The sequence below is a fragment of the Mus caroli genome, unplaced genomic scaffold (genome assembly GCF_978045245.1).
Source record: "Mus caroli unplaced genomic scaffold, Mus_caroli_1 scaffold_2, whole genome shotgun sequence".
Taxonomy (NCBI): domain Eukaryota; kingdom Metazoa; phylum Chordata; class Mammalia; order Rodentia; family Muridae; genus Mus; species Mus caroli.
The window spans coordinates 156,916,500-156,988,588 of NW_028227257.1; the positions used below are offsets into that span (position 1 = coordinate 156,916,500).

General features: G+C 40.3%; 1 protein-coding gene across 2 annotated transcripts; it reads left to right on the forward strand.

Annotated features, from left to right (window-relative positions):
• The first annotated feature begins 30,472 nt into the window (after nt 1-30,472).
• Nucleotides 30,473-54,303, forward strand: Tbpl2 (TATA-box binding protein like 2). Of its 2 annotated transcripts, none has more exons than XM_021156421.2 (7): nt 30,473-30,541; nt 31,958-32,418; nt 33,064-33,151; nt 40,806-40,897; nt 44,688-44,855; nt 51,064-51,161; nt 54,227-54,303. In XM_021156421.2, exons 1-7 carry the CDS (start codon nt 30,473-30,475, stop codon nt 54,301-54,303), a joined length of 1,053 nt encoding a protein of 350 aa, XP_021012080.1. The 2 variants fall into 2 exon arrangements, with proteins under 2 accessions (XP_021012080.1, XP_021012081.1); XM_021156422.2 differs by having other exon boundaries at nt 51,067-51,161.
• Nucleotides 54,304-72,089: the final 17,786 nt, after the last annotated feature.

The following is a 72,089-nucleotide window of genomic DNA, read 5'->3' on the forward strand; positions in this document are numbered from 1 at the left end:
TAGGGTCTTTTTGCACTTTGCATTTTCTTTGAATGGTGTGTCCATGTTCCCTATGGAATCTTCTGCACCTGAGATTTTTTCTCTTCTATCTCTTGTATTCTGTTGCTCTATGGTTCTTGATTTCTTTCCCAGGGTTTCTATCTCCAGAGTTCTCTCCCTTTGGGTGTTGTTGTTGTTGTTGTTTCTACTTCCATTTTTAGAACCTGGATTGTTTTGTTCAATTCCATCACCTGTTTGGTCGTGTCTTCCTATAACTCTTTAAGGGAATTTTGTGTTTCCTCTTTAAAGGCTTCTAGCTATTTACCTGTGTTTTCCTGTATTTCCTTCTTAAAGTCCTCCATCATCATCATGATGATAAGTGACTTTAGATCCATGTCTTGGTTTTCTGGTATAATGGTGTATCCAGGACTTGCTATGGTGGGAGAGTTTGTTTCTGATGATGCCAAGTAACCTTGGTTTCTGTTGCTTCTGTTCTTATGCTTGCCTCCTGCCATCTGATTATCTCAAGTGTTTGCTGCCCTCAATATATCTGATTCAAGCCTGTCCTTCCTATAATCCCAGTTGATTCAGGATTCCTCAGAGTCCAGTTTTCTCTGTGATCCTTTGATTGTGGTCTCCTGTGTACCTGAGATTCTGGGTGCATCAAGAGTTTTTGGCAGTCAAGCTTCCTCTGAGACCCTGAAATACTGGTATGATCCAGCTCCTATTATCCTGGGACCCTATTGTCCTAAGATCCTGGGCATGTTACAGTGCCTGGAAGTGGTGTCTCCTTTGAGGACAGTGGAGCTCTCTGGTCTGTTTGAAACCAAGGTATACCAGAACTAAACAAAAGGAACCCGAGCCTCTGGTTAAGAAGGGTTCTGATGTCCTTGTTCCTGCTGTCACAGGCCCATCACAATTGGATTGGAACAGATGTTGTGTTCCACTCACCAGTGATCCTAAGATCGTGTGGAGATTTCTTTAGGGACCATGGGGGTGTCTGCTGACTCTGTGCCCTAGATGACCTGGTGCTGGTGCTGACCAGAAGGGCAGCTCTCAATATTAATGTACTCAACTCACCTATAAAAAGACATAAGTGAACAGACTGGATATGCAAAGAGGATCCAGCATTTTGCCGCATACAAGAAATACACCTCAATAACAAATACAGAAACTATGGCACAGCAAAAGGAGGGAAAAAGGTCTTCCAAGCAAATGGTCCCAGGAAACAAACAGGAGTTCCTATTCTAATATCCAATAAAATAGACTTTCAAGTAATGAAGAAGGAAACTTCATATTTATCAAGGGGAAAATCCACCAAGAGAAAGTATCAATTCTGAAAATCTATGCTCCAAATGCAAGAGCATCCAAATTCATAAAAGAAACTTTACTAAAGCTCAAAACACAGATTGAATCCCATACAATAATAGTGGAAAATTTCATCACCTCACTCTCACCAATGTACAGGTCATTGGAACAGAAACTAAAAAGAAACACAGTAAAACTAAGAGAGGTTATGAAACAAATGGATCTAACAGTACCTCATGGTACCTTCTCCAAAATTGACCACAGAATTGGTTACAAAATTACCTTCAACTGATACAAGAAGATTGAAATAATACCATGCATCCTATCAGATTACCATGAGCAAAGCCTGGTCTTCAATAACAGCAAAAACTACAGAAAGCCCACATACATGTGGAAAATGAATAATTCTTTACTTACTGATAACTTGATCAGGGAAGAAATAAAGAAAGAAATTGAACACTTTCTGGAATTTAACGAAAATATTGACACATCATACCCAAACTTATGGGGCACAATGAAAGCAGTGCTAAGAGGAAAGTTCATAGCTCTAAGTGCCTTGGTAAAGAAACTGGAGAGATCTCACACTAACTTCTTAACAGCACACCTGGGAGCTCTACAACAAAAAGAAGCAAACTCACCCAAGAGGAGCAGAAGGCAGGAAATAGTCAAAGTCAGGCCTGAAATCAAGCAAATAAAAACAAAGAAAACAATACAAAGAATCAGCAACATCAAAAGCTGGTTCTTTAAGAGAATCAACAAGATAGATAAACCCCTAGCCAAACTAACTAAAGAGCTCAGAGGCAGTATCTATATTAATAAAATCAGAAATGAAAAGAGAGACATAACAACAGAAATGGAGGAAAGTAAAAAAAAAAAAAACATTAGATCCTACTATAAAAGCCCATATTCAACAAAACTGGAAAATCTAGCTGAAATGGATGGTTTTCTAGACAGGTGCCACATACCAAAATTAAATTCAGGGCAGGTAAATTATCGACACAGGCCCATATCACACAATGAAATAGAAGAAGTCATTAAAAACCTCCCAACCAAAAAAAGCCCAGGACCAGATGGATTTAGTGCAGAATTATACCAGACCTTCAAAGAAGACCTAATAACAATTCTCCTCAAACTATTCCATAAAATAAAAAGAAAATGAACACTACATAACCCATTCTACAAAGCCACAATTACTCTGATACCTAAACCACACAAGAACTCAACTAAAAAAGAGAACTTCAGACCAATCTCACTTGAATATTGATGCAAAATTACTCAATAAAATTCTTACAAATCAAATCCAAGAACACCTCAAAACCATCATCCACCACAACCAAGTAGGCTTCATCCCAAGAATGCAAGGTTGGTTTAATATACAAAATTCCATTAATACACTATATAAACAAACTCAAAGAAAAAAATCATATGATCGTTTTCTAAGATGCATAAAAAGCATTGGACACAATCCAACACCCGAAGTTTGTTAAAAGTTTTGGAGAGATCAGGAATTCAAGGCCTACACCAAAACATAATAAAAGGAATTTACTGCAAACCAAATTTACAGCCAATATCAAATTAAACGGAGACATACTTGAAGAAATCCTACTGAAATCAGAGAGAAGACAAGGATGTTCACTTTGCCAACATCTATTCAATATAGTACAAAGTGTTAGCTAGAACAATAAGACAACAAAAAGATAAAGGGGATACAAATTGGTAAAGAAGAAAGAAATTAAGGTATCACTATTTGCAGATGGTATGATAGTGTTGTGACAAGGAAATATTAGTGATCCTTCAAAACATACACAGGAGCCAATCTGATGCAACTCACAGCAGGGTCTTTATTCTATTTGAGCTAGCTCTCTCCCCACTCCCCAAATGCACCACCATCATGCAAGGATGGTTTTGGCGGTGGAGGAGCCCTAAATGACTATTGGGGTAAGGTTTTTTTTTTTTTTTTTTTTTGGTTTTTCGAGACAGGGTTTCTCTGTGTAGTCCTGGCTGTCCTGGCACTCACTTTGTAGACCAGGCTGGCCTCGAACTCAGAAATCTGCCTGCCTCTGCCTCCCGAGTGCTGGGATTAAAGGCGTGCGCCACCACGCCCGGCTAGGGGTAAAGTTTTATAGTAAATAGCAAGCAGGGAATTTATGTGCAAGCATCGAATTGGAAAGCTGCTGTGGCCTTTAACATAATGGGCTGGTGCTGGGAGTATATCATAAACATAACTTCTGCTCCCTTCTGCATTGGTAGTTGTTAGGTAAGGGGTCAGCTTGTAACCTGGGGGTGTAGGTTTGATGGGGGAATAACTTGGAGACATTGGTCTTGTTGGGAGTGTAACCTGGAAACTCTGCTCTTGTTGGGGATTACCCTAGTGACTAGAGCTAGGCTCAGGTTCTGTTGGGGGTGGGGGTGGGGGACTTGGAAACTAATGCTAGATACCAGCCTGTTAGACTACCTAAGTTTAAAATTAGGTCAAGTTCTCTGAAATGGAGTCTGTATTTAAAAGCTTTGGCATCTCAATAGTATATATAAGTGACCCAAAAAATTCTACCAGAGAACTTCTCCAGCTGAAAAACAACTTCAGCCAAGTGGCCAGATATACAATTAACTCGAATAAATCAGTAGCCTTCCTTTATACAAATGATAAACAGCCTGATGAAGAAATTTGGGAAACAACTCTCTTCATAATAGCGATAAATGATATAAAATATCTTGGAGGTAACTCTAACCAAACAAGTGAAAGACCTGTATGACAATAACTTCAAGTCTCTCAAGAAAGAAATCAAAGAAGATCTCAGAAAATGGATAGATCTAGATACTCATGGATTGGCAGAATCAACATAGTAAAAATGGCCATTATACCAAAGGCAATCTATAGATTCAGTACAATCCCCATCAAAATCCCAACATAATTCTTCAAAGAAATGGAAAGTACAACTCTCAAATTCATCTGGAAAGGCAAAAACAAACAAACAAACAAACAAACAAACAAACAAATCAGAATAGTGAAAACAATTCTTAACAATGAAAGAACAGCTGGAGAATCACCATCCCTAACGTCAGGGTTTACTACAGAGCAATAATGATAAAAACTGCATGTTATTGGTACAGAGACAGACATATTGATCAGTGGAATAGAATTGAAGACCCAGAAATAAAACTACACACTTTCGGCCACTTGATCTTTGACATAGATGTCCAAAAATATACAATGGAAAAAAGAAAGCATCTTCAAGAAATGGTGCTGGTCTAGTGAATCAAAGACCACCACATAAAACCAGAGACACTGAAATTTATAGAGGAGAAAGTGGGGAAAAGTCTCAAACATGTGGGCACTGTGGAAAAATTCTTGGACAGAAGAGCAATGGCTTGTGCTGTAAGTTCAAGAATTGACAAATGGGACCTCATAAAATTGCAAAGCTTCTGCAAGGCAAAAGACACTGTCAATAAGACAAAAAGGCCACCAACAGATTGGGAAAGGATCTTTAACAATCCTAAATCTGATAGGGGACTAATATCCAATATATATAAAGAGCTCAAGTAGCTGAACTCCAGAAATTCAAATAACCCCATTAAAAATGGGGTACAGAGCTAAACAAAGAATTCTCAACTGAAGAATACTGAATGGCTGAGAAGCACCTGAAAAATAAGTTCAACATCCTTAATCATTGGGGAAATGCAAATCAAAACAACCTTGAAATTCAACCTCACACCAGTCAGAATGGCTAAGATCAAAAATTCATGTGACAGCAGATGCTGGTGAGGATGTGGAGCAAGAGGAACACTCCTCCATTGCTGGTGGATTGCAAGCTTGTACAGCCACTCTGGAAGTCAGTCTGGCAGTTCCTCAGAAAATTGGACATAGTACTACCAAAGATCCAGCAATACCACTCCTGGGCATATACCCAGAAGATGTTCCAACTTGTAATTAGGACACATGCTCCACTATGTTCATAGCAGCCTTATTTATAATTGCAAGAAGCTGGAAGAACCCAGATGTCCCTCAACAGAGGAATGAATACAGAAAATGTGGTACCTTTACACAATGGAGTACTACTCAGTTATTAAAAACAATGAATTTATGAAATTCTTGGGCAAATGGATGTATCTGGAGGATATCATCCTTAGTGAGGTAACCCAATCACAAAAGAAGTCACTAGATATGCACTCACCAATAAGTGGATATTAGCCCAGAAACTTAGAATACCCAAGATACAATTTGCAAAACACAAGAAAATCAATAAGAAGGAAGACCAATGTGTACTTCATTCCTCCTTAGAATAGGGAACAAAATACCCATGGAAGGAGTTACAGAGACAAAGTTTGGAGCTAAGACAAAAGGATGGACTATCCAGAGACTACCCCACCCAGAGATCCATCACATAATTAGTCACCAAACCCAGACACTATTGCATATGCCAGTAAGATTTTACTGAAGGGACCCTGTTATAGCTATCTCTTGTGAGGCTATGCCAGTGCCTGACAAATACAGAAGTGGATGCTCACAGTCATCTATAGGATGGAACACAGGGCCCCCGATGGAGGAGCTAGAGAAAGTACTCAAGGAGCTGAAGGGGTCTGCAACGCTATAGGTGGAACAACAATATGAACTAACCAGTACCACCAGAGCTCATGTCTCTAACTGCGTAATGTAGCAGAAGATGGCCTACTTGGCCATCATTGGGAAGAGAGGCCCCTAGGTCTTGCAAACTTTATATGCCCCAGTATAGGGGAATGACAGGGCCAAGAATTGGTAGTGGGTGGGTAGGGGAGCAGGGCGGGGGGAGGGTATAGGGAACTTTCAGGATAGCATTTGAAATGTAAATAAAAAAATATCTAATAAAATAAGATAATAATAAAAAAATGAAATTGTGCTGGTCTAACTGGCTGTCTGTATGTAGAAGAATGAAAATAGACCTATATTTGTCACCTTGTACAAAGCTCAAGTTTAAGTGGATCAAGTACCCCAACATAAAACCAGATACGCTGAATATAATAGAAGAGAAACTGGGATAGAGCCTTCAAGTCCTTGGGACAGGGGGAAATTTTCTAAACAGAACTCCAATGGTTCATGCTCTAAGATCAAGAATTGATAAGTGGGATCTCATGATACTGCAAAGCTTCTATAAAACAAAGACATAGGCAATAAGACAAATTGGCAAACTACAGATTGGGAAGAAAAATCTTCACTAACCCCTAATCTGATAGAGGGCTAATATCCAAAATATATAAAGAACTCAAGAAGTTAATCACCAAAAAAACCCCCAAACAACCCAATAAAAAATGGGGTATAGAACTAAACTGAGATTTCACAACTAAGGAATGTCAAATGGCTGAGAAGCACCTAAAGAAATGTTCAAAGTCCTTAGTGATCAGAGAAATGCAAATCAAAACAACCCTGATACTCTCCAAGCTGCAGGCTCCCTAGCACAGCCAGGATCTTGAGATCACTGGTGAGTGGAACCCAACATTAAAAAAACAAAACAAAACAAAACAAACAAACAAACAAAAAACTCATAGGGTCTTGTGCTAGAAGGAACAAACAGGGACAAAGGAAACCTGCCTGACCAGTGGTCAGCACCAACCCTGAGCCATCTTGGGCGTGAACTTGGCAGGTCCTAACACACCTAGGATCTTGTATCACTGAGACCAGTCTACAAAGGAGAGCACATGGGAGGTAGAAGCAACAGAGCTTCTTGGACAGGGCCCCTTTGGGCCTTCATCCTCAGCCAGGAGGCAGAGCTGAGACCCAGATTCCTGGGCACCTTCCCTGCCAGAGGAGAGTTGGCCTCCAAGAGGACTCTACCCCAGGACTCAGGAGCTGGAACTGAGCTCCAGACTTCTGTGCACCTTCCCTGCAAGAAGAAAGCTTGCCTGCAGAGAGTGCTCTGACCACTGGGACTCAGGAGAGAGTTGGACTCCCAGGTGTGCTGACAGAAGGTCAAGAATCACAGGAGGAACTAGACTGCTAGAATATTTAACACCAGAGGTTACCAGATGGTGAAAGGCAAACTTATGAATCTTACTAACAGAAAACAAGACCACTTGGTACCATCAACACCCAGTATGCCCAGCACGGTGAGTCCTGGATACCCCGACACACCCAAAAAGCAAAATTTGGATTTAAAATCAAATCTCGTGATGTTGGTAGATGATTTTAAGAAGGGCATCAATAACTCCTTTAAAGAAATACAGGAGAACATTGCTAAACAGGTAGAAGTCCTTAAAGAAATACAGGAAAAAACTGCTAAACAGGTAGAAGTCCTTAAAGAGGAAACACAAAAATCCCTTAAAGAACTATAGGAAAACGCAACCAAACAGGTGAAAGAATTGAAGAAAACCATCAAGGATCTAAAAATGGAAGCAGAAACAATGAATAAAACCCAAAGGGAGACAACTCTAGAGATAGAAATCCTAGGAAAGAAATCAGGAAACATAGATGTGAGCATCAGCAACAGAATACAAGAGGTGGAAGAGAGAATCTCAGGTACAGAAGATTCCATAGAGAACATGGACACAACAGTCAAAGAAAATGCAAAATGCAAAAAGATTCTAACCCAAAACATCCAGGAAATCCAGGACAGAATAAGAAGATCAAATCTAAGGATTATAGGTATAGATGAAAATGAAGATTTTCAACTTAAAGGGCCAGTAAATATCAAGGAAACCCACCTGAAGGAAAAAGACAGACACTATCTCAGAGTAAAAGTCTGGAAAACAATTTTCCAAGTAAATGGTCCTAAGAAACAAGATTGAGTAGCCATTCTAATATCGAATAAAATCGACTTCTAACACAAAGTTATCAAAAAAGACAAGGAGTGGTACTTCATATTCAACAAAGGTAAAAATCTACCAAGATGAACTCTCAATTCTGGGATAGCAACATTCAATAATAATCTCCCAATCAAAAAAAGCCCAGGACTAGATGGGTTTAATGCAGAGTTCTATCAGACCTTCAAAGAAGACCTAATTCCAATTCTTCTCAAACTATTCCACAAAATAGAAACAGAAGATACTCTATCCAATTCATTCTATGAAGCCACAATTACTCTGATCCTAAACCACACAAAGATCCAACAAAGAAAGAGAACTTCTGACCAATTTCCCTTATGAATATTGATGCAAAATTACTCAATAAAATTCTTGCTAACTGAATCTAAGAACACATCAAAAGGATCATCCATCATGATCAAGTAGGCTTCATCCCAGGGATATATATATATATATATATATATATATATATATATATCCCTAAAAATTTCACCAGAGAACTCCTAAACCTGATAAACAGCTTCAGTGTAGTAGCTGAATTTAAAATTAACTGAAACAAATCACTGGCCTTTCTCTACACAAAGGATAAACAGGTTGAGAAAGAAATTAGGGAAGCAACACCCTTCACAATAGTCACAAATAATATAAAATACCTTGACATGACTCTAACTAAGGAAGTTAAAGATCTGTATGACAAGAACTTAAAGTCTCTGAAGAAAGAAATCAAAGAAGATCTCATAAGATGGAAAGATCTCCCATGCTCATGGATTGGCAGGATCAATATAGTAAAAATGGCTATCTTGCCAAAAGCAATCTACAGATTCAATACAATCCCCATCAAAATTCCAACTCAACTCTTCAACAAATTAGAAAGGGCATTTGCAAATTCATAAGGAATAACAAAAAACTAGGATAGCAAAAACTATTCTCAATGATGAAAGATCCTCTGGTGGAATCACCATGCCCAATCTCAAGCTGTAGTACAGAGCAATTGTGATAAAATCTGCATCATACTGGTACAGGGACAGACAGGTAGATCAATGGAATAGAATTGAAAACCCAGAAATAAACTCACACACCTATAGTCACTTGATCTTTGACAAGGGAGCTAAAACCATCCAGTGGAAAAAGACAGCATTTTCAACAAATGGTGTTGGCTTAACTGGCGGTTATCTTGTAGAAGAATGTGAATTGATTCATTCTTATCTCCTTGTACAAAGCTCAAATATAAGTGGATCAAGGAACTCCACATAAAAGCAGAGACTCTGAAACTTATAGAGGAGAAAGTGTGGAAAAGCCTTGAAGATATGGGCACAGGGGAAACATTCCTGAACAGAACAGCAATGGCTTGTGCTGTAAGATCAAGAATGGTCAAATGGGACCTCATAAAATTACAAAGCTTCTGTAAGGCAAAAGACACTGTCAATAAGACAAAGGGCCATCAACTGATTGGGAAAGGATCTTTACCAATCCTAAATCAGATAGGGGACTAATATCCAATATATATAAAGAACTCAAGAAGGTGGACTCCAGAAAATCAAATAACCCCATTAAAAAATGGGGCTCAGAGCTAAACAAAGAATTCTCACCTGAGGAATACCGAATGTCTGAGAAGCAAGTGAAAAAATGTTCAGCATCCTTAATCATCAGGGAAATGCAAATCAAAACAATCCTGACATTCCACCTCACATCAGTTAGAATGGCTAAGATCAAAAATTCAAGTGAGAGCAGATGTTGGCGAGGATGTGGAGAAAGAGGAACACTCCTCCATTGTTGGTGGGATTGCAAGCTTGTACAACCACTCTGGAAATCAGTCTGGCGATTCCTCAGTAAATTGGGCATAGTACTACCGGATGATCCAGCAATTCCTCTCCTGAGCATATACCCAGAAGATGTTCCAACTTGTAATAAGGACACATGCTCCACTATGTTCATAGAAGCCTTATTTATAATTGCCAGAAGCTAGATAGAATCTAGATGTCCCTTAAGAGAGGAATGGATACAGAAAATGTGGTACATTTACACAATGGGGTACTACTCAGCTCTTAAAAGCAATGAATGCATGATACTTTTAGGCAAATGGATGGATCTGGAAGATATCATCCTGAGTGAGGTAGCCTAGTCACAAAAGAACACACATAATCCTAGCACTTGGGAGGCAGAGGCAGGCGGATTTCTGAGTTTGAGGCCAGCCTGGTCTACAAAGTGTGTTCCAGGACAGCCAGGGCTATACAGAGAAACTCTGTCTCAAAAAACCAAACCAAACCAAACCAAACCAAACCAAACCAAACCAAACCAAACCAAACCAAAACAAAACAAAACAAAACAAAACAAACCAAAACAAAAAAAACCAAAACAAAAAAAAAAAACACACATGATATGCACTCACTGATAAGTGGATATTAGCCCAGAAACTTAGAATATCCAAGATACTATTTGCAAAACACATGAAACTCAAGCAGAAGGAAAACCTAAGTGTGGATTCTTTGTTTTTTTCTTAGAATAGGGAACAAAATACCCATGGAAGGAGTTACAGAGACAAAGTTCTGAGCTGAGATGGAAGGAAGTACCATACAGAGACTGCCCACCTGGTTATCCATACCATATACAACTTCTAAACCCAGACACTATTGCATATGCCAGAAAGATTTTGCTGACAGGACCCTGATATAGCTGTCTCTTGTGAGGCTATGCCAGTGCCTGGAAAATACAGAAGTGGAATCCCAAGGTCATCTATTGGATGCAACACGGGCTCCTATTGAAGGAGCTAGAGAATGTACCCAAGGAGCTAAAGGGGTCTGCAACCCTATAGGATGAACAACAATATGAACTAATCAATACCCCCTGAGCTATGTCTCTAGTTGCATATGTAGAAGAGGATGGCCTAGTTGGCCATCAATGGGAGGGGAGGCCCTTGGTTTTGTGAAGATAATATGCCCCCGTACAGGGGAATGCCAGGGCCAGGAAGCAGGAGTGGGTGGGTTAGGGAGCAGGGTGGAGGGAGTGTATAGGGAGCTTTGGGGATAGCATTTGAAATGTAAATGAAGAAAATATCTAATAAAAAGAAAAAAAAAACAAAACAAAACAAAAAACCCCTGAGATTATACCTTACACTAATCAGAATGGCTAAGATCAAATCCTCAGGTGACAATACATGTTGGAGAGGATATGGTGAAAGAGGAACACTCTTCCATTGCTGGTGGGATTGAAAAGTGGTACAACAGCTCCGGAAATTAATCTGGAGGCTCCTCAGAAAATTGGAAATAGATCTAACTGAAGACCCAGCTATATCACTCGGGAATATGCCCAAAAGATGCCCTACCATCTCACAGGACACGTGTTCCACTCTGTTCATAGCAGCCTTATTTGTGATAGCCAGAAGCTGGAAACAACCTAGATGTCCTATGACAGAAGTATGTGGTTCGTTTACGCAATGGAATACTACTCAGGTATTAAGAACAAGGACATCCTGAGTTTTGCATGCAAATGGATGGAACTAGAAAATATCATCCTGAGTGAGGTAACTCAGACCCAAATGGACATACCCAAGTAAGGACACCTCAGTCCCACTTGGGAAAGGGAAGAAAGCAATTGGGGAGGGAGGGAGGAACCAGGGAGGGAAAATGGACAGGGGGAGAGTGGTGGGAAGAGGGGAACCTGATCTGGTATTGGATGAGGGAAAAGACCTGAAGCCCTGAGGGCCAGAAGAAAGAATGAAAACAGGCAACCTCAGGATATAGGAGGTTGGGGGGACCCTCCATAATGCACCAGACACCTGGGAAGTGAGAGACTCTCAGGACTCAAAGGGGGGACCTTAGATGAAATGCTGACAGTAGGGAGAGGAAACTTATAGAGCCCACCTCCAGCAGGAAGATGGGGCGTCAAATGAAGGAGGGAGTACCATACCACAGTCACAACTCTGACCCATAATTGTTCCTTTCTGAAAGAATTATAGGGATGGAAATGGAGAGGAGCCTGAGGGAATAAAAGGTCCAGCGACAGGCCCAAAGAGGAATCCAGCTCAAGTGGAGGTCTCAAGGCTGTACTCTGGAAGACCCAACAGGCACCTAAAAGAGTCAGAGGCAGATAGTTGCATCCAACCAATTGACCGAAGCAGCTGACCACTGTGGTTGAATTAGGAAAAGACTGAAAGAAGCTGAAGAGGAGGGCAACCTTGTAGGAGGACCAGCAGTCAATTAATCTGGATCCCTGAGATCTCTCAAACACTGAACCACCAAACAGACAGCACCCACAAGCTGATATGAGGCCACCAACACACATATAGCAGAGGATTATCAGGTCTTCGTTCAGAGATGATGCACCTAACCCTCAGAAAACTGGAGGCCCCAGGGAGTTTAGAGGTCAGATGGCATGGGGGATGGGGACATTCACATGGAGACATGGGGTAGGGAGGAGGTATGGGATGTGAAGCAGCAGGAGAGTGGACATGGAGGGAATAAAATATGGAGTGTAAAATAAATAAATTAATTAAAAATATGTATATACATAATAAAGGCAATATACAGAAGCCAATAGCCAACATCAAATTAAATGGAGAGAAACTAAAAGCAAGTGTACAAGACAGGGGTGTTCACTGTCTCCCTATTTCTTCAATATTGTACTTGAAGTTCTAGCTAGAGCAATAAGACAAAAAAAAAAGGAGATAAAGGGGATACAAATTGGAAAGTAAGAAGTCAAAGTCAAAGTTTACAGATGAGGTGATAGTGTATATGTGACCCCAAAAATTTTACCAAAGAATTTCTATAGCTGATAAACACCTTCAGTGAAGTTGCTGGATAAAAACCGCCACCAACAAAACAAACAAACAAACAAACAAACAAAAAACACCAGTCGCCATACTTTATACAAAGGGTCAACAGGAAAGAAAAAGCTGAGAAAACAATTAGGAAAAGAAATCTTTCACAAAAGCCACAAATAATATATAATATCTTGGTGTAACTCTAACCATGTGAGCAAAAGACCTATATTACAAGAACTTCAAGTCTTGAAGAAGAAGATATCAGAAGTTGGAAATATCTCCCTTACTCATGGATCTATAGAATTAACATAGTTAAAATGACCATCATACCAAAAGCCATCTACAGATTCAATAAATTTCCCATCAAAATCACTACACAATTCTTTGCAGATCTTGAAAGAACAATTTTCAGATTCATAAGGAAAAACAAAATCCCAGGATAGCTAAAACAATACTGTATAACACAAAAGGTCATCTTGAGGTATCCCTATTCCTGACTTCAAGCTATACTAGAATGCAGTAGTAATAAAAACTGTATGGTATTGGTATAGAAACAGATAGGCTGATCAATGGAATTGAATAAAAAACTCAGAAATAAACCCATACACCTACACACACTTGATTTTTGACAAAGAAGCTAAAATAGTACAGTGGAAAAAGACAGTGTCTTAACAGATGGTGCTGTTCTAACTGGATGTCAGCATGCAGAAGAATACAAATAGATTCATATTTATAACCCTACACAAAACTTAAGTCCAAGTGGATCAAGGACCTAAGCATAAGGCAAGATATCCTAAATCTAATAGAAGAGAAAGTGAGGAATAGCTTTGGTTGCATTGGTATAGGAGACCACGGACAGGGGTAGCTCCAGGGAGGGTGACTCTAGCTGAGATTCCAAGCAGTGGGGGATAAGGAGCCTGAAAGTGCCCATCTCCTGGCCAGTCAGGCTCCCAGTGAAAGGATAATAACACCAACCCATAATAAAACTTTCACACTAAAATGTGTCCTGCCTACAAGATGTGAAGGGACAAAGATGGAGCAGAGATTGCAGGAATTGGCCAGTCAATGATGGGGCCAACTTGAGACACATCCCATGGGCAAGAACCAATTCCTGACACTATTAATGATACTCTGTTATACTTGTAGACAGGGGTCTCACATAACTATTCTCTGAGAGGCTCTACCCAGCAGCTGATGGAAATGAATGAAGAGACCCACAGCCAAACATTGGATGGAGCTCAGGGAGTCTTGTGAAAGAGTTAGGGGAAAGATTAAGGAACCCTGAGGGAATAGGAACTATACAAAAAGACCAATAGAGTCAACTAACCTTAACCCTTAGAGGCTCCCAGAGACTGAACTACCAACTAAAGAGCAAGCATGGGTTGAACTTAGGTTCTTTGCACATATGGAGCTGATGTGCAGCTTGGTCTTCAGGCATGTTTCTTAACAACTGGTGGTGTGCTGTTCCTGACTCTATTGCCTGCCTGTGGATCCTGTTCCCCTAACTGGGATGTCTTGTCTGACCTCAGTGGGAGAGTATGCACCTAGACCTGCAGTGACTTGATGTGTCAGGGTGGGTTGATACCCAGGGGCTTTCTCTCCCTTCTCAGAGAAGAGGAGAGGATATAGGGGAGGGATTGTGTAAGGGGATGGGACTGGGAGGAGAGGGGTGGATTGTGATCAGTATGTAAAGTGAATACATAAATTAATCAATAAAGAAAGAAAAATGTAAAACCTTTTCCAGAATCCCTGGGCTGTATCTCATTTACCAAGAACAAGTCAAGGCTCATTCACAAACCAAATCATTGTAACAAGGTTGGAGTTCCCCTTCCTGTGGAATAGTCCAATTCAGCCTGAAGCCCTTTACTACAAAGAACCTTAATTGAACTGAGATTGTTTAAATAGAAAAAAAGAGGATGAGAGAGTGTAACATGCAGTGGAGATGTCTGTAATAGAGGGATATATAGGGCTGATCCTCTTTAGTTTTAAAAATATTTTTCATTGTTTACATTTACTTGTGTTTGTGTATGTATGATGTATGTGCACATACATGTGAAGTCAAAGGACAACTTGTAGGAGTTTGCTCTCTCCTTTTGCCATGTAGATTGTAAGGAAAGAACTTGAGTGGTCAGATTGGTGGCAAATGCATAACCTCATATCGGAAGCCTAATTTGAACTAGTTTGGAGATTTAGAAAATCTATGAACTTCTGAGCAATCAGTGAAAGATAAACTTGATGAACAATGATGAATGACCTTCAAAGATTTGCTATATTCGTTTACTATTTGGAGACAAATTCTCACTGTATAGATCTAGCTGGCTTGGAACTGGCTATGTAGAAAAGCCTGGTCTCAGATTCCCAGAGATCCACTTGCCTCTGCCTCCAGAGTACTGGGTGCTACATCTATTCCAGTAGTGACACACATGACAGGTCAAAAGCCTGGTTGCAGTCCTGAGGCAAAGAGTTTCATGGAAACTTAGTCTCCTGGGACTGTGGCATCTCATAGCACGTATGCTCCAATTTTGTCCTTGTGAATGGATCTGTGTGCTTCCTTTTAGTGTTGTTTTATTATAGGTGCCTCCAAGCAATGACTTGCCAAATACCTAAGCAAAGTCGAACTTTGCTTCCTGGCCTTCACCAATGCCCTAGGTAGTCCTTGAGCCAACCCTGGGCTTGGAATTCAGTAAGAATGTTGTCTATTCAGTGACATTAAGAATTGCCTCTAGTATTGTAAGAGAGATAGTGAAAGAAATCAGGCTTTACTATCTACTACATAGAGTTAGAAATCTCAGGGCAAGCTTAGCAAAGTAAGTTTAGAATTCTTATTATAGTTATGTATGGCAGACTACATTACTTAGTAGAAAGTCCCCCCCTACTATCACTTAGAATAAAAGCCAAGTTGCTCCCATATACAAGAATTTACAATGGTTTAGGAAGTAGATCCAGCTGTGGTCTTAGAGTGTTGCATTATTCATGAGATGGTTAGCTAGAACTCCCTAATTAGAACCAGGACTTGTGTGTGAAAGCCCTTGCCCTAGGAGTGTAAAGACCTCACACCTGGCTTCTAAGACTATAGCTGACCTTAGATAGGGCTGACTTTGTCTCAGTTATTTTATTGCCCAGTTCCTGCCAGTCTTTGTGTTTACATTCCTCTGTTTTGTGTAAGAGTCATTAAGCATCTGGTAACCTCATTTGTACTTTGCCGATGTGTCACCTAACTTACCTATTTTCTTCTGTATAAAAAGTCTGATGCTCAATTTGAAAAATTACATTCAGATTCTACACAACCTCTTGTGTTGTGTCTGTCTGTCATTCATTCGCCGACTCCTTGCCCATCTGCAACTAGAGACCCGTTCCACACAGACAAGGAACCAAAAGGGTCTGGGCAACTGGGATGAAGAAACACCCTCTTTTCCCACTGTTAGGAGTCCCACAAGAACACCAATCTAGCCGGGCATGGTGGCACACACCTTTAATCCCAGCACTTGGGAGGCAGAGGCAGGTGGATTTCTGAGTTTGAGGCCAGCCTGGTCTACAGAGTGACTTCCAGGACTGCCAGGGCTACACAGAGAAACCCTGTCTCAAAACAAAACAAAACAAAACAAAAAAACCCAAAAAACAAAAACAACAAAACAACAAAACAAAACAAAAACAAAAACAAAAACAAAAACAAGAACACCAATCTAGCAACTATAGCATATATGCAGAAGAACTATCACAGGTCCATTCAGATTCTTTGACTGCTGCTTTAGTCCCAACCTTTATGGGCCTGGCTTAGTTGATTCTGCAGACTGTGTTCTTGTGGTGTCCTTGACTCATCTGGCTCCTACAATCCTTCCTACCCATTCCCAGGATTCCCTGAGTTCTGCCTAATGTTTGGTTGTGAGTCTCTGTATCAGCTATCATCAATTACTAGATAAAGCCGCAGTGATGACAACTGGATTATCTAGGAATATAGCAGAGTATCGTTAGGAATAATTTCATGGACTTTTTTTTTGTCTATTACGTTTCATTCTACCTATTCTAGATCTCTGGGCTATCCAGCCTCTGGTTGCTGGCCATCCAGGCAGTGTTGGGCATGGCTCCTTCTTGTGGCATGGGCCTCAAGTTGGACCGGTCATTGGCTGGCTACTTCTGCAAGTTCTAGGCCACCATTATTCAGCCCATTATAGGTCAAAGGTTTTGTGGCTGGGTTAATGTCCCAGTCCCATCACTGGAAGCCTTGACTGGTTATAGAAGATGGCCACTAAAAAAAAAAAAAAATACTATTAGTGTGCTTGAGGGAGTAAGGCATGTGTGGAATTCATTCTTTCCTGTTGTGATATCCAAGGATCAAACTCAGGTGACCAGGCTTGTATGGCAAGCACCTTTATATTAAACCATCTCATTGGCCCATTGAAGGCTTCTCTATTTTTGAGGCAGGATGTTTCTAAATAGCCTAGATTAGTCTTAAATTCCTGGACTCAACTGATCCTCCTGCCTCTGCCTCCTTAGTATCTGGTAACTTGTGGGTTTCCCTTCTCCTTGGGGGTCATTGGCCACTAACCCTCAAGGACAAAAGAGGCAGAAGTGGTAAGCAAGGTTCAGATAGCTGTAAGTATGATGGATATTTTATTGCTCCAGGGACAAACGGATGGAAAGGGCTAATTGGTCATCACATAGTACCTAATTATCATGCTGGTAGGAAGGCAGCCTGGGACGTGTATGCTGCAAGCAGTGCAGTGCTTGCAAGGGGTTCTTCACAAGATCACTCCTCAGGTAAGGTCAGGCATCTGTGCTCAGAGACGCTCTCCAGACAAGGTCAGGCGAGAAAGGAAATGCCTGCTCAGACAGAGAGGCCTCCATTTTGCACAAGCTTGGGGAGCTATCTGAACATGGTAGACTGCGACCTTAATAGCAGGGTTCTTCAACAGTGGCTGAAGACACTAAAATCACTCAAAGTACCAACTGTCCTGAGCTGCTTACTTAGAAGTACAGCTGGGGAAGGAGTAAGCGAGTTATTGGATGGTCATTCCCAGAAGAGATCTTCAATAAAAAGGGGTAACATAGGATACCAGAAAAGGCTTGAGAAGACCCAGCCCTGGCATGTACCTGCCATGTTTCTCAATTTGAACACTGAAATTTGTGTATACCGCTGTATGCACAAATATGTCTGAGAAGTGACAGTTCCAAAGAGTCCCTAGTTCAAGTACCAAGATCCATGGAAATGAGGACTTGGTAATAGAAGAAGCCTCTCAGTGAATGAGAACCAGCTCTGAGGTACCATGATGATGCTGGAGAGGAGAAGCGGACCCAGGATTATCCACTTTATAATTTTATTGGGGAATTACTGATGGAAGGACTGCCGTGAGTTGAAGTAAGAACAAATGGATCCCTGCAATTTGAACTGGAAGGATGGGTATATAGGAACTGGTGGAGACAAAAGCCACTCATTCCTTGCTGGAATGTGCCTGGTTGATATCAAGCAAATATCAAAGAGCACTTTTCTGGCACCAGGGTCTGGCTATAAAGCATCACCTATCATTCTTCTGGTGTTTTATATTTATGATACTCTAAGGAACTATGGGGATAACCAGCCAGTGTTACTCAGGGTCAATCCTGGAGCTTATGACTAAAACTGACTGCAGTTCTTGTCAAACGGAGTGTTCCTGGGAAGACAAGAGTTCTTCACTACAAATTGGCAGTTGTTGCTGAAGGAGAGATTATTCAGCAACAGTAACTCGGACTTTGACTGTTTGTTGTTGTTTAAGTATTTTTTGAGTATCTCATAGACTATATTTACACCATCACACTGCTTTCTTTCTCCTTCCAACTCTCCCCACATCCCTACCTCTCAAATTCATGGTCCCCTTGTCTTAAAAAGTATGTCTATGTGTCTTGCTAAGTCATTTACTGTTACTTATATGTACATTTGTTTACACCGACCACATTGGATTGGGTAATGTATCAGGGCCTCATCCATGGAGAAAAATGAGTCTCCAATTCTCATCAGATGAAGAGACTGTACCTTTGACTGTGAGACCTTGTGAAATCTCCCTCATTCATACTGGAATGTCAGCTGGAGTTGTCATCATTCAGGCCTTATTTAGCTAGCCACATTGTGGAAATTTTGTGAGTGCAGTTGTCCTGCCATGTCTAGAGGTGACATGATTTTCCCAGAAGCAGTTTAAGAGTGTTTACTATATAGCCACCAACCTCATGAATGCCAAACACAAAAAAAATGTAAGAGCCCCAACCGTCTTTTTTTGTTGTTGACATTAGAAATAAACCAATCCTATGAGGCTGGAGAGATAGCTCAGCAATTAAGAGCACTGGCTGTCCTCCAGAGGTCTTGAATTCAATTCCCAGCAACCATAGGTTGGCTCATGACCACCTATAATGGGATCTGATGCCCTCTTCTGGCATCCAATACATAAATATACACACAGATAAAGCATTCATATACATAAAATACACACATAAATAAGTTTTTTTCTGAAAAAGAAAAAAAAAAAAAACAACAACCCTGGCTGTATGCATTATATCAGAGAAGAAAGGATAAATACAATCCTAAAAGGATATATTACAATCCATCTGAAGAATGCATATAAAAAAAAGTTATTTAAGAAATAGCAGGAAGGTTTGTTGTAATGTAGGTAATGAAAAGCAGAGCAGGAGAGCTTAGCAAAAGGGCCATAGGGAAGGCTCAACAGGAAAGGCACTTTTTGTGCAAGCACTGTGACCCAAGTGTGACCCTCGGAATCCTCATAAGAGTGAAGGAGGGACTAACTCCATATAGCTGTCCTCTGAGCTCCTTAACACATGTCTCATGACATCTTTACTCATATACACATATGATACAAATAAATGTTTGTAGTAAAAATATTTGTGATACAAATAAGTTGATATGAATAAATATTTACATTTATTTACATTTAATAAACAAATACCATCTACTAATTTATATTTAACATATGAATAAGTATCTGATATTTATTTATATTCAATTAAAATATTTTAGAAATTATGGAACAGAAATATAAAACATTATAAGAAAATAGAGCAGAGAAAAATAATGGTGAAAAATGTAAACACTGAGGACTGTAGGAACTGAAGGAGTTTGCAACCCCATAGGAAGAACAACAATATCAACCAACCAGACCCCCCAAAACCCTCAGGGACTAAGCCATCAACAAAGGAGTACACATGACACCAGCTGCATATGTAGCAGAGAATGGCCTTTTCAGGCATAGTTGGGAGGAGAGATCCTTGGTCCTATGAAGGCTTGATAGATACTCCAGTATAGGGGAATTGAGGGGTGGGTGGGTGGAGGAACACCCTCATAGAAGCAGGAGTGGGAGGATGTGATAGGGTGTTTCCCAGAGGGAAGAAAACTGGGAAAGGGAATAACATTTGAAATGTAAATAAAAAAACTATCCAATAATAAATAAATAAATCAACTAGTTGTATTATACAGGTATACGTGTGTATATATATATGTACATATATGTATGTATATATATATATATATATATATATATATGAAACTGTCAAAGGTTGTTAAAATTTATTTATATTTTAATGAGTATTTTAAAATTATTTTAATTTTAACTTAAAAAAAGACTCTCAGACAGACATAGACAAGGACAGTGAGACATGAAGTACTAGCAGAGATGGTAGTACTAGAAGCAAAAGAGAACTTGTATCCATGTGCTGGGTCTTTCTTAGAATTCCAAAGAATAAGAGAACCAAACTAATGGTTTTGAAGTATGTTTCAGGAAAAGTATTAAAGAAAATTATTTCAAAATAAAGCCTTTAATTTCCAGACAAAAGGCCACAATTCCCCAGGAAATACTAAAGTACAATGACTAAATACATATATTCTAATGAAAGACAAAGAACCCATCTAGACAGGGACAAAAAAGGGGGGTATATAGAAAGAAAAACATTAAACAAAAATGAATTGTTTAGGAGCCTTTTCACCACAAAATCATCCACTCCAGGAGAGAGTAGAAAGATCTTTGTGTGGAAGTGAATTTACCCCCAGGAAGCTCCTTGTTCCTGTATGTAAGCCCAAAGGAAACACTCTCCCTTCTCATAATCCATCCAGAGTATCCTGTGTTCAGGGCTTCTTAGAAATTTTTAGAAATTCTGTCCCCAACCTAAGTCAGACTTCTTTTACTACTGTGTATGAAACTCATAAGGAACTCAAATTGCAATTTTTAAGAATAGAATATTAGAACAAAATACAATCCAAAGTCCTATTAATTTCTGCAGCGGAATGATGATAGGAATATTAAATGTCTTTGTTTTCCATAATTAAGGCATTATATTTCTACAAAGAGAAAGTAAGCTGTACTATAATTCTGAACAGAATGGTCTATTGCTGTGTTGCATGCAGTATTTGTAGGGGCTGCTAGGTCTGACAGTTAAGTCCAATTCAAACTTTGTGTTACCCATGTTCAGAAACAAGGCTGTGGTCAAGACAAGAACATCTCAGATTCACGATGCTCTGATTTTCAATGATTTTTTTTCCCTCATAAATTCAGAAATGTCGGAGGAGGGCAGAAGGTGCAGTGGTGGTGGCTTCTTGCCCCCTAGTGGAGCTGGTACTGAGATGAATAGTACCTAGGGAAGTAATGTGCAGTATGTTCAAGATATAAAGTCACAGAGGAATCAGCAGAGACCCTGCTTCCCACGATCCTTCTCAATCTTTCAGCTATGACCTATGAAAGAGAAGAATCTTGTGCTACTATTTATAATAGCCAGAACCTGGAAATAACCCTGATATCCCTCAACAGAGGAATATATACAGCAAATGTGGTACATTTACACAACGGAATACTACTTAGTTATTAAAAACAATGACTTCATGAAATTCACAGGCAAATGGATGGAACTTGAAAATATCATCCTGAGTGAGGTAACTCAGTCACAAAAGAACACACATGGTATGCACTCACTGATAAGTGGATATTAACCCAAAAGTTCAGAATACCCAAGATCCAACTCATAGACCATATGAATCTCAAGAAGAAGGAAGACCAAAATGTGGATGCTTCAGTGCTTCTCAGAAGGGAGAAGAATATACTGGAGCAGAGCAGAGACTGTCCCACCTGTGGATCCATCCCATATATAGTCACCAAACCTGGACGCTATTGTGGATGCCAGGAAGTGCTTGCTGACAGGAATCTGATAAGGCTGTCTCCTGAGAGGCTCTTCCAGAGCCTGACAAATACAGAGGCAGATGCTCACAGCCAATCATTGGGCTGATCTCGGGGTCCCCGATGGAGGAGTTGGAGAAGGGACTGAAGGAGCTGAGGGAGTTTGCAACCCCATGGAGGGAGCAACAGTGTCAACTGGCCAGACCTCCCAGAGCTCCAAGGGACTAGACCACCAACCAAAGAGTACACATGGAGGGACTCATGGCTCCAGCCACAAATGTAGCATAGGATGGCTGTGTCGGGCATCAATGGGAGGAAAGGCCCTTGATCCTGTGAAGGCTGAATGCCCCAGTGTAGGGTAACACCAGGGTAGGGATGCAGGAGTGGCTGGGTAGGTGGGGGAATACACCCATAGAAGCAGGGAGAGGGGGGATGGGATAGGGCGATTCAGAGGGCAAGGGCCAGAAAAAGGGATAATATTTGAAATGTAAATAAAGGAAATAACTAATAAAAATTATCTTAGTCTGCATTAATATGCCTCATCTTGACCATTAAGCAGTCTTCCATTAAAACTAATTAGTTTTCCAAATTGGAAAAGACATTGAATACCAAAGGTTCTGATGCTATCCAAAGAGAATATTCTTTAATCTTATAATGTACATTCAACCATAGACAGTAAGAAAAAAAATCCAACCATTAAAATTGATGAATAGAAAGGTCTCTGTTTTTCTTCACTTCCCATGAATGTAAGAACAACAGCAAAACATAGATACCTGACAGGAAGGGCATTAATGTTGCTGCTGTTCCCTCTGTCCATGATATTGTGGTAGGTGGTGAAATGTGGGTGGAAGTGACTTAGGTTAGGAACTTCCTCAAGTTTTAAGGGCCAATTCATGATCCGCCCATGACTCATTTCCTTTTTCAGCAGGAGAATCTGCTGTCAGCTCAAATCCACAAGAGAGCTGCCTCAGGGCAGAGCATCAGCCCATTCTGAGAGGACAGGTGGTGATGGGCAAGACATATAAATTTTTGTTGATACGGGGTTGCTTGTCACATCATAACCCAGTCTAGGCTCACTGGCAGATCACACAGTCTCCAGGCTGTGTTCATGTCCAAAGCCTGGTGACTGTTAATGGTCATGAGAAGCAATCCTCTGGAGCATGAAAGTCACTCCACAGATTGACCAGGGCAGTGGGGTAGACTGCTTTCCTCTCTCGTGGCAACTTTAATTGGCTCCTAAGGACAGCTTGAATCCAGTCCACAGAAAGGGATTCTGAAACCATGCTCTCCCCTGTCAGAAACAAACGCTGTGCTTACAACCACATCTGCCAGGGAAGGGAGGTATGCTGAGCTGCCCCTTTCATTCTGTACAGTAACACTCTTGCTCATGGTTATTTTTTGAATTGTTATAGGAGGCATTATTTTTTTAAGCCAGAAATAAAAAAGAAATGAGTTCACCAAATATTTTCACCAACAGTTTCTCTTAATTCACTGGCTAGAGGGGAAGTATAACTATGGGATGTGACCACAGGATTCTTCCTCAGTTAGATACTAAGGAAGTGTGTATCTTTGTCAGAGCATCACTAGTAGACTTTTGATGGTCATTCATGCCCCAGACTAAGCCTGAATGGCTTACAGGAGGAAGAACAAAATCTGAAAATAGATTTGTATAAAACGGCATGGTAGCTTTTGGAGAGAAGAGAAGAAGCAGAAACAGGTTTGGGAAGAAGGTCAGGGGTCCAACAACTTGGGGGAAGAGTTGAGAGAGGAGAGGAACATGGTCACAGGAAGTTCTTCCAGAAGAAAGAAGCACTGAGGATGTTAGAGAGCTGGGATAGGAAAATGTGATTCAAATATCCCAAACACCTGCTCTGGTTTGAATATGAGATGTCTCCCACATGCCCATGTGTTGAATATTTGGCACCCATCTACTGGTGCTATTTTGGGGGATTCTGGGAATTTTGGAAACTGGAAACAGGAAATAGAGTGAACCTCTGATCCACTATGATTGTTGTCTTTAGAAGAGGACAAAGGCACACAGAGGGAATGACATGTGATGTGTGGATATATTTCCACCACAAACAATGAGCTACTCGAAGATAGAAAAAAGACACAGGACAGAGCCTTGGAAGGACCCACAGCTCTGATGAACGTCTAGATGCTTCCAGAACCATAAGGCAGTACATTTCTCTTAATTGAGCCATTCTGTTTGTGATACTTAATTACTGTAACTAGGAAAATAGCACTGCACCACACACAAACCTCATTACAACATACATATACCATATTAACCTCACTGCATATACATACCATATTATATGTAAATGCATCACATAAAACATATCTCCTCCCCTCTCTCTCATACACCCCCTATACCTACACCCCCCACCAAATTGTATAAATTACACACACGCATAAAACACTATATATACATACCACACCATACACAAACCATTGCTCAAATGTTCACTAAAATCAACACAGTCATGGGTCATGACACCCTATGGACTGGATTGGAGTTTGTACAGGAGTCCAACATGAAGTCAGGTTATACCAGAGAGTGATGGCATGCAGGAGTGGGGAGACTGAGAAAGCAGCAGCAGCAGCAGCAGCAGCAGAGAACTGAGGGACCTGAACTCATGCATGTGCCCTTGTGCAAGAATTCTCAAAGTCCTTGGGGAAAGTAGCTCCAGTATCTGAAGCAAATGGGATGGCATTTAAGACTATGTTTACTAAATACCTGCTGCAGAAGATAGAAACATCTGGAAGCTGACATCTGGCTCCCAATTTCACTGTCAGGCAGTAATTTAAATAATGAGTAGTGGGAGGCAACAGGATCCAATACCTCCTCCTAAAGAAGGCAGGCCCTCAGCCAGTCTGGCTGCCCATTGTCTCACTTTCATGATTTTCTATGCAGAAGTAATGAGTTGCATGGTTTGTGGGTCTTTGGGGTAAGCTGGTGGCAGCTTGACTTAATACCTGCTGACTCTGGGGAGGAAGTGATCTTGGCTGGTCTCTGATGCAGGTGGATTTCTATTTCTCCTTCAGCTTAGAGCTGTCTAAGGGAGGAAGGCCAGAGATCCAGGAGCCCTACCTGCAATGCTGCTTGGGTGAAAGGAAGAAGGAAGGAATGCAGATATCGCTTCCCAGCCCTCTCCTTTCAGCCTCTCTATAAGCAAAGTACAGCCAGAAACCATTGGAGCTGTGCATTTCTACCAGATAGGAATTGTATCAGGTGGGGATGGAGGTGTCCAGGAAAGCCTGCCTGGTTTACCACTCCTCAGGCCATTCTCCAAACAGAAGAGAGAGAATGTGGTCAAATACAGACAAGGTGGAACAAAGCTCAGACTCAACTGAGTGCAAGTGGCTGGCATGTGTCAGGCACCCAGAAGGGGCTTTGAGTTGATTTATGATTCCATGCTTACAAATTTGTATTTTACTTCAATCACAGTGGAGGGAAATGCATGAGGTTGTTTTTCTTTTTCTTTCATGAAACAAGGAAAACAACAGGCTTAGTAAGATGATCTGTTTTCTAGAAATATATCTGCAGCTCCCTGTGCCCTTGGGAATGGCTAGGCAAGAAACTCAAAGTTTCACACATTAATTATTTGGGAAGTTGCTTTGTTCATTTGTCTGTCTGTTTGTTTTATGTAGTCCAGGCTGGCTTTCAACTCCTGATCACCCTGCCTCACCCTTCCAAGTGCTGGGATTACAGGTGTGTGCCACAGTGCCCAGTAGAACTGCTTTAAGTGTTCTCTGTTCACAGATGGGGAGTCTGGGGCTCAGAGGGATTGAGCTTCTTGGCCAATTTAGTGTCTGTCCAAGGCTTCTAAAGTCAAAGTCTAGTCCTGATCTGCTTCCTTGAAAGAAAATTCAACTGGAGGGCTTTTCATTAGAAAAAAAGATTAAACAAAATAGAACAAAACAAACAAGTGAGTTTAAATTCTTCCATAAGGTTTGTTTGTAATTTTTCTGTTTTCCATCATTTTTTTGCCAAAGTTCAAAATATGATAAATTTCTAAACAAAAATAAGGCAGACTCAAAAGAGATAAGATGCATAATAAGAATCTAAGATGGCACACACAGACTGTTAATAGAGGACCACGTAGAGAGCATAGGTCTTGAGCTCTGAACAGGAACTTATAACCTGAGGCAGGGTAAGTGTGCTTACTGACTTGGGGTGTAGCTCAGTGATAGAATGTTTGCCTGCTGTGCACAAGGGGATGGACTGGGCCCACAGGACAGCACTACAGAGGATGGGGAGGGTACTCACTCCAAGCTCTGTTGTGACACTGAAGTGAGTTTAGTGAGCAAGTGAAGCACTTAGCCTAGTGTGAGGGCCCTAGCAATTAGCTCTTGCTCAATGGAACCACAGCGATCTTTGATCTTTTATCCCCAGCACAGAAGAACTTAAGGTTTTAGAGAAACTAATATGCCACCAAAAACAAACAAACAAACAAAAACAAAACAACAAAAAAACAAAACACGCCCCAAACACCCCTTTTCTTTTGAAGCTTTTCATTTAAAATAATTTCAAATGTACAAAAGGCTACAAAGATCAAAGTAGAAGGAATATTTGCCTATCGAGTTTTCCCAGCATTTGCTTATCATTAGCATTGCATTCCTCTGCTTGTCACTTGAATATAAATCATGGAAATCTCTGTCTCTGATTATTACTGATAACTCATTTGCTTGTTTGTTATGGGGTTTGGGGGCAAGGTATACTGTAGCCCAGGCTGGCCTTTAATTTACTAGGTAGCTGAGGCTGGCCTTGAATTTGATCCCTTACCTTTTGCCTAATGCTGGGATCTCAGGCATTCGCCACAATGCCTAATTCATTCACACCCCTTCTGTACTCATTTATGACACTATCATCTCATAAGCTCACATTTGTATAGACTCCTAATTTGATGGAAATGTAAGGAGGAAAACTGCTAAAGGTAAAATCAAAGATATGCCTTTCTAAGTACAGGAGGAAATGCCCAACATCCTTTGTATCAGTGAAGCACAAATCTAAACTACACCAAGCTGGTTATGGTATCACAGAGTATTAAGCCCAGCAGAGGCAGATGGATTGCTTTGAGTTTCAATCCAGGCTGGTCTATGTGCTAATTTCCAAGCCAGACAGAGATTTATGGTCTGTTCCTATTCCAAACAAATAAAGTCAGAGACAGACAAACAAAACCCCATCTTGAGCTTTCTTTCACCTTATCCTAGTCAGATTGTCTGTAATTAGGAAAGCAAACAACAAATGCTACAAGAATTCAATGGTGGGATTATATACCATTGGTGAGAATGTAAATTTATCTACCTCCTACAAAAATCAATATGGAGGGTTCTTAGGAAACTAAAAATATAATTTATATATCATTTAGTTTTGCATTTCTGTGTTCATCCCCGAAAGAGCAGAAGCACCAAAGGATAGAGATATTTGCATATCTATATAGTATTCAGAGCAGTTAGTTTATAGTATTTGTCTGGGTGCCTATCAATGGTGAATGAAGGAGACAAATACTATAGTGTGTGTGTGTGTGTGTGTGTGTGTGTGTGTGTGTGTGTGTGTGCATGTGTGTGCATGTGCACATACATGTGCACACAGGCTTAGAGTGGTCATTGGCCACAAAGAAGAACTAAATCATCTTATATAGAGAACAAGAGATAACTAGGTTGAGAGAATAATAGCCTAGTTGCAAAATCTCTATTCAAACATAAAGGGTGAATTTATCCCAAAGAGCAGCATACAACCAGCATGAGATTGGGCCCATTAGCATTCCCTCACGGGGAAATGTCTAAATTAGTGAACCAATACATTTGTTGGGGTTACTTACAGAAGTATGCACAACTCAAAGACAGCTACATCTCCGGGAAGTCCCCTGGGTAACTTCCAGGCAGCTTCATTTCTGAAGAGTCCAACCTGCAGCATAGAGGACTTGTGAAAAACTGTAAAAATTGTTTTTAAATGTTCCATTAAACCCAAAGAAAACAGTCCCACAACAAAGCCAGACACAGAAAATTAGGGTGACATATTTTCTGTCATATGTGGAGCCTAGAGAACATAGAGATGATGTGAAAGCAGAAGGATCTATCAAGGAAAAGGACCGCAGATGGGGCAGCAGATCCATGGGAATACTGGCAGAACTGTATAATGGAAGAATGTCGTATGCACATATGAACATGTCATAATGAAACCTAGTATTTTGTACAGTTAATATGGAGTAGACAACAGCACAAAGAAATTAGAGATTAGTCTAGCTATATGAAGATGCTACATCAAAGATCACTCCTTTTTGATGGACAAATTTAATTCCTTATAACTGTAGAGCTGAGATATTCACTTGCTTGTCAGACATTAAATGTATCCCACTCTTAGGGTCTAGAAGTTACCCAGACTTCTTGTACCATGGTCCCATCTATCTTCAAAGTCAGCAGTGAAGACTCTTCCTTATGGCAAGGTCATCTCCTGCTCTCAAATTCCTCCCAAAGAGTGGCCAATTCCTCCTTGGCTGCTGAGTCAATAAGGGCAGGCTTGGATCCTTTCCCTTTCCTAACAATGGATTTGGAATTTTAATTACATCTTCAAAACCCAAGAGCATTTGCTTTTTTTAGATAACTAGGAGATGCATTTGGAGATAGGGATTTGGGGAGCCACCGAAACATTCTGCCTACCATATGAAATAGTTATAAATCTATTTTACTGGCTGGAGAGATGGCCAAGCAGTTAAGAACACTTTCTGCTTTTTCAAAGGATAGAAATTCTGTTCCTAGCACCCACACTGGGCTTCTTAGTGATTCCAACTCTACAGGACCTGATGCCTCCTCCTTCTGGCTTACTTAGACAGCAGCTTGCACTGACACATGTATATGCACAGGAGAAGGCTCTCTCTCTCTCTCTCTCTCTCTCTCTCTCTCTCTCTCTCTCTCGCGCGCGCGCGCACACACACACACACACAGATGGTGAGATATAATTAATAAAATAAAGTAGAATTTGGATCTGTTTTAGTCAGTTTGGGATGCCATAATAAACCACCCCAAACTGGGCAGTTTAAACCACAGAAATTTCCTTCATAGTTCTGAAGGCTGGAGATCCAAGATCAAGGTCCCTGTAGGTTTGGTCTCTCCTGTAGCAATCCTCCATCCTTCCTTTTAGGTAGCTGCCTTAATGCTGCTCTTTTTACAGCTTTTTCTTTGTACACGCACACTCCTTGTGTCTGTGTGCTCTAGCTTGATATTTCTATGAAAACATCAGACATATTGGATTGAGGCTTCTACACATGATCTTCATGGAATAAGCAATAATGATAGTCACTGATCTGTCAGGCTGGTTCTGAGTGTGCAGCTCAGTAGGCTGTCTCATTTACAGACACTATGACATTACATCACACACCATTATATAAATCCCAGCTTTTTCAAAAGGATCCCCTTATTTTTATTGGAATGCCTGACTCTAGTGCAGGTTATCCAGGCTACATTCTCAGGTTCCTTTTATCCACCAAGACTGAGCAGATGAGCTGGGCACAAAGACATGATGATGATTAATTCTAATTGCTCCTTTTAAACAGTAGAATCAAGTAAGGAAGATTTAAAAATACATTTTGCAGTCTCTTACATCAAAGTGTCTGTTTCTAGAACAGTTCAATACAGTTAAGCTAAGACATTTGAATTAAAGCGTTTAAGAATGAAAAGCTTCTCTGGATATTTGGTTTTACATTAACTTCTTGAGTTGTCTGAACCCTAACTGTGGAATTTGCACAGCTGTAGGCAAATTCTCTGTAATAGGTGAAAATCTACCTGGGGTGTGAAACTGAAGAATAATTACAGAAATATCACATCTGAATAGATAAGGGGATTCAGCGGGCAAGGGTGCTTGCCACCAAGCCTGACACTCTGGGTTTGATCCTTGTGTTTCTTCCAGAGCTGGACGGAGAGAACCTACTCCTGAAAACTGTCTTCTGACCATAACATGAGCTCTGCACTGTGCATGTGTCCATGCACACATGCCAACAAAGATAAATCAATATTAGAAATCTCACATCTAAGAATCTGGGTATGGTGATGCTCATGCATGCTGTAACCCCAGAACTTAGGAGCTGGAGGATATACAAGTTTGTGGCTAGCCTGGACTACATGAGAAGAGAAGGGGGAAGGGAAAGAGAAGGAAAAGAAGAAAAGAAAAGGAAAAGGATAAGGATAAAGGCAGAAGAGAAAAGCATTCTTTCTCACTGTGTACTGCACTAACCTTATCATGCTGCTCTACTGGAAGCACTAGTCTCGGCCCTCCTCTTCTTCTGGGTGCCACCAGCTGTGTCTTGCCTGGCTCATCAATTCCTTCTCTGCTTCTCACCTGACTCCTCAGCTCATTCACAGCATCTGTGCAAGGCAGCGGAGCTGGTCCCGCCTCACTGCGTGCTGCCTGAGGCTGATAAAAGGTATCTGCTCCCACAGCCAGACTGGTGCTAACAAAGCTTCTCCCACTTGCCTGGATGCTGATTCCTTTGCTTGTCCTCAGCTCTACATGGTAGGCTCTCTCATCATGGAGGAGGACATATACCTGGACCTCTTCCTGGATCCTTATACCATCCAGGTGAGCCTGGCAGCCACATTGCTGAGAACAAGGGCTGGTGTTGGCCTTGGGGATCTCTTTGAAATGACAAATCCACCCCAAGAGGCAGGCTATTACCCAGACCCTCCAGTTGAACTTGAGTGAGGTGACCAGGGTTGCCAATCAGACACCCTAGTCATGAAGTTAGATGACCTGGTCCTGGTGGTAAAGTGACATGCCAGCAGTTACCTTGGGTTACAGTGCTCCTGCTTTGCTCAGTCCAGGCCAGGTACAGGACATCTGGCTTCTCAAACTAACAGTGAACAACTAAGTTTACAGATATCTGCTTGCCTCTGCCTCCTGAACTAATCCTCCTGCCGGGATTAAAGGTGTAATCCAACACTATAGAGGGTGATGCCAGCCTGGGCTACAATGAGAGACTATCTCCAAAGCAAAACAAATATCAATTTGAAATACTTTCTAACATTTAAATCTCAGTATCTTATTTATCTGTCCTAAATTCATATAATTTTAAGTCTTTTCTCTGATTAGAAAAAAAAAGCAATGCAGAGTCTTTAATTAGTGTTGATTAGCCAACTAAGATTATGTTCCGATGTTCACTTGCTTAGTATAAAATGTGAGTTTCCTGGGTTCATCAAGTTAGCTACATAGTTAGGAGCAATTACCAGTCTTGCAGACAACCTAAGTTCAGTCCCCAGCACCCATGTCTGGGAACCATGTGGCTCATGACTTTCTGTAATTTCAGGTCCAGTGAAGTCTGATAACTCCTTCTAGATTCCTTAGACTGCTACACTAATTGCACATGCTCCCTTCACACATATACATAATGACAAAATAATAAAAATAAATCCTTAAAAACTAAATGTGAATTTAAGACTGAAGGAACATTTCAGTCAACTGGTGCTATGGCTAACTGATAGAGTGCAGCTGCTCTCTTTAACAGCTGAGGCGAGGGACAGCTTAGTAGGCTATAACTGAAGTAGGAAAAACATCATATGATAAATGCTTTTTCTATGTTTTAAGACCTACAAACAAAAGATTTATTTATCTTTATTTTCTATGTATGAGTGTTTTGCCTGCATGTATGTATGTGCACCATTTGTTTCCCTGATGCCCAGTAGATGAGTCCAAAAGATGATATCAGGTCCCCCTGAACTGGAGTTACAGATGGTTGAGAGTAGCCATGTGGAAGCCACAGACCTGAGTCCTCTGGAAGAGCAGTCAGTGCTCTTATGCATCATCTTTCCAGCTATAAGATACACTTTTAAGCATACTGTAGTAGAATCTTGGTTGGTACTTTGTAGTAGGAGGCAGGGTATGAATTTAAGCAATCTTGGACCACCTTCTAGACTGAACCCATTGCCTTCCTGTCATAGTGGAATCCCACTGGTGTAAAACACTAGTGTTTTGATTTCTTTTGTTTTGCAAACTGCCTAGGATGACTTTCCTCCAGCTATGTCTCAACTGCTCAGCCCAGGAGTGCCTTTAGACATGCACTCACTTCCATCTAATCCAGAGACTGTGTTTCATCCACATCTTGGTGGCATCAAAAAGGCATCCACTGACTTTTCATCTGTGGATCTAAGCTTCTTACCAGATGAACTTACCCAAGAAAATAGAGACCAAACTGTCAGTGGAAACAAGCTGGCAAGTGAGGAAAGCTGTAGGACTCGAGATCGACAAAGTCAGTTGAAGTTGCCCGATGAACATGGCAGTGAGCTGAACTTGAATAGCAACACTTCACCAGATACCCAGTCATGTCTGTGCTTTGATGATGCTGACTCCAACCAGCCCTCTCCAGAAACACCAAACTCCAATGCCTTACCTGTGGCATTGATATCATCCATGATGCCAATGAACCCTGTTCCAGGATTTTCTGGAATTGTGCCTCAATTACAGTAAGTATACTTGTTTTTCAAGTGAGGGATGCTGCTAGATGCAATTTATATTTCAGAACATGGTAGCTAATTTCAGGATAATGGTGTAAAGCAGAGAAGTTCAGATTGCTTTATTTTTTTCAGTTATTTTTAATCTTTATGAAATTTATTAATTCAGTTTATACCCCAATATCAGCTCCCCGCTCCTCCCAATACTATCTCAAGTAGATCATCTCCCCAGTCCTCCTTCCCCTTCTTCTTGGATTATAACCAATGGTGGTCTGGTTACTTATAAAAGGAAGCACCAGTTCTTTACACATTCTTGAAAGATTGTATTGTTTCTACCAAAGCATTCAAGTTTTAACAATAGGAGTTAAGGCTGGATAAACACAAAGGAGTTTGATTTGGAAATTTCTTTGGATTTGTGGTTTCTGTTTTGAGACATAGTTTGCTACTAGTTGAAAAATTTAAGATTTAAACCTTAACTTTAGTTGTGAAATGTTAGAAAATGTTATGTGAGCACACTGAGGTTTACTAGGGACCACAGTATTTTAAATTTCAAACTGAGAATTCTCCCCGTAGCAAGTTGCTAAGGCAGTCTATGAAACAAGTTAAAAAGTTGGTGTTGAAACTATACTTTTATGATTTTCTGACTTGTTTGTTCAGGAATGTAGTTTCTACTGCAAATCTGGCCTGTAAATTGGACCTGAGAAAAATAGCCCTGAATGCCAAAAACACAGAATATAACCCAAAGGTAAGATACCTCCGTATTCCTTTCAATCATTAATTTTACCTTAGGTTATTTTCCTTGTACAATTTTGACAAGTCTCATTTCTTTTATTTTTCTTTTTTAATTAGGCATTTTCTTCATTTACATTTCCAATGCTATCCCAAAAGTCCCCTATACCTGCCCCCGTACCTGCTCCCCTACCCACCCACTCCCACTTCTTAGCCCTGGTGTTCCCCTGTACTGAGGCAGATAAAGTTTGCACGACCAATGGGCCTCTCTTTCCATTGATGGCCGACTAGGCCATCTTCTGATACATATGCAGCTAGAGACACCAGCTCCAGGGGATACTGGTTAGTTCATATTGTTGTTCCACCTATACAGTTGCAGATCCCTTTAGCTCCTTGGGTACTTTCTCTAGCTCCTCCAAGGGGGCCCTGTGATCCATCCACTAGCTGACTGTGAGCATCCACTTCTGTGTTTGCTAGTCCCCAGCTTAGCCTCACAAGAGACATCTATATCAGGGTCCTTTCAGCAAAATCTTGCTAGTGTATGCAATGGTGTCAGCTTTTGGAGGCTGATTATGGGATAGATCCCCGGGTATGGCAGTCTCTAGATGGTCCATCCTTTTGTCTCAGCTGCAAAATGTCTCTGTAACTCCCTCCATGGGTGTTTTGTTCCCAATTCTAGAAGGGGCAAAGTGTCCATACTTTGGTCTTCATTCTTCTTGAGTTTCATGTGTTTTGCAAATTGTATCTTATATCTTGGGTATTCTAAGTTTCTGGGCTAATATCCACTTATTAGTGAGTACATATTGTGTGAGTTCCTTTGTGATTGGGTTACCTCACTCAGGATGATGCCCTCCAGGTCCATCCATTTGCCTAGGAATTTCATAAATTTATTCTTTTTAATAACTGAATAGTACTCCATTGTGTAAATGTACCACATTTTCTGTATCCATTCCTCTGTTGAGGAGCATCTGGGTTCTTTCCAGCTTCTGGCTATTATAAATAAGGCTGCTATGAACATAGTGGAGCATGTGTCCTTCTTACTGGTTGGAACATCTTCTGGATATATGCCCAGGAGAGGTATTGCAGGATCCTCCCGTACTACCATGTCCAATTTTATGAGGAACCGCAAGACTGATTTCCAGAGTGGTTGTACAAGCTGGCAATCCCACCAACAATGGAGGAGTGTTCCTCTTTCTCCACATCCTCGCCAGCATCTGCTGTCACCTGAATTTTTGATCTTAGCCATTCTGACTGGTGTGAGGTGGAATCTCAGTGTTGTTTTGATTTGCATTTCCCTGATGATTAAGGATGTTGAACATTTTTTCAGGTGCTTCTCAGCCATTTGGTATTCCTCAGGTGAGAATTTCTTGTTTAGCTCTGAGCCCCATTTTTAATGGGGTTATTTGATTTTCTGGAGTCCACCTTCTTGAGTTCTTTATATATATTGGATATTAGTCCCCTATGCAATTTAGGATAGGTAAAGATCCTTTCCCAATCTGTTGGTGGCCTTTTTGTCTTATTGACAGTGTCTTTTGCCTTGCAGAAGTTTTGCAGTTTCATGAGGTCCCATTTGTCAATTCTCAATCTTACAGCACAGGCCATTGCTGTTCTATTCAGGAATTTTTCCCCTGTGCCCATATCATCGAGGCTTTTCCCCACTTTCTCCTCTATAAGTTTCAGAGTCTCTGGTTTTATGTGGAGTTCCTTGATCAACTTAGATTTGACCTTAGTACAAGGAGATAGTAATGGATCAATTTGCATTCTTCTACATGTTAACCACCAGTTGTGCCAGCACCATTTATTGAAAATGCTGTTTTTTTCCCACATAATGGTTTTAGCTCCCTTGTCAAAGATCAAGTGATCATAGGTGTGTGGGTTCATTTCTGGGTCTTCACTTCTATTCCATTGGTCTACTTGTCTGTCGCTATAGCAGTACCATGCAGTTTTTATCACAATTGCTCTGTAGTACAGTTTTAGGTCAGGCATGGTGATTCCACCAGAGGTTCTTTTATCCTTGAGAAGAGTTTTTGCTATCCTAGGTTTTTGTTATTCCAGATGAATTTGTAGATTGCACTTTCTAATTTGTTGAAGAATTGAGTTGGAATTTTGATGGGGATTGCATTGAATCTGTAGATTGCTCTTGTCAAGATAGCCATTTTTAGTATATTGATCCTGCCAATCCATGAGCATGGGAGATCTTTCCATCTTCTGAGATCTTCTTTAATATCTTTCTTCAGAGACTTGAAGTTCTTATCATACAGATCTTTCACTTCCTTAGTTAGAGTCACACCATGGTATTTTATATTATTTGCGACTATTGAGAAGGGTGTTGTTTCCCTAATTTCTTTCTCAGCCTGTTTAAACTTTGTGTAGAGAAAGGCCATTGACTTGTTAGAGTTAATTTTATATCCAGCTACTTCATTGAAGCTGTTTTTCAGGTTTAGGGGTTCTCTGGTGGAATTTTTAGGGTCACTTATATATACTGTCATATCATCTGCAAAAGGTGATATTTTGACTTCTACCTTTCCAATTTGTATTCCCTTGATCTTCTTTTGTTGTCGAATTGCTCTGGCTAGGACTTCAAGTACAATGTTGAATAGTTATGGAGAAAGTGGGCAGCCTTCTCTAGTCCCTGATTTTAGTGGGATTGCTTCCAGCTTCTCATCATTTACTTTGATGTTGGCTACTGGTTTGCTGTAGATTGCTTTTATCATGTGTAGGTATGGGCCTTGAATTCCTGATCTTTCCAAGACTTTTAGAATGAATGGGTGTTGGCTTTTGTCAAATGCTTTCTCTGCATCTAATGAGGTGATCATGTGGTTTTTGTCTTTGAGTTTGTTTATATAGTAGATTATGTTGATGAATTTCCATATATTAATCCACCCCTGCATCCCTGGAATGAAACCTACTTGGTCAGGATGGATGATTGTTTTGATGTGTTCTTGGTTCCCGTTTTCCAGTATTTTTGCATTGATATTCAGATGGGAAATTGATCTGAAGTTCCCTATCTTTGTTGGGTCTTTCTGTGGTTTAGGTATCAGAGTAATTGTGGCTTCATAGAATGAATTGGGTAGAGCACCTTCTGCTTCTATTTTGTGGAATAGTTTGTAATTTTGGAATTACATCTTCTTTGAAGGTCTGATAGAACTCTGCACTAAACCCATCTGGTCCTGGGCTTTTTCTGTTTGGGAGGCTATTAATGACTGCTTCTATTTCTTTAGGGGATATAGGACTGTTTAGATCATGAACCTGATCCCGATTTAACTTTGGTAGTTGCTATCTGCCTAGAAATTTCTCCATTTCATCCAGGTTTACCCGTTTTGTTGAGTATAGCCTTTTGTAGATGGATCTGATGGTGTTTTGGATTTCTTCCGGATCTGTTGTTAGGTCTCCCTTTTCATTTCTGATTTTGTTAATTAGGATGCTGTCCCTGTGCCCTCTAGTGAGTATGCCTAAGGGTTTATCTATCTTGTTAATTTTCTTAAAGAACCAGCTCCTCCTTTGGTTGATTCTTTGAATAGTTCTTTTTTCCACTTGGTTGATTTTGCCCCTGAATTTGATTATTTCCGGCTGTGAGTTTTCCTCTTAAAAATGCTTTCATTGTGTCCCATAATTTTGGGTATGTTGTGGCTTCATTTTCATTAAACTCCAAAAAGTCCTTAATTTCTTTCTTTATTCTTTCCTTGACCAAGAGGAATCATTGAGAAGAGTATTGTTCAGTTTCCACGTGAATGTTGGCTTTCTATTATTTATTTTGTTATTGAAGATCAGCCTTAGTCGATGGTGATCTGATAGGATCCATGGGACAATTTCAATATTTTTGTATGATGAGGCTTGTTTTGCGACCAATTTTTTGGTCAATTTTGGAGAAGGTACCATGAGGTGCTGAGAAGAAGGTATGTCCTTTTGTTTTAGGATAAAATGTTCTGTAGATATCTGTCAGATCCATTTGCTTCATAACTTCTCTTAGTTTCACTGTGTCCCTGTTTAGTTTCTGTTTCCATGATCTGTCCATTGGTGAAAGTGGTGTGTTGAAGTTTCCCACTATTATTATGTGAGGTGCACTGTGTGCTTTGAGCTTTACTAAAGTTTCTTTAATGAATGTGGCTGCCCTTGTATTTGGAGCATAGATATTGAGAATTGATAGTTCCTCTTGAAGGATTTTACCTTTGATGAGTATTAAGTGCCCCTCCTTGTATTTTGATGACTTTGGGTTGGAAGTAGATTTTATTCGATATTAGAATGGCTACTCCAGCTTGTTTCTTCAGACCATTTGCTTGGGAAGTTGTTTTCCAGCCTTTCATTCTGAGGTAGTATCTATCTTTTTCTCTGAGATTAGTTTCCTGTAAGCAACAAAATGTTGGGTCTTGTTTGTGTAGCCAGTTTGTTAGTCTATGTCTTTTTATTTGGGAGTTGAGTTCATTGATATTAAGAGATATTAAGGAAAAGTAATTGTTGCTTCCTGTTATTTTTGTTGTTAAAGTTGGCATTCTGTTCTTGTGGCTGTCTTCTTTTAGATTTGTTGAGGGATTATCTTCTTGCTTTTTCTAGGACGTGGTTTCCGTCCTTGTATTGGTTTTTTTCTGTTATTATCCTTTGAAGGGCTGGATTCGTGGAAAGATATTGTGTGAATTTGGTTTTGTCGTGGAATACTTTGGTTTCTCGATCTATGGCAATTGAGGGTTTGGCTGGGTATAGTAGCCTGGGCTGGATTTTGTGTTCTTTTAGGGTCTGTATAACATCTGTCCAGGCTCTTCTGGCTTTCATAGTCTCTGGTGAAAAATCTGGTGTAATTCTGATAGGCTTGCCTTTATATGTTACTTGACCTTTTTCCCTTACTGCTTTTAATATTCTCTCTTTATTTAGTGCATTTGTTGTTCTGATTATTATGTGTCGGGAGGAATTTCTTTTCTGGTCCAGTCTATTTGGAGTTCTGTAGGCTTCTTGTATGTTCATGGGCATCTCTTTCTTTAGATTTGGGAAGTTTTCTCCTATAAATTTGTTGAAGATATTTGCAGGTCCTTTGATTTGAAAATCTTCATTCTCACCTACTCCTATTATCCGTAGGTTTGGTCTTCTCATTGTGTCCTGGATTTCCTGGTTGTTTTGAGTTAGGATCTTTTTGCATTTTCCATTTTCTTTGATTGTTGTGCCAATGTTCTCTATGGAATCTTCTGCACCTGAGATTCTCTCTTCCATCTCTTGTATTCTGTTGCTGATGCTCACATCTATGGTTCCAGATTTCTTTCCTAGGTTTTCTATCTCCAGCGTTGCCTCACTTTGGGTTTTCTTTATTGTGTCTACTTCCCTTTTTAGGTCTTGGATGGTTTTATTCAATTCCATCACCTGTTTGGCTGCATTTTCCTGCAATTCTTTAAGAGAATTTTGTGCTTCCTCTTTAATGTCTTCTACCTGTTTAGCAGTGTTCTCCTGTATTTCTTTAAGTGAGTTATTAAAGTCCTTCTTGATGTCCTCTACCATCATCATGAGATATGCTTTTAAATCCTGCTCTAGCTTTTTGGGTGTGTTGGGGTGCCCTGGACTGGGTGAAGTGAGAGTGCTGGGTTCTGATGATGGTGAGTGGTCTTGGTTTCTGTTAGTAAGATTCTTACGTTTACCTTTTGCCATCTGGTAATCTCTGCAGTTAGTTGTTATAGTTGTCTCTGTTTAGAGATTGTTCCTCTGGTGATTCCATTGCCCTCTATCAGCAGACTTGGGAGACTAGCTCTCTCCTCTGAGTTTCAGTGGTCAGAACAGTAGGCAAGCTCTCCTCTTACAGGGAAGGTGCACAGTTATCTGGCGTTTGGATCTCTTCCTGGTCGAAGGTGAAGGCCCAAAACAGGACCTTTCCCAGAATCTGTGTTGCTTTGGCCTGTCACAAAGCTGTTAGCTTCAGTACTCCACACTCTCACCTGTGCAGACTACTTTCTGAGGAGTCCCGGAACCAAGATGGCTCCTGTAGATCCTGAGGCTAGGGCCTCCCGGGCCGGGCGGATACCTGTCCTCTGGCCGGGAAGTGGCCGGATGTCTGGAGCCTGAAAATGGCGGTGCCTCAGAAGCTTTATGGCTCTCGCCTGTCCCAGAAGCTGTTAGCTTCTGTAGTCCCCACTCTCACCTGTGCAGACTACTTTCTGCGGGGTCCATAATTTCATTTTCTATAGTGGGTTTGTTTTCTCCTGAAATAGAATTAAGCCACATAGTTTAGGCTCGGATCGACTTGGCTCTCCTCTCCTCTCCTCTCCTCTCCTCTCCTCTCCTCTCCTCTCCTCTCCTCTCCTCTCCTCTCCTCTCCTCTCCTCTCCTCTCCTCCCCTCCCCTCCCCTCCCCTCCCCTCCCCTCCCCTCCCCTCCCCTCCCCTCCCCTCCCCTCTTTTCTTTCTTTCTTTCTTTCTTTCTTTCTTTCTTTCTTTCTTTCTTTCTTTCTTTTTCTTTTCTTTCTTTTTTTTTGGGGGGGGGGGAACCACCTCTTTTTTTTTTTAATTAGATATTTTCTTTATTTCCATTTCAAATGATATCCTGAAAGTTCCCTATACCCTCCCCCCACCCTGCTCCCCTACCCACCCACTCCCACTTCTTGGCCCTGGCGTTCCCCTGTACTGGGGCATATAAAGTTTGCAAGACCAAGGGGCCTCTCTTCCCAGTGATGGCCAACTAGGCCATTCTTCTGCTACATATACAGATAGAGACATGAGCTCTGGGGATACCAGTTAGTTCACATTGTTGTTCCACCTATAGGGTTACAGACCCCTTCAGCTCCTTGGGTGCTTTCTCTAGCTTCTCCATTGGGGACCCTGTGATCCATCTTATAGATGACTGTGAGCATCCACTTATGTATTTGCCAGGCACTGGCATAACCTCATACGAGACAGCTATACCAGGGTCCCTTCAGCAAAATCTTGCGGCATATGCAATAGTGTCTGGGTTTGGTGACTGATTATCAGATTGATCCCCGGGTCGGGTAGTCTCTGGATAGTCCATAGTTTAGGCTTTTCTTAAACTTGGAATCTTCCTGCCTCAGTCTCCCAAGTGCTGGAATTATAGGCATGTACTACAACACCGAACTCAAATATGTTTGTTTATTCAGATGAGATCTCAATGTATTTCAATCTTGCCTCAAACTTAATATGCTGCCAAGGATGATCTTGAATTTTCTTTTCCCATATCTCCATATCCAGGGTGCTGGGCTACCAAACCTGGATTATTTCCATCTGGGCAATGAAACTCAGGGCAGCATGTGCGCTCAACAAGCACTCTGCCAATAGAGCCATATCCTCGGCTCTCCATCTATACTCTTCCTTTAGAAACGGGATCCAGTAAGAGAAAAAGGAAGTATGTCGATGTAAATTTAACTAGTTGTAGTTTTATATCCTTACCAAGTTCTGATAACATTGGAGGTTACTTAATTTCTTGTCTATTAAATAAATTCAAATTACTCTTGTTATATGTCTAAATGAGAGAAATAGAACTGGCATGGTTACTTTTAAAATGGCTGTAAAATAATCTTATAACTATAATTCTTGTTAATGTGTAGAGAACAGACCTAGACATTGTTTGTTTTTTCCCATTTAGTTTCAGTTTCCTCAAGATTTTCATATATAAAGCCCAACTTTCCAACTGGGCTAGTGGTAACTTCCAGGAGAGACTAATGCTCACATTGGCTTTGGTTTGCAGAGGTTTGCTGCAGTAATAATGAGGATCCGAGAGCCAAGGACAACAGCCCTCATATTTAGCTCTGGGAAAGTGGTCTGTACAGGAGCCAAAAGGTATGAGGAAGAAGTTTTCACTCTTACCCTATAGGCAACTCATTATGTAAGAAATTAAGCATAGCATTTGTGTGAAAGTTCACAGTGGGAGTAATATATATTTTTTACTGCCAAACAATTAACATGTTAAAAGTTATTAGTCTTACATATCTAAGCTGTATCACACTTTTATAGTCACATGTTTGGTTAAGATTCTAGGAACATGACTATAACAACTTGCTCTTAATATAAACACATATATGTTATAGATCTAAATATTACACACTCATATTCTTTATAAAATATATATGTTAAAAACAAGTTCATGCACATTATATATAATGTTATACTATATGCATATTATTATACATGCATATATTGTATACAAAAGATATATATCTTAGGAAGGTAGAACTTTCTAAATGGGAAATTTCTTGAGCATTCACTCAGGAGGCACCTCTGAAAAGATTCCTCTTTCCTGGCTCTCCTGCAGAGGAAGTTCCAAACTGATGATTTTTTTTTTTTTTTAACAAAGCTGCCAGGAGAATTGGTGCCCTTCTGTATCAGGTGACCAGCAAGCCCCCTCCTGAGAGGTGGTACTGATGTTCAGCTACAGACCACAGATGATTCATTTCCTTCTATGACCATCGCCTGCCAATGTGCTTATTTATAGCTACTTCATTTATTGAAAAAAATACATTGTTTACATTTATATTTCATGATCAGTGAGATTAAATACTTCATCATAAACATGTAAGATGCTTATTATATCTTTCGTCCAGTATTCTAGAGATACTTTCCCTTTGTTAACAAACTTTTATATTTTATGTATTTTATAATTTTATACTACAAATATTTTTCCAGATTACTATTTACCATGTTTTAGAGGAGGTTTTGAAAACACAGTCAGTTGATTCATTTTTTTTCACTTTTCTTCATCATTTGGAATCTTTTTTGGAAAGGCATTTCCCCTTCTAGAACATGATATGAACATTGACTGTCAATGTTTCTCTAGTCTTTTTCATTTGGGAGAAAGAAGAGTGGAATTTTGATTCATTTTGAGCAGTGGTTCTCAACTTTCCTAGTGCTGAGACCCTTTAATATAGTTCCTCATGTTGTGGTGACCCCCAAGCATAAAATTATTTTCATTGCTACTTCATAGCTGTAATTTTGCTACTGTTATGAATTATAATGTAAATATTTTTGGAGATAAAAGTTTGCTAATGGGGTCGTTACTCACAGATTGAGATTTACTGTTCTAGAACAGGCTTTTTCTGAAGGGAATACTGCTGCCTACCGGGGTAACCTGTGGCCACTATGGCTGCCAAGAACTGGAAATATTTAAATTAATTAGATAGGGTAGGTCTAGAATTTTATTTCAGTGTAAAATAATATTTTCAAACCATTATTCAATATCCAAGGGATACTTATTGAAGAGTGTATTCTGACACCATTCTCATGATCTTTCACATTGAGTTCTTTGCAGGTGTATAGCTAAACCTCTGGGCCTTCCATTCTACCAGTCTATGGATCTCTTGTCCCCAAAACCTCCATTCTTAAGTAATTATAGGACATTCATGTAAGATATATCCAGGAATGTTTATTTTAGCAGAGTTTAAAATTTAATAACTCTCTAGTAGGAGGGTATTAACTTAAGTCACAAAGTGAAATTGTATTAGCTATATACACACATTGAGCTAGAAGTAGTACCATAGTGTGTGCTTGGTTGGGGAATAGACAAAATTGTAAGTTCATTATCTAACTTTGTGAAAATGTGCTCATATCACAGACATTGTGAATTCCTATCTGAATTTGGCTTTGAAATTCAGTTGATGGTAGTGTGTTAAGGTAGAGACACTGGTTATCTGAATCTACTTGGTTCTTGAATTTTGCATAAGGAGTCATGAGTGTTTGTTCAAGAGACAGCAGCATAACTATTCAAACTCTATAGCAATCTATTTTCTGTAATGATAAGGACGAAGGATACATGTTTGCTTAGGGCTATTTGCAGAAGGTAAAATTCAAATAATTCTTGCCACCTGTGATGAGACTTTAGAGTTTTAAATCTATTTTCTAATGTTTGTGCAACAAGTATATGTATAGACTTTGAGGTGTAGTGAAATAGGAATTTGTATGTGAAATTTACAGCAAAGTAAGCCTTCCTTTATAAAATATCTATTCCATGGTTAACTTGGGACATTGTTGAAGTTAGGCTCTGCCCCTTGCTCCTAGAAATAAGACTCGGACTCATATTTACAAATGGCCACAAAGCTAGGCTCTACTCTGACTAAATCATGACTAAAGATGCCCATTTATTTTAACCTACATTTTGCCACATGACTAGTTACCTATGCTCAGGTACCATTGTCTGTCTCCTCACTTCCTTTCAGGCTCCTCCCTTGCCTCCTTCTCTCCTAGAATTATTTCTCCTCCACATGGCTCACCTCTATTTCCTGCCTAAGCTATAGGCTATGAGCTTTTTAATTGACAGGTGAGGTATCCATACAATATACAAGATGATCTCTCTACAGGACATAGTTTTACTCAGTAGTGTCAGGAGTTAGAATTGGGTAGAGAGAAACAGGAATAATTAAAGTAAAGTGCATATAACACAGTTCACATAAGAGGACAGTGAGGTATTTAGAGAATCCAACACTTCCCTTCATCCAGGCAAGCTGAGTCACATTGGCTTTTCTTTTAGGAACTGCCAATTTACAACTTAAAGATGGAGACACCCCACAAGGAGAGCTATGTTCCCATGATTCACTCACCAGATGTGGCCCCTGTCCAGCAGCTGCTGCTGCTCACTGCTGTTTGGGCAGGAGAACAATGTTAGATGAAAACTACAGGTTCAGTCTTAAGATTTTCATGTTCTCTGACTAGGATCTGACCATTTGAAAGATGTGGCTGTGTTTGGATACATTTTTTCCCCTCATGTTGAGTATGTCTCATAGCAGTTGAGTAAGAAAGCTGAGAAAACTTGGTCAAGTTTTAAGGAATTTAAATTTGTTCTTGACAATTTGTCTGATCAAGATCGAAGTCTATCCCACTCACTTGGCACATATCTTTCTTCTGTGTGTTATTTTTTTTAAATGGTCTTGGTACTTATTTTTGTTCCTGTATAAATGTCTCCAGACATTTAGTCTAGGGCAGTTATCAGGCTGTAATGAGGACTGGAAGCACTTAGGAGGCTGTGGACAGCAGTTTGTTGGACCCAGACAAGAGTGTCTATGTGACAGAGGGCAAACCTGGGTCATGGCTCCTCTAACAAGATTTTAGGTCTGTGGACACACTTTGAGAAATGGTGCAGTAGTTAGTTTTCCAAATAACATCTAAAACAAATAAAAGTACCCTTTAGATGAGAGATGGCCAATCAAAGTTTTTTTGGTGGGTTGGTTGAGTTCAACTTATATACACTGTATCAGACCTTTGATATGATATTACAGACAAAAGTATAGGAGGGAGGTCCCTTTCATGGAACTTCTCTTACTTGTATTTTATTTTTGTAATTCTGGAGATCAAACCCAGAGCCTTGTACACATTAGGCAAGTAAAGTCATGGAGCCACAGCCCAGCTTACAGACTCAGTTTCACTGGAAGTTGAGCATAGGCTACAAGTGTAACACAAATAGAGGAGACAGGATGTCGAAGATGCCATTGGTCAAGTAGGTGTGGTGATGTGTGCCAGTAGTTTCTAGCATGAGAGACTGAAGCAGGAAAATTGTTACGAGTTACCCACTAGTGGCTGTAGAGCCAGACCATCTCAGAAACAACAAAAATGCCTTTCTTTAATTATGCTTGCATTTCCTCAGTGAAGAGGAGTCTCGGCTGGCAGCGAGAAAGTATGCTCGTGTGGTGCAGAAGCTCGGGTTCCCCGTCAGATTCTTCAATTTTAAAATTCAGAACATGGTTGGAAGCTGTGATGTGAAATTTCCCATCAGGCTGGAGATTTTGGCACTAACCCATCGGCAGTTCAGTAGGTATGATGGTATCAAGCTGAATCTTGTACTTACTAAACTAAAGCAGTTAGAAAATTTAGGCTGATGATATAAGATAGCTTTCAGAGAAAATGAGCATTTACCAAAATAAATAAATAAATGAATAAATAAATAAATAGAATAGAATAGAGGCTGAAGGCAGAGTGTCTGAATAGATCAAGATGCTGTGCCCAACTTACCAAAAGTTACTATGAAGCCAGTGTCTTGAAATAGTGTTTTTCATAGAAAAGCTGCATAGTGATCACTTAAACAACTTTAGCCCACATCTCTGATTGGGCAGCTCCACCAGGAGAGAGTCGGCTTGCAGTCCCACAAAGTTCATACCCAACTCTGGTGCTTCTTGGCTGGAGTTTTCTGTGTTCAGGTGCACTAATTTATAAAATAGGCTAAAGTGGCTTTGGAGATGGTGGTGGGAGAAGTGAAGGGCTGAGGCTGTTAGATGGAGGGTAGGGAGTGAAGGGCGGAGGGGGAGAGAGGGAGAGAGGGAGAGAGGGAGAGGGGAGAGAGGAGAGAGGGAGAGAGCGAGTGAGAGAGAGAGAGAGAGAGAGAGAGAGAGAGAGAGAGAGAGAGAGAGAGAGAGAATGTGTGTGTTAGAGAGGAGGAAAGACAGCTATGGAATAGCCTCTGAGTGTGATCATATCTAGTTGTGTTTATTTGGGAGGAGCATCTTTGAGTAGCTGTAACAATGCTGTATTTACATTATTCCTGTCCTTAGGGAGCCTTGTAAACTCCTGGCTTCTTTAATCCTAATCTCCACAGCCAGAGTGGCTCCCTGTCCTCAGCTCAGCCCTCAGAGAGGGCAGCTCAGGCTTCAGGGATCACAATACTTCTTGAATACACACTGGGGCCAAACTCCTAACCTAATGTAGGATAGCAGATGCTTTTCCATTTTCTTGATTACTTCAGGCTCATTCCACCCTTCTCCCTCCTTTGGGAGTGAACAGTGAGTCTGTTCAACTATGTGGGTAAGGACAGTAGGAGGGGGCTTTGATAGCTTTCCTTGTAGACCCAACCCCAACAGAAGTTTAAAGTATCTGGACTTTTCTTAACTGTCAAACTATAGTTCATTCCTAGATCTAGCTTGGACAATTCATTCTCCTTCCTCCTAATTATTTTCATTTCCTCTTCCATACAACTTGCTTATTGAGTGACTATGCTATCTGTTATTATTATTACTTTTTTATTTTTTAAAAGTCTGAGCTTTGTGAATAGCTTTGTCCCTTCCTTATACAATATACATTGCCTCTAGGTGTGTTTTCTTCTTCAACCCAGGGATAATTTATAAACTTAGTACATACTCAATTTTTATACTTCATTTTAAAATATGCAAACACTGCCACTTTATTGTTGGGAGTCTTGAGCCACAGGTCTCCAGCTCCCTTCTTAGAACACACGAATGAGCTCTATCTCAACTCAAAGCATGGGTGAGGTAGACTCCTGGTTTTCCTTTCAGGCCACTTGGGGCTTGACATGCTGTTCATGTCATGCAATTCATCTTCCTTCTTCCCTTCCTTTCTCAATGACATGCAGAGGGATCACAGTAGACAGTGACAGTCACCTGTCACCATTTTCACTTTTTAAAAACAAAACTGCCAGAAGAACAAGAGTAGAGTCAGTTACTTGGCTTATATCTTCCAAAAGCAGCCCATACCAGTCTTGTGTTCCCAACCAGCCAGATTTAGGGGCCCGGTCACTTTTGCTGTGTCCGTCTGGAAGGTATTCTTTGTCTTCCTGAAACTGTTTCTAGTTTCACTCTGGCCTCCCTCAGAAGCACTCTGTCAGGCCTTCATCCACAGAATATAGATGTCAATACCAGTGTGTGTATATTCTTAACATTGGGAGCCTTAAGGGACTTTTCTAAGCAGAGAAAGAGATTTCTTCTTAGCTCTTTTTCTCAATGCCCAGAGCTTTTGGGAAACATGACACTCATCACTCATGATCAGGTCAACAGTAATTTAAGGTCTGAAAATTTCATTTCAACATCTAATTCAGTCCTGGTTTTAAAATAAGGTCTGGCTATGTAACACAGGCTGGTCTCACAATAAAGTGATCCTCTTGTCTCAGCCTCCTGAGTGTTAGGATTATAAGCATGCACAACCGGGTTCAGGGGGTGGGGGAGGCTGTTAAAGCCAGTGCCTCCTGTCTCTTAGGCAAGGGCTCTACCACCTAGCTACATTACCAACATAGTTTCCCCCTTGCTACTTTCTCTATCAATCTATATTACAATCCTCTTTATAGCTTTTTGTGAGCATTTCCACTTTAGTTTTAAACTAAGAAAATATGCTAATAAGTACTTGTTAAGGGTCTAAAATCCAGGTGAGTATTGTGTAGTAGCTGATAAGGTACTACTGGCCACCTATGCAGCCTCAGTCCCTTGACCATCTGGAGTTGGCTGACTAAAATAAAGACAAATTGTCAATGTTAGTCATGAACTGTGATAGGCACTATGGAGCTTAGACAGAGAGAGTAAGAGGTTAGAGAATAAGAGAGAGAGGAGAGAAAAAGTAAGAGGGAGAGTAAGGAAAGTAAAAGCTTAAGATAGTGAGGAGGGGCCAAGCAGCCCCTCATATAGTGGGCTTTGTTATCTTGCTGTTGCTAGGTAACTGGAGAGGAGTCTATCCTGAAGACTAGAAGCTTGGGACATTGTGTATATGACTAAAAGACATGTTTCTCCTGTGGGGGCTGTGGGGACAGTAACTTTGACAGGAGCCAGGGGTCCAGGAGACATGAAGGAACACCTACCATCCCATGTAGATGAATTATCACCACCAGGTTCTACCAGGGTTCAGACCTCAGCTCGACTGGAGACCAAGCTGTCTGTGCATAGCCCATTGCCCCACAGGGCTGGATTTGTGGAAAGATATTGTGTAAATTTGGTTTTGTCATGGAATATCTTGTTTTCTCCATCTATGGTAATTGAGAATTTTGCTGGGTATAGTAGCCTGGGCTGGCATTTGTGTTCTCTTAGGGTCTGTACAATATCTGCCCAGGATCTTCTAGCTTTCATAGTCTCTTGTGAGAAGTCTGATATAATTCTGATTGGTCTGCCTGTATATGTTACTTGACCTTTTTCCCTTACTACTTTTATTATTCTTTCTTTGTTTAGTGCATTTTGTGTTTTGATTATTATGTGACAAGAGGAATTTCTTTTCTGGTCCAGTCTATTTGGAGTTCTGTAGGGTTCTTGTATGTTTATGTGCATCTCTCTCTTTAGGTTAGGGAAGTTTTCTTCTAAAATTTTGTTGAAGATATTTACTGGCCCTTTAATTTGGGAATCTTGGCTCTCTTATCCTTAGGTTTGGTCTTCTCATTGTGTCCTGGATTTCCTAGATGTTTGGGGTTAGGAGCTTTTTGCTCTTTGCATTTTCTTTGAGTGTTGTGTCAATGTTTTCTATGGTATCTTCTGCACCTGAGATTCTCTCTTCTATATCTTGTATTCTGTTGGTGTTGCTTGCATCTATGACTCCTGATCTCTTTTCTAGGTTTTCTAACTCCAGGGTTGTCTCCCTTGTGGTTTCTTTATTGTTTCTATTTCCATTTTTAGATCTTGGGTGGTTTTGTTCATTTTCCTTTCCCTGTTTGATTGTTTTCTTCTATAATTCTTTAAGGGATCTTTTTGTTTCCTATTTAAGGTCTTCTAGCTGTTTACTTCTGTTTTCTTATATTTCTTTAAAGGAGTTAGTTATACCCTTCTTAAAGTCCTCTATCATCATCATGAGAAGTGATTTTAGATCTGAATTTTGATTTTCTGGTGTGATGGTGTATCCAGGTCTTGCTATGGTTGGAGAGTTGGGTTCTAATGATGCCAAGTAACCTTGGTATCTGTTGCTTATGTTCTTTAGTTTGCCCCCCCCCCACCATCTGATTATCTCTAGTGCTACCTGACCTTCCTATGTCTAACTGGAGCCTATCCTTTCTGTGATCCTTATTGTGTCAGAACTCTAGTCCAATTGTCTCTGTGATCCTGTGATTCTGTGATCCTGTGATCCTGGGCGTGTTAAAGTGCCTGGGAGTGGAGTTTTCTCTTTGTATTGTGGGGCTGGCTGTGGAGTTCAAGCCCAAGGTCTGCTCAGGGCACCTGCTCAGACTGGAATGAATCCATGCCACTGGTCAGGTGGGGTTTCCTGGGTCCCTGGATCCTGCTGGTCCCAGTTACTCCCAGTGTTGGGACAGATGTTAAGTCCTCAACCTCTGGTTCTATGATCCTGGGCTTGTTAAGAGAACCTGGGAGTGGAGCTTCCTCTGGGTGTTGTGGGGTTGGCTGTGAAGTTTAAGTCCAAGGTCTGCTCAGGGCACCAGCCCAGAACTGGAAGCCAAAAGTTAGCTGGTCATGATGATCTGAAATCCTAGAACTCAGGAAGCCGAGGCAGGAAGGCCACAAGATCAAGGTCAGCCTGAGCTATGCATAGCAAGTACTGGACCAATCTTAGAAACATACAAGGAGGCCTTGCTTAAGAAACCAATAAAATCAAATAACCCCATTAAAAAATGGGGCTCAGAACTGAACAAAGAATTCTCACCTGAGGAATACCGAATGGCAGAGAAGCACCTGAAAAAATGTTCAACATCCTTAATCATCAGGGAAATGCAAATCAAAACAACCCTGAGATTCCACCTCACACCAGTCAGAATGGCTAAGATCAAAAATTCAGGTGACAGCAGATGCTGGCGAGGATGTGGAGAAAGAGGAACACTCCTCCATTGTTGGTGGGATTGCAAGCTTGTACAACCACTCTGGAAATCAGTCTGGCGGTTCCTCAGAAAATTGGACATAGTACTACCGGAGGATCCAGCAATACCTCTCCTGGGCATATATCCAGAAGATGTCCCAACCGGTAAGAAGGACACATGCACCACTATGTTCATAGCAGCCCTATTTATAATAGCCAGAAGCTGGAAAGAACCCAGATGTCCCTCAACAGAGGAATGGATACAGAAATTATGGTACATTTACACAATGGAGTACTACTCAGCTATTAAAAAGAATGAATTTATGAAATTCCTAGCCAAATGGATGGACCTGGAGGGCATCATCTTGAGTGAAGTAACACAATCACAAAAGAACTCACACAATATGTATTCACTGATAAGTGGATATTAGCCCAAATCTTAGGATACCCAAGATATAAGATACAATTTGCTAAACGCATGAAACTCAAGAAGAATGAAGACCAAAGTGTGGACACTGTGCACCTTCTTAGAATTGGGAACAAAACACCCAGGGAAGGAGTTACAGAGACAAAGTTCGTAGCTGTGATGAAAGGATGGACCATTTAGAGACTGCCGTATCCAGGGATCCATCCCATAATCAGCTTCTAAACGCTGACACCATTGCATACACTAGCAAGATTTTGCTGAAAGGACCCAAATATAGCTGTCTCTTGTGAGACGATGCCGGGGCCTGGCAAACACAGGAGTGGATGTTCACAGTCAGCTATTGGATGTATCACAGGGCTTCCAATGGAGAAGCTAGAGAAAGTACCCAAGGAGCTAAAGGGATCTGCAACCCTATTGTTGGAACAACATGATGTACTAACCAGAACCCCGGAGCTCTTGTCTCTAGCTGCATATGTATCGAAAGATGGCCTAGTCGGCCATCAATGGAAAGAGAGGCCCATTGGACTTGCAAACTTTATATGCCCCAATATAGGGGAATGCCAGGGCCAAAAGAATGGGAATGGGTGGGTAAGGAAGTGGGGGGCGCTATGGGGGACTTTTGGGATAGCATTGGAAATGTAATTGAGGAAAATATGTAATAAAATATTAAAAATAAAAAAAAAGAAACCAATAAAATGTAATCATTCTAGAGACAGTCTTACTATGTAGCTCAGACTTGTCTTAAACTCTCAATTCTTCCTTGGTCTCATGAGTGCTAGAATTTACAGGCATTAGCAACCAATCCCCAGTCACTAAAAGCTCTTGGTTTTGAATGTCTTAAGTGTCTACAGTTAGGGCCAGGATTGTAGCCCAGTGTCACGGCACTTCCCTAAAATGTGTAGGGCTCTGGGTTTAATCCTAGCATAAAAACAAAATTTACACTCAAAACACTATTCTTGCTGAGAGAACCAAGAAGAGGCTTTTAGTAAAATGGTACTTTCTACAACTGTGAGGTGAGATTTAACATGTGGGATCTTGAATGTTTTGGAAAACCAGTGAATGGCAATCCTATTTATCATTTTCTCTGTCTCAGCAGTTATGAACCTGAACTTTTCCCTGGCCTTATTTATAAGATGGTAAAACCACAGGTTGTGTTGCTAATCTTTGCATCTGGAAAAGTTGTGTTAACAGGTAAGTTCTAAGGCTACTATCCCACTGCATAAAATGTAAAGCTGTGTGCATGCTTCACTACTACTTCATGGAATTGTATGCATTCTGTTCATAATGGGTAATTTTTGCCATACTGGAGAGAAAATGATATCACCCTCAGATCTCAATTCCTAAAATTCATATTACTTGATGTGTATTTATATCTTGCCATATTGCTTTATATCAACCATCATCACACATGCAGCTTAACTTGCTACTTGAGTCTCTTCAAGGGGAATTTTAATAAATTGTACAATGTTTTAAGGCAGGGACTGACACATCTTCTCTGTAAAGAGCCAAACACTAAACATTTACTCTGATAGACCTGGCATCATAAAGAGGGTTTGGACTGTGAATTATGTGACTACAATTTAAAAGTGCCACATAATGGTAGTGTTATATTTTCTCCTAATCACTTAAATATATAGAAGTCATTCTTGTCTGTTAGCTGACAAAATATAGTCAGTACCCTGTTTTTGCCAGCTCTATTGCTTTTTTCTTACTCCTGTTTTAACAGGTTAGTGAATCAAATGTGTCTTCCCATTGCCAGATATATGTATGCTCCCTTGTGTTTGTGATGTATAAATGGGAAAAGCACTTGACTACTTTGTTTGAGAATTATTGGTATAAGTGCTCAGAAGTTAAACTTTCATTTATTACTGTTTTAAACTCTTTGAGCATAAATTTCCAAGTTCCTTTAGAGGCATCTATAGTATATTCTCCTATAATCAAACCTTCCTTCTAAATAGTTTATCAAGACTTCCAGTAGTATTTTTAAAATTGTACAGAAGGCTGGGTATTGTGGCACTATCTTTTAATCCATACACTTGGGTAGCAGAGACAGGCAAATCTATACAAATAAGAGGTCATTCTAGTCTACATAGTTCCAGGCCACCAACCAGGGTTACATAGCAAGATCCCATCCCCAATACCGCCACACACAGTTTGGCTAGTTCAGGTAATTGTATTGCTGGTTGGTGGGCACGAGATGAATTCACAAATCTGATATCTAAATAACAGACTCTTAATTTTGGGTACCTACCATGTACCTGTCCTGTGTTAGAATGCAAATACCCATCTGGCAGCATCGCAGCGCTTTGGAGATGGAGTTATGTTGTAGTGAATCTCATTAAAAGAGAAGTTAAGCCAGGTGTACTTAAATTGACCATCCAGTGTCCCTAATCCTGCCATATGCTCTTCAAGGATAATAAAGTGGCCTGTGGTTTTGAAAAGACTTCACACAAACATTAGTGTACATAACTCTCTCACTAACCTATCAGAAAGGATGCTGTCTTTCTGGTAAGGAAACTGAAACTTGGAGGTCAGGTGAGATGCTTAACGTTTGCAAAGTTTAGTGAGTAATAGAGCTGGCAGTTGAATGCCTGCCTGAATACTCAACCATTTTCAAAGCCAGCCCTTTCTCAGTACAGCAGGCCACATCTTGCTACCTCAGTGGCCAGGATTAGAGATAATGTAGATCCCAAAGGGGCTCTCATCATAGCAAACAGAAAAGGGAGAGTAAACTCTACTTAAAATAGCAGGGTCACCTAGTTGGGGCTGCTGCTATAAGGTAGTGGTTTTCAATATTGGTTATTAATTAGACTATGAGACTGTGATGGTTTGTATATCCTTGGACCAGGGAGTGGCACCATCTGAAGGTGTGGCCTTGTTGGAATAGGTGTGACCTGGTTGGAATGGGTGTGTCACTGTGGGTGTGGGTATAAGATCCTCACCCTAGTTGCCTGGAAGTCAGTCTTCCACTAGCAGCCTTTGGATGAAGACATAGAACTCTCAGCTCCTCCTGTGCCATGCCTGCCTGAATACTGCCATGCTCCCACCTTGATGATAATGGACTGAACCTCTGAACCTGTAAGCCAGCCCCAATTAAATGTTGTTTTTTATAAGACTTGCCTTGGTCATAGTGTCTGTTCACAGCAGTAAAACCCTAACTAAGACAGAAGTTGGTACTCTTAACCGCTGAGCCATCTCTCCAGTCCAACTTCTGTGAGCTGAGAGTTCTATGTCTTCATCCAAAGGCTGCTAGTGGAAGACTGACTTCCAGGCAACTAGGGTGAGGATCTTATACCCACACCCACAGTGACACACCCATTCCAACCAGGTCACACCTATTCCAACAAGGTCACACCTTCAGATGGTGCCAATCCCTGGTCCAAGGATATACAAACCATCACAGAGACTAAGGTTTCCTTTGATGTCCATACCTTACTTAGTAAGGAAATATTGAATGAAGTCTGAGACACAGTTGGAAAGAGAAGATTCTACTTAGAATGTAAAGGGCCCTGGGTCTGATCCTCATCACTAGAACTAGCACTAACTTGATAAAATCTTGTTTGAACATGTAAGAATGAGTACAGATGGCACTTGGTTGATGACTTCTAGTGTAAAGGAAGGAATGCTGGCTGCATGTCTCCCTCATAGCTGCTGTTTTATGATTTAGGTAACTTCAATTTCTTGCTTTTGCTATCATTTATGAAATTAGGAAATTATATACTCTGCTGTGTTAGAAATTAGTACATTGAAAACAAGACACTAGCCAGAAGTTAGTGGATCCACAGTAGTTATTTCTGCTGGTAGTTGGTTTGGATACAGGAACTGAGGGTGTTAGTCTTAGGTCTCTTATAGAACATTGCATTCATATCTCTACTAATCCCTGTATGACTAAAGACAAGATTCACAGAGAGGGAAAATTAAGGGAACTCCTGCCTTAAAGCATGTGTTTTAGAGAGACTATGGCTATAGTGCCCTTTTTCCAATTCTTTTCTGTATTACAAAGAAATGCTACTCACTGTAAACAACTAAGGAGGTGTCATCTTGAAACCAGTCACAAAATTGGGCATCCTTATAATCCCAGAACTGGGGAGGCAGACACAGATGGGTCTGTTCTGAGGCCATCCTGGGATATTTAACTAGAGCATTTCCCAAAATAAAAGAGGCAGCAATTGAACATGGCAAAATGAAATTTTAGCATGAAAAATGTTTGTGGTGTTCTTATATTAAAGATTATATACACTTGGACTTTTTTATAGGTGCCAAAGAGCGTTCTGAGATCTATGAAGCATTTGAAAACATGTATCCTATTCTAGAAAGTTTTAAGAAAGTCTGAGTGCATCACTGGGCTTCAAGCAATGATTTGGATATGTGATTAAGCACAGCAGAGAGAGAGCTGATTTCTTCTACACATGGGTCTAGAAGCATCCTTTGTTTTCTAGCAGCCATGGGTCTCTATTATTATGCTAATTGATTATGTCTTTTTGTTTGATTTTGCCTTGTTTTGGAAACAGGGTCTGCTATGTAGCCTAAATTGTAGTTTGATTTATTACAAAATGATTCTGTGTGAATAGCCATGATTAAGAAATGAAAATTTCTTACTCAATGAGTATTGTATGTTATTTAATTATAAAAAATAAGAACAAGTAAACGTATTTCAGAATTTGAAATATGTCAGGCCTTGCTAGTGTGAGGCATTAAGACCATGCTTTATTTTTTAAGTATGTAATATATTAGTACATAGAAATTTCAAGTGAATGCATATCTTGATATTACCTGTAATATAACAGCTATCAATAAAAACTCATGTTTAATTTCTTTTCATTTCAAGTATAGAAGAGACAGCATCCAGACCTTTTGGTAATGGACACTGTGAAATCACTGGGGTGAACCAGTGAAATATCCCAAACCTTAAAATCCATTGTTTGAAATAAAATTGCTTTCCAGCAGCCACCAGCCTGTTATTCTGATATTATGCTGATGACTTTGTGGTTTTTGGTTGGTTGGTTTTGACATGTTTTACAAATACTCTACTATGTAGTCCAGAGTACTCTTTGACTCATTACATTTTCAAATCTTAAACTTTCAGGACTCATTCTAGTTTTGGGAAAGCTATTTGGAAAATGTCATAGGAAGCTTCAGCTTTTTTCATCATTAATTAATTAACTGATTAACTATATCCTGATTGTAGCCCATTTGTCCTTTCCTCCCAGTCTCTCCCTTACAAGTCCTTATCCCCATTACCTCCTCCCCTTTTTTTCTTAGAGAAGGGGAAGCCCTGGCAGAAACTAGACCTCGGCCTGGCTAGTTATACATTTGTAGCAAATATGCAGTTTGGTCTTCATGTGGGTCCCCTAACAATTGGAGTGGGAAGCGGTCATTGCCTGCTATTGTATCTTCCTCTAGCTGAATTGCCTAGTTGGGAATTTGGGCTTTTACATTACTTTTCTAATACTACCTGATTGTATTTAATTAGACCCTGGAGAAGGAACAATGAGTTCAGGCCAAAGACCTAGACTGCATTGTAGTAACCAAGATTTGACAGTGGTCATGGGAAGGTTGATATGCAACCTGCTCCTGTGGTCCAGGCTCGAGTCCTGACATAGCTACTGATATTGTTGTTTCTAAGATAGACTTGAGTCTTCGGGTGAAATATATGGAAAACATCACTTGGTATCTAGGGGGAAGTTTGAGTGCTGGGATGTGTGACATAGGGCAGAAATCCCCACTGGAGAGTATTCAGAGCTTTTATCAGTGAACAGCCTACCAAAGCCATCCTTGAAAATCATTTGTCCACCTGGGCACACAGCCCCTTTTCTGTTCTCCACTATGATTTAGAGGCATATTGAACAAATCTGATACCCCAACCCCCTAAAGAAACTTAGAGGAAGTCCCAATGAGTCCAGCTTCTCTTAAAGCATGGCCCAGGGATAGGGAAGAACAAGAGCCATTAGAATTCAGTTTTCTGGATTTGCTGGTGATACACACTGGTAATCCCTTCACTCAGAAGGCATTCATAGTAGGTTTGGGACTCTAGGGCAGCAGACTGCATAGAAGGCACTGTCCATTAAAACCAGATTATATATATATATATATATCTTTGATTTTCAAGCTCAGTATGTTTTTCAGTGATGTGTTATCAAAAATTGTTAGGCTGGGCACTATGGAGATACTGCAGTTATATCCATAGCCAGACTAAAATCAGGCAGATGTTAAGGGATTTTCTTCAGATCCCACAGCTACTGAGAAGGAAAGTGAGCCAGACTTCAAACTAGGTCCCAGATTCAACTCTTTCCTGACTTTGCTTCCTACAGTTTTGGCCAAACCTAAAAGTATCCATAGTAAATGTAATGAATTCCCTTGTTTCATTCCACACCTTTTGCAGAGAATGCTTGGGATCCTATTACTATGCTTTTTAAAAAATGCAGAAGCATCCCACTGTGTGGCTCAGCAGGTGTTACAGCCCTGCCTCTGTGGTGGCCACTGAGTAGGACCCTGGGATTTCCAGAGGCCCTAGTCAGCCTCTGTGTACTGCTCCTACCTCCACTTGCCAGTGAGCCTGACCATCTAAGTTGCATGAGTCCTACATGTTAGAATGGACACCTGTTGCATTTGTCCTCTGACCTTCACATACACACTGTGGGACACCCTCCCCACCCCTCACAATAAAGTCAATTAATTAATTAAATTCATCCAGAACAGAAACGGGCTGACCACAGCCCTGTGCCATGTGTAAAGGTTCAATTCAATGGATGAAAAACTAACTGTGCTGTTTGGGTGACCTCTTCTGTTATGTGGGTCTTCATGCATTAAGTGCATGCAGGCTGTGCAGGGCACCATCAAATGTCATTTGTCACTGTAAAAGGCAATATTAGAACCCACAAGATAGCCTCACTGCTTCCATTTTCTATAATTAGGAGCAAGAAGATCATAATAAAAGGATATTCATAATCATAATTATATTTGGGATCAGCCAGGGGATTTTACAGGAATGTTCCATATTTTAAATGGGTGGTGTAATCCTAGGAATCACTGTATTAGGCTTTCTGGCTCTCGTGTACATTTCATATTCTTCTGCATAGAAACCACCAACAGTAACCAGTAAAGAGGCCATTGCAAGACCCAAGTGTATAGGAAGAACTGAGGTTTTATAAAACCACACAGGGTAGGAGTTGGCACAGAGCCTGGAAGATGTTTCAGCAGTTAAGTTCACTAATTGTTCTTCCAGAAAACCAGGGTTTTGTTCCTAGGACCTATAGAGAAACTAACAGCCACATGTAACTTCCATTCCAGGATATGCAGCACTGTCTTCTAGTCTCCACTGACACCTGGCACTCATGAAGTGAAGCCACTGATACAAGCTGGCAAAACACCCATAGACATACTCAAATAAAGTTGAGGGGTGTGGCACAGATGCAGTACAGGTCCTAGATTCAACCAAGGTTTAAAAAACATTCCCTGGTCAGAAAATGTCAGATTCACTCTTACACAAGTACAGCCACAGAACAGGGTAATTCTGAAGCCAATCAGAATAACCTGCAATCTGATACCACAGAAGCTTGCTGGGAAAATGCACTACAAAGTCATAGAACTTAACATAAAGAGGACTTCTCTTAATGCTCCTCCTTTCTCCTTCCTCTTCTACTACTTCTTCCCCCTCCTACATTATTGCTGAAAATAGATTTTTTTTCTCAAATAATATATTCTGATTATGGTTCCCCTCCTACTCCCATTTACTCCCCACCTCCCATCCCATTCAGATCCACTCCATTTCTCTAGTTAGAATTATTATCCTCATAAGGGATAATAATAAAATATAACAAAATAAAATATAAGATAAAGCAAAAACTGTCACTTGGACTTGGAGAAGAAAAACATAAGAAAAAGAGTCCAAGACAATGCACAAGAATCAAGAGACTCACTTGTTTGATCACTGAAAAACATTAAATGGAAGTCATAATACACACACACACACACACACACACACACACACACACACACACACACAGGACTTAGTACAGATCTGTGCAGGCCCTATGCTTGCTGCTTCAGTCTCAATGAGTTCATTTGAGCTTTACTTATGTTCATTTAGAGGGCTTGGTTTTTATTTTAATGTTCTCAATCTTAACTCTTTCTGGATCTTCTGAGCTCTGAGGGGAGGGATTTGATGGAGACATCCCATTTAGGGCTGAGTGTTCCATGGTGTCTTACTCTCTTGTCTGACTTGGAAGTCTCTGTATTTGTTCCTGTCTATTGAAGGAGAAAGCTTCTCTGATGATAGCTGAGCAAGGCACTAATCTATGAGTATTGTAGAGTTTTATTAGGAGTAATTTTTGCTTTTGTTTTATCTAAGATCATTATTACTTGATTTTTCTCCTAGGTCCCTGGGCTGGCTAGTCTTAGGTTCTTCTTTACACAAGCAGTGCCAGGTATAGGTTACATCTCATGAAGTGGATCTGAAGTCAAATAAGATACTGGGGTTATTCCTACAAGCTTTGTGCTATCATTGCTACAATATATGTTGTATGAATGGCTCTATTGTAGATTGAAGGGTTTGTGGCTAACTTGGCATTTACATTTCTCTTTTAATAGTGAGAATGCCTTACTATACATACCAAAGATACTAGAATGTAGGGGTGAAGGCTATGTAGACACCAATTGGATTTCTTCATGTTCAATGAATTGTATAGGTGTTGTCTTCACCCCTGAAATGGCCCTTAATTTCAGCTATTTCTCTTCATATTCCTCCCCTCATTTCCTCCCCACTTGACTTTCCTATTCCAGCCCCTCATTCATCTATGACTCCATATTCTATTTCACATTCCTAATGAGGTATGTCTGTTCTCTCTAGTCCCTTATTCTATACCTAACCTTCATGATTCTATAGAATGTGGCTTATTGAACAGTGACTTAACACATAAGTGGATATTAGTTGTTACATACCATATTTTTACATAATACCATATGGATACCTACAATATTTGTCTTTCTGAGTCTGTGATACCCCATTCAAGATGAATTACTTTAGTTCCATTCATTTGCAAATTTCATGATGTAACATTCTTAATGACTGAAAATTACTCTATCCCATAAATTTTCTTTACCCATTCTTCTGTTGAGAGACATTTAGGTTGTTTCCAATTTTGGGCTACTATGAATAGAGCAGCAGTGAACATAATTGAGCAAATGTCTTTATGGTAGGTGAAGTGTTTCTTGGTTACACTTCTTGGGTACCAAGAGTGGTTGTACTAAGCAGCATTCTTTATAGTAACAGAATTTATAGAAAGAATCTCAAAGTATATATAGTACCTATTCGTGGTTGCCAACTTGACTATATCTGGAATGAACTACAATCCAGAATTGGAGTCTACCAGTGATCTTAATCTGGAGGCTGGGAAATACAAATTTCTGACCTGGATCTTGGCATGGAGATCTTGAGGCATAGTGGCTATGAATTCCAGAAGATTAAGACAGGAAGACCTCTGAGTTCAAGGTCATCTGGGATTAAAGGCATAGTGGCCCATACCTTTAATCTGGGATATATGTTCTGCTGGAGACCTACATAAGGACATTGGAAGAAGGAAGATTTACACTCTCCCTCACCTGCTTGCCTTGTGGGACTGGGCAACTGCTAGATCCTTGGATTTCTATTCACAGGTGCTGCTGACCGTTGTTGGGAGTTGGACTGCAGACTGTAAGTCATCAACAAATTCCTTTACCATATAGAGACTACCCATAAGTTCTGTGACTCTAGAGAACCCTGACTAATACAGAAGTTGGTACTGGGAGGAGCAGAAGTATAAGGATGAATCTTAAAAATCTGGAGTTGGTTTGATAATTCACCAGCACCTTCAACTACTGAAACCTCTCCAGATTCTTTCCCTCCTGGGAGCTCAGAGAATATTGAAGACCCATGGTTGAAACTATATTTCAAGCTTGAAGAAGCTAATGCCCTTGATTATTTTGATGAACTAGGTGATTTGGTGTACAAAGCTTTCTACAAGATGGGGAAAAATCAGCAAATGATTTTACTGGCTGGTTGCTAGCATCTTGGGGAAAAAACAATGAAGGAAAAGAAGGAGTTGTTGATAAAATTGAAGGCTCCAGACACAAGTAAACAATCTAAAAGTTGCTAAGTGTGTCTGTGATGGTTTGTATATTCTTGGACCAGGGAGTGTCACCATCTGAAGGTGTGGCCTTGTTGGAATAGGTGTTACCTGGTTGGAGTAGGTGCATCACTGTGGGTGTGGGCTTAATACTCTCACCCTAGTTGCCTGGAAGTCAGTCTTCCACTAGCAGCCTTTGGATGAAGAGGTAGAACTCTCAGCTCTGCCTGTGCCATACCTGCCTGGATGCTGCCATGCTCCCACCTTCATGATAATGGACTGAACCTCTGAACCTGTAACCCAATTAAATGTTGTTGTTTTTTAAAATAAGACTTGCCTTGGTCATGGTGTCTGTTCACAACAGTAAAACCCTAACTAAGACAGTATCCTTGAAGAGAATCTTCTCTCCAGCACCCATAGAGCTCAAGTTGTAGAAAATCAAACTGAAGCCCTCATTATAAGGTTGGCTGAATTACAGTGAAAATTCAAGTCTCAGCCTCAGAGGGTGTCAGCAGTTAAAGTAAGGACATTAATTGGATCTTGTGACTTGAATGGGGAGGTGTGGGAAGACCCGATTGAAGTTGAGAATTTTGAATCTTCAGATTCTCAAGGGTTTGCTCCACCTGAGGAATTAGTACCCTCAGCCCTACCCCTTGAAATAATGCCTTCCCCACATGAGGAAATTAATCCTCCAGAGTCTGATAAACCAGCTGTGACTTTCGATGAAGAAAATGCCAGACAAGATAATATTGATGGTTCTCAAGGCCCACCAATAGTTTCTTCTAGACCTATAATCAGACACAAGGCAAAACAGGCCCCTAGAGGGGAGGTAGAAAATGTAGTTCATGAGGAAATTCACTACACTAAGGAGCTTAATGAATTTGCTAATTCATTCAAGCAGAAGTCTGGGGAATATGTGTAGGAATGGATTTTAAGGGTGTGGGATAATGGTAGAAGGAACATAAAACTAGAACAGGCTGAATTTATTGGCATGATTCTCTGAGTAAAGATTCTAGGTTTAATATGGAAGCTCATACAATTAAAAAAAAAGGTGTCAAAAGTTTGAATGGTTGGCTGAAGTGTTTATCAAAAGATGGCCTACAGAAAAGGAGTTGGAGATGCCTGGTATTCCTTGGCTTAGTGTGATGAAGGGATTTTAAGGCTTAGGGAAATTGCAATGTTCAAGTGGATATGGTGTGTAAAACCTAATCCTCCACAATGGGAAGATCCAGAAGATATGCCCTTCACCAGTACTATAAGATGCAAACTGGTAAGAGGGGCACCAGGGCATTTGAAGAGTTTTGTTTTTGCCCTTTTCCTTGTGCCAGACCTTAGGGTTGGAGATGCTACTGCTCAATTAGATGAGATAAATTCAATAGGTTGATTTTCTCAAAGTACCAGCTCCTGGTTTGGTTGATTCTTTGTATAGTTCTTTTTGTTTCTATTTGTTTGATTTCAGCCCTGAGTTTGACTATTTCCTGCTGTCTAGTCCTCTTGGGTGAATTTGCTTCCTTTTGTTGTAGAGCTTTTAGGTGTGCTGTCAAGCTGCTACTGTATGCTCGGTCTAATTTCTTTTGAGCAGCCCTCAAAGCTATGAAATTTCCTTTCAGGACTGCTTTCATTATGTCCCATAAGTTTGGGTATGTTGTGGCTTCATTTTCATTAAACTCTAAAAAGTCTTTAATCTCTTTCTTTATTTCTTCCTTGACCAAGGTATCATTGAGTAGAGTGTTATTCAGCTTCCACGTGAATGTTGGCTTGCTATTATTTATGTTGTTATTGAAGATCAGCCTTAGTCCATGGTGAGGATGCATGGGATAATTTCAATATTTTTGTATCTGTTGAGGCCTGTTTTGTGACAGATTTTATTGTCAATTTTAGAGGAAGTTCCATGAGGTGCTGAGAAGAAGGTATATCCTTTTGTTTTAGGATAAAATGTTCTGTAGATATCTGTTAAATCCATTTCTTTGATAACTTCTGTTAGTGTTCATGTGTCTCTGTTTAGTTTCTGTTTCCAGAATCTGTTCATTGGTGAGAGTGGGGTATTGAAGTCTCTCACTATTATTGTGTAAGGTTCAATGTGTGCTTTGAGCTTTACTAAAGTTTCTTTAATGAATGTGGCTGCCCTTGCCTTTGGAACATAGATATTCAGAATTGAGAGTTCATCTTGGCAGACAAAATCCAACTCCAATTCATGATCAAAGTCATGGAAAGTTCAGGAATTCAAGGCCCATACCTAAACATAATAAAAGTAATATACAGTAAACCAATAGCCAACATCAAACTAGGGACTAGACAAGGCTGCTCACTTTCTCACTACCTATTCAGTATAATACTTGAAGTCCTAGCCAGAGCAATTCGACAACAAAGGACATCAAGGGGATACAAATTGGAAAGGAAGAAGTCAAAATGTCACTATTTGCAGATGATATGATAGTATACTTAAGTGACCCTAAAAATTCCACCAGAGAACTCCTAAACCTGATAAACAGCTTCAGTGCAGTAGCTAGATATAAAATCAACTCAAACAAATCAGTGGTCTTTCTCTACACAGAGGATAAACAGGATGAGAAGGAAATTAGGGAAACAATTCCCTTCACAGTAGTCACAAATAATATAAAATACCATGGTGTGACTCTAACTAAGGAAGTGAAAGATCTGTATAAGAACTTCAAGTTTCTGAAGAAAGAAATTAAAGAAGATCCTCAGAAAATTGGACATAGTACTACTCGAAGATCCAGCAGTACCTCTCCTGGGCATATACCCAGAAAATGTTCCCTACTGGTAATAAGAACACATGCTCCACTATGTTCATAGCAGCCTTATTCATAATAGCCAGAAGCTGGAAATATCCCAGTTGTCCTTCAACAGAGAAATGGATAGAGAAAATGTGGTACATTTACAAAATGGAGTACTACTGAGCTATTAAAAACAATGAATTTATGAAATTCTTAGGCAAATGGATGTATCTGGAGCATATCATCCTGAGTGAAGTAACCCAGTCACAAAAGAAGTCACTTGATATGCACTCACTGATAAGTGGATATTAGCCCAGAAACCTAGAATACCCAAGATACAATTTGCAAAACACAAGAAAATCAAGAAGAAAGAAGACCAATGAGTGGATACTTCATTCCTCCCTAGAATAGGGAACACAGTACCCATGTAAGGAATTACAGAGACAATCTTCGGATTTGAGATGGAAGGAAGAACCACCCAGAGACTGCCACACCCGGGGATCTATACCATATACAACCACAAAACCAAGACACTATTGCATATGCTAGCAAGATTTTGCTGAAAGGACCCTGATATAGCTGTCTCTTGTGAAGCTATGCCAGTGCCTGGCAAATACAGAAGTGGGTGCTCACAGTCATCTATAGGATGGAACACAGGGCCCCCAATGGAGGAGCTAGAAAAAGCACCCAAGGAGCTGAAGGGGTCTGCAACCCTATAGGTGGAACAACACTATGAACTAGTCAGTACCCTCAGAGCCCGTGTCTCTAGCTGCATATGTAGCAGAAGATGGACTAGTTGGTAATCATTGGGAAGAGAGGCCCATTTGTCTTGCAAACTTTATAAGCCCCAGTACAGGGGAACACCAGGGCCAAGAAGTAGAAGTGGGTTGGTAGGGGAGCAGGGCAGGGAGAGGGTATAGGGGACTTTTGGAATAGCATTTGAAATGTAAATGAAGAAAATATCTAAAAAAAAAAAAAAAAAGAATAGACAAATGGGACCTCATAAAATTGCAAAGCTTCTGTAAGGCAAAAGATACTGTCAATAAGACAAAAAGGCCACCAACAGATGTGAAAGGATTTTTAGCAATTCTAAAACTAATATCCAATATATAGAAGAACACAAGAAGCTAGACTCCAGAAATTCAAATAACTCCATTAAAAACTTGGGTATAGAGCTAAAGAAAGAATTTTCAACTGAGGAATACAAAATGGCTGAGAAGCACCTAAAGAAATGTTCAACATCCTTAATCATCAGGGAAATGCAAATCAAAACAACCCTGAGATTCTACTTCACACCAGTCAGAATGGCTAAGATAAAAAATTCAGGTGACAGCAGATGCTGGTGAGAATTGGAGAAAGAGGAACACTCCTCCATTGCTGGTGGGATGTAAGCTTGTGCAACTACTCTCGAAATCAGTCTGACAATTCTTCAGAAAATTGGACATAATACTACCAGATGATTGTGCAATACCTCTCCTGGGCATATATCCAGAAGATGTTCCAACTGGTAATAAGAATACATGCTCCACTATGTTCATAGCAGCCCTATTCATAATAGCCAGAAGCTGGAAAGAACCCAGATGTCCCTCAACAGAGAAATGGATACAGAAAATGTGGTACATTTACACAATGGTGTACTACTCAGCTATTAAAAACAATGAATTTATGAAACTCTTAGGCAAATGGATGTATCTGGAGGATATCATTCTGAGTGAGGTAACCCAATCAAAAAAGAAGTAACTTGATATGCACTCACTGATAAATGGATATTAGCCCAGAAAATTAGAATACCCAAGGTCCAATTTGCAAAACACAGGAAAATTAAGAGGGAGATAGACCAAAGTGTAGATACTTCGCTCCTCCTTAGAATAGGGAACTCAATACTCATCGAATGAATTACAAAGTTTGGAGCTGAGGGGAAAGGATTGACCATTAGAGACTGCCTCACAGGGAATCCATCCCATAATCAGTCATGAAACCAATCACTATTGCAAATGCCAGCAAGATTTTGCTGAAAGGACCTTGATATAGCTGTCTCTTGTGAGGGTATGCCAGTGCCTGGCAAATACACAAGTCTTAGTCATAGCAAGTTCATAGTCAGCTATTGGATGGATCACAGGGCCTCCAGTGAAGGAGCTAGAGAAAGTACCCAAGGAGCTAAAGGTGTATGCAACCCTATAGGTGGAACAACAATACGAACTAACCAGTACCTCCAGTGCTCATGTCTCTAGCTGCATATGTAGCAGAAGATGGCCTAGTTCTTCATCACTGGGAGGAGAGGCTCCTTGATCTTGCAAACTTTCTTTTTTTTTTTTTTTTTTGAGACAGGGTTTCTCTGTATAGCTCTGGAACTCACTTTGTAGACCAGGCTGGTCTTGAACTCAGAAATATGCCTGCCTCTGCCTCCCAAGTGCTGGGATTAAAGGTGTGCACCACCACTGTCTGTAGGTCTTGCAAACTTTATATGCCCCAGTACAGGGGAACGCCAGGGCCAAGAAGTGGGAGTGGGTGGTTAGGGGAGCAGGGTGGTGGGAGGGTATAGGAGACTTTGGGGATAGCATTTGAAATGTAAGTGAAGAAAATATCTAATAAAAAAACTTAAATATATACACATGTAAGAGTCCTTTAAATGGAGTTATCTTGAAATGGGTGAGACAATTCCTCAACTAGATAACATATGCTATCAAGTAAAGCCCCAGTACTAGGAATGTTCTTTGCCTTTTTGGAGTTTCTGGTCAATGCTGTACTATCTTTCTCCCTGCCCCCAAACATTACATACTATTGTCAATGATATTGGTTACCCTCGACAACCTGATGGTAAGCAGATTTTACTGAAGATACTATCTATATCATTGAACATATAGACATTGAACTGATGCTCAACTAGAAGCTTCATCCTTCCTGACTAGCATTTACAGTGCTGGATGGTATACACCAGAGCAGGAGAAAACATAATCAGCCATTTCACACAGTTATAAACTTTGTGAGCTTCAACAGAGACCTGTCTGCAAAATATACTGGTACAATCGAGGTACAAATATTATGATACTAACCAAGTACTTTTTCACTGGATATAAAGCCTGGTTAACAAGACAGAACCCATAATGGACACTGTTGTGGTAAATCTCCAACCCAAATATGCCACAACAATGAAAACACAACTTAATCAATATGAATACAAGCTGTGCACCTAGATTGGGCAGATCTACCACTACACTACCATCTTCCCCATCTGTGAGACCCCTTAGAACTTGCCATTTATCCAGGCCATGTGCTTCTACTTCAGTTTCCTTCCACCTCCTCCTCCATTGACCTCTCTCTCCTCCTCCTCCTCCTCCTCCTCCTCCTCCTCCACTTTCTCCTCCACCTTCCCTTTCACTGCCCAATCACCAGCTCTAGCCTTTTCTTTATACATTAAGGTGGGAAGCAGGTTTACAGGAATCGCCTGAGTGCTGACTCATTCATTCCTTGTTTGCAACCCCTCCCAGGAGAATGGAATTAGCATCAAATTACAATTAGCCCCAGGGCTATCCACAACACTTTCCCCTTTCTGTCCAATTAAAAGACTCTTTTATCTCAGATATAAATTGAACATAACTATTACCATAAAGTACAAGATAGACTTAATACCCACTCCATCATCTTTATAAATTAAATAGAACCTCTATCATCTATCTTATCTTAAAAGACTTATAATTCTAAACCTGACTCACGTGTTGGGTCTAGATTGTATGCCAACTGAAAACTATCCACTCAAATCTATATCATCTCTCTCAAGGCCAATCGGCTTGGTTTGGTTATGAGACTACCAGTCTTCAACCCTGACAGAAATCTAAGAACGACTAATATTACCTGAAAGCATGAGAAGCACAAAATATAGCTTCCAAAATTTAGCCAAGTTATAGAAACTGCCAACCACCTGGACAGCCCCTTATACTTCAGAAGGTAGGAGCATCGTTTTCAGTCTTCTGGCCCAGGATCATCTGACAGACCTTTGTAATGCAGAATTTTGAAAGACTGATTACCCTGTACTGTTGATTATCTATCAGTCAACTATTCCAAGTAGTGTCCTTTTTCTAGACAATATTATGTCTGTGGATGAAATGAGGCAATTCTTGCCTAGTGGCTCTCTTGCCACAACTGGAGCAACTCCATTGATGCTCAATTTCTTCTTTGAATCCAAGAAAGGGAATGCTGTCAGCAGACTTGTCTCAACAAGTTAATAAATTACATTAAATGTCACATTCTGTGGATTTCTGATGTGTTTGAGAACCAACTATCTATGTAAAGTAATCTGGACTGTTGTCCGTTAACTACTCTCAGCTATTCTTGATTAAAATCTTGAAAATACCCTAACAATAAACTCAGAGTCAAGAATTTGCTATTTGGCCCTAAACTCACAGGCTTAAACATCTCAGGTCTGTTTATAATAACAGTTAGAGAAGGACTGGGTCTAAGCCTTGTATTCTTAATTGTGTTATATAGGCACAATGCCTATGCAAGAGTAACAATATCAATTTCAATTTTATATCAAGAAAAAATTCATATCACTGAAAACATTAAATTTGTATCAAATAAATCCTGTACCAATGTAAGATATAGCGATGTAATATTTTGCTTAAGAGTAAGTTTACTAACCTATGCCTATATGTCCATTTCTATAATTTCTATGATATTACTATATCCCCCCTTTCTTACCCACCTCCTCCTTTTTACCTAAGAAGGAAGGATAGAGAAGAAGAAGAGAAAGATAGAATCCCTGAGTTTAAGCTCTCTAGTTCCCTTTACATTTGTAAAGTATCCCTTAAGTGACAACATATCTATAATTCATAAAATAACCAGAACCATCCACCCCAACATAAGGAGCTGGGATGATACGCTTCTTTTGTCTGCTTCCAGCTGAATTGGGATGAATGTTGTAATCATACAAAGAGAAAGTGCTATTAAGATATGTTCTGGCATGGTGTAGAGAGGTATGGGGGAAGTGGGTGCCTTGGCAGGCCCATGCCAAGGCATCCCTTCCCCCTGAGAGAACCAGCCACATGATGGTATAATGGTATATAATAGGATAGTTATTTAGGGCAAGGGGAGGGGAGTTAAGAGGGTAGCATAGGCAGAAAATGGCAGAGAGAAAGAACAGAGAAGTAGAGGCTGGCCATGGCCATGTGGAGAGACAGGGGAAGGGAATGGGGAGAGAGGGGGAAAGGCAGAAGAAAGAGTATGGGAGACAAGAGAGCAAGAGAGTAAGAGAGCAAGATAGGGAGGAGAGGCCAAGCAGTCCCTTTTAGAGTGGGCCGTGCCTACCTGGCTGCTGCCAGGTAACTGTGGGGAGGAGCATACCTGGCTTTTGTCAGGTATCTGTCGGGGTAGAGTCCAGACAAAATACCAACAGCGAAGAATACCCTTTTGGGGGCCCAAAGGGAAACAGGATAGTTAGCTTTGTAAAAAGAGAGCTAGCTGGCATCATTTACCTTCCACTCCCTGTGTGCTGAGAAAGATCACTGCTTAGCTGACTGACATCTTGACTATGACAGTCTGAAAGTCTGGATAGGCAATCTCGGTGTTCTGGAAAAGTTCTGGAAGCAAGTCTTTGAAAGAAGCAGCTTCGATGTAGTTGAGGTAGAGTTAAACGCTAAGTTGGAATGGATGGCTCCAGAATCTCAGCATCCTGGAGTGTGAATCTCTTCAGGGCTGTCTTCCTCTTCTTTCATCCTGCAATATACAAAATTTAAAAACAACATATAGTTCTGTAAAGACATTCACATGGAGCTTGCAGGGTGCACAGATTGGTCAGTGAAGATCAATAAAGAAAGACAACTGCCTTTTTTCAGGTTAGTTTGATCACATAATCAAACTGCAATATAACTTTGTATACTTGCCCTCATAAAGAATGTTATGTAATAACAGCTTATGAGAAATTTGTACGCAATAAACATCACCACATATACATCACTTATTTGGTTGATTAGTCTCCCTTTTCTTCTCTGTTGCCAAGGTCTTCAGGAGGTCTCCCTCTGTCATGTCTGGTTTTTATTATCTTGGAAGGAACCCACAGTTTTTCTTTTCTTGTGGAAACATAGGCATAACCCCTCCCTCAGTGTAACACATTTCCCATTTTCCATTCTGATGTCAAAATTCTCCAGTATTTGTCATTTTAAAAAAATCTGGCAAATTGAGGATGTTAACAGATCTCAGAGTGATTAATAAGATTATTCAGTCAATAATTAATATTAACAGGCTGATTTCATTCAATAGTTCTTCCTCCAACTCAATGTCGTTCAGCAGTTCCGGTGTTTTGATCATTGACATTTAAAAAATTTAATGTTACTAAAGCACTATGTAATCTATCTTTGGGGGGTTTTGTAGATCCCTTTTGCCAATGTTCATCCTGTGCCCATAATAAGGCAATTTCTGTGTTAGTAAAAGGTACCACAATTTCAGCCGAACCCATTCCAACTAATTGTTGAAGTCTCATGTTTTCCTTTTAGTATCAATTCAGAGACTTTCTCAGTGTAGGTTAATTTCTTACTCTGTTTATGTGCTAAAAATCCATTCTAATCTTTCCTCTGCATAAGAATTCCTGTAGGAGAATGAGTAGAAAGTAAGATAACTAAGATGCAGGCCATCTTTGGATCAATACAATCTAGATGTGTATCCTGTAATTTCCTTTCTACCAAAGCTAACTCCTTCTCAGCCTCAGCTGATAGTTTCCTTGGGCTATTTAAATATTTAAGGTTTGAAATAAATTGCTTAGCTCTTGAGTGGCCAAGCCAATCCCAGACTGCAGCCAGTTGATATCTCCCAGTAGCTTCTGAAAAATCATTAAAGGTCTTTAATTGGTTTCTTCTGATTTGCACCTTTTGTGGCCTAGCGCTTTGCAGATTTATTTCATATCGTAGATAACTAATAGAATCCCCTCTTTTTATTTTTTTTCAGGGCAATTTGAAATCACCAGGAAAGCAAGGGGTTTTTTTGTTTGTTTTGGTTTTTTGTTTTCTCATTAAACATTCTTTCCATGATAGTTATATCTGGATCAGCCAATAAGATATCATTATGGATTGGGGAAATTGTTTGCGAATCATCTCCAATGGCTGTTGTGTTGTATAAAATATTGACACAAGGTGGGGCTATTTAACATTCCTTATGACAGGACCTTCCAATGATATCTTTTTATTGGGAGACCTCTATTGAAGATAGGTACTGAGAAAGCAAACCTTTCCGTATTGCATTCATGTAGACGAATTGTGAAGAAACAGTCTTTCAGATCAATCACTATGATAGGCCATTCCTTAGGCAACAGGGAAGGCAAAGGGATCCCAGGCTGCAAGGAACCAATTGACTGAATAATCTTATTTATCACTCTGAGATCTGTTAACACCCTCAATTTGCCAGATTTTTAAAAAAATGACAAATACTGGGGAATTCTAAGGGCTGGTAGACTCCTCTATATGCTGAGCCTCCAGCTGCTCCTGGATTAGCTGTTCTAATGCCTGTAGTTTTTCTCTTTCATAGACCATTGATCAATCCAAATGGGTTGGTCAGTCAGCCACCCTAGTGGGTGTCTTGGCAGCACTAACTCTTTGGGATAGAGCTCAATTGTCAACCTCTGCTGTATCTTGTTTATGGACAGCTCGGACAGTCTACAACTGCCTTTGATAACATTCTCTAACTTAAAATTTTTATTAGGAGCCTGACAGTTTTCATGGCTTGACACTGAGACTGAAGGGATATTAATTTGGGTTTTCCACTGCTGTAATAGATCTGTTCCCCATAAGTTAATGGCTATATCAGCCACATATGGCCTCAATTTTCCTATCTGACCTTCTGGTTCTATACATTTAAGCCATATGGTAGTTTGCTTTATTTGGGATAAGGTCCCAACTCCTTGAAATTGGATTACTACCTCTTGAAGTGACCAACTTACAGGCCAAGATTTTAGAGAGATAATTGTGACATCTGTTCCAGTGTCAACCATTCCTTCAATCTCAATATTGTTTACTAGCATTCTTAGTTTTGGACTTTGATACTCTATAGAAGTTTGCCAAAATATTCATTTTTGGCTCTCTTTGAGGCTTTTTGAATTGTCTATAGAGCTTGCCTCAGCCTTGTCTGGTCTCAGAAGATCTGTTTTTGAGGCAGTGATGTTTAATTGTCCTGAGGAAGAGAACTCTCCCTGCCTGGCACTGGGGCTTGCAAGAGTGCCCCCTGGGAGTTTTTTTTGCCAGGGTGTTGCCCCATTTGTTGGTTCTTGCTCTACATTCCATAGTCAAATGTTAGCCTTTGCCATACATTTGACATATTTCAGAAGAAATAGGTCCCCTTTTGGTATTACTTTGGTTTTTCCTGCAGTCATTTCTGAGATGACCCTGCTTACTACAGTTAAAACATTTGAAATTTTGGGTGATTTCTAGGGGCAGCTTCTTCTATTATAGTCATTTCTGAGATGACCCTGCTTACTACAGTTAAAACATTTGAAATTTTAGGTGATTTCTAGGGGCAGCTTCTTCTATTATAGTCATATCAGGTGAGCAAGATCCAACATCAGTTGTGTATATAATCCACTTATCTATTGATGTTGACCTTGCCCTCAGTGGTCTGATTACTTCTTCTAGCTCCTGTTTGCCACCTTCATTTTCATCTTTCTATCTCTTATTCTAATCTATATTTTCCTGTGTCTTCAATTCTAGTGTTTCCTCTAAGTCACGTTGCCAAGGCTTAAATTTCTCTTTCTATTGTTCATGCTGTTCTATAATTTCCTGTATCTTCTGTTCTAAGCCCTGCTTCTATAATCTTAGCTTCGTTTTATGTTGTAATTCTAATATTGCTGCATCTACCTTATTTTGATTTGCTAGCTTCAGTAAATTATCCTCTGCAAACAGGAGCCTAGCCTAGCAGCCCTCTGAGAGACTCTATCCAGCAACTGACTTAGGAAGGTGCAAATAACCACAGACAAACATTGGATTGGCCTCACACTTTGAAGCAAGTGACCAAACACAAAATGTACTCCGTATTTTTTGTGTACTTTTTGTTTGTTTGTTTGTTTTTATTTGAAGTTTTGTTTATTCATTTGCTTGTTAGTTAGTTAGGTTTTTTTGTTATTTATTTATTTACATCCACAATGCTAATCCCCTCCTGGTCCACCCCTCCCCCCATAGTTCCTCTGCTTATCTCCCCTCCCCTTAGTATCAAGTCTCTGCAGAATTATAGGAGTATCATCTCCCACTGAAGCCAAACATGAAAGCCCTCTGCTACATATGTGCCTGGGGCCATGCAGCAAC

Coding starts and splice junctions, on each gene's coding strand:
- Tbpl2 (XM_021156421.2), top strand. CDS start 30,473: ATGGTAGGCTCTCTCATCATGGAGGAGGACATATACCTGGACCTCTTC. Junction 33,152..40,805: donor ACACAGAATATAACCCAAAG/GTAAGATACCTC, acceptor TTTGGTTTGCAG/AGGTTTGCTGCAGTAATAAT. Junction 40,898..44,687: donor GTCTGTACAGGAGCCAAAAG/GTATGAGGAAGA, acceptor GCATTTCCTCAG/TGAAGAGGAGTCTCGGCTGG.